Source organism: Corylus avellana, chromosome ca7 (genome assembly GCF_901000735.1).
Source record: "Corylus avellana chromosome ca7, CavTom2PMs-1.0".
NCBI classification, from domain to species: domain Eukaryota; kingdom Viridiplantae; phylum Streptophyta; class Magnoliopsida; order Fagales; family Betulaceae; genus Corylus; species Corylus avellana.
Window position 1 is genome coordinate 21,041,127 of NC_081547.1, and position 70,596 is coordinate 21,111,722.

General features: G+C 35.2%; 9 protein-coding genes across 10 annotated transcripts; 5 read left to right on the forward strand and 4 right to left on the reverse strand.

The window, feature by feature from the left end:
- Positions 1-3,482: 3,482 nt before the first annotated feature.
- LOC132188293 (uncharacterized) lies at positions 3,483-6,052 on the forward strand. Its single transcript, XM_059602713.1, has 2 exons — positions 3,483-3,751; positions 5,661-6,052. The coding sequence occupies exons 1-2, from the start codon at positions 3,487-3,489 to the stop codon at positions 5,798-5,800; spliced, it is 405 nt and encodes a 134-aa protein (XP_059458696.1). The 5' UTR covers positions 3,483-3,486; the 3' UTR covers positions 5,801-6,052.
- Positions 6,053-10,673: 4,621 nt separating this feature from the next.
- LOC132186907 (uncharacterized) lies at positions 10,674-12,415 on the forward strand. The gene is made up of 3 exons (XM_059601025.1): positions 10,674-11,383; positions 11,583-11,755; positions 12,093-12,415. The coding sequence occupies exons 1-3, from the start codon at positions 10,754-10,756 to the stop codon at positions 12,241-12,243; spliced, it is 954 nt and encodes a 317-aa protein (XP_059457008.1). The 5' UTR covers positions 10,674-10,753; the 3' UTR covers positions 12,244-12,415.
- A 3,340-nt stretch (positions 12,416-15,755) lies between these two features.
- Positions 15,756-18,393, reverse strand: LOC132187993 (G-type lectin S-receptor-like serine/threonine-protein kinase SD2-5). Its single transcript, XM_059602415.1, has 2 exons — positions 16,866-18,393; positions 15,756-16,675 (listed from the first exon to the last, which is right to left on the reverse strand). Exons 1-2 carry the CDS (start codon positions 18,319-18,321, stop codon positions 15,756-15,758), a joined length of 2,376 nt encoding a protein of 791 aa, XP_059458398.1. The 5' UTR covers positions 18,322-18,393.
- Positions 18,394-19,760: 1,367 nt separating this feature from the next.
- LOC132188322 (G-type lectin S-receptor-like serine/threonine-protein kinase SD2-5) lies at positions 19,761-23,061 on the reverse strand. Its single transcript, XM_059602745.1, has 2 exons — positions 21,023-23,061; positions 19,761-20,766 (listed from the first exon to the last, which is right to left on the reverse strand). Exons 1-2 carry the CDS (start codon positions 22,650-22,652, stop codon positions 19,970-19,972), a joined length of 2,427 nt encoding a protein of 808 aa, XP_059458728.1. The 5' UTR covers positions 22,653-23,061; the 3' UTR covers positions 19,761-19,969.
- A 2,926-nt stretch (positions 23,062-25,987) lies between these two features.
- LOC132188695 (G-type lectin S-receptor-like serine/threonine-protein kinase SD2-5) lies at positions 25,988-29,586 on the reverse strand. The gene is made up of 2 exons (XM_059603223.1): positions 29,434-29,586; positions 25,988-28,610 (listed from the first exon to the last, which is right to left on the reverse strand). The coding sequence occupies exon 2, from the start codon at positions 28,554-28,556 to the stop codon at positions 26,121-26,123; it is 2,436 nt and encodes an 811-aa protein (XP_059459206.1). The 5' UTR covers positions 28,557-28,610; positions 29,434-29,586; the 3' UTR covers positions 25,988-26,120.
- Positions 29,587-44,202: 14,616 nt separating this feature from the next.
- LOC132187994 (uncharacterized) lies at positions 44,203-44,919 on the reverse strand. The gene has a single exon (XM_059602416.1). It carries the CDS (start codon positions 44,917-44,919, stop codon positions 44,203-44,205), a length of 717 nt encoding a protein of 238 aa, XP_059458399.1.
- A 7,983-nt stretch (positions 44,920-52,902) lies between these two features.
- On the forward strand, positions 52,903-59,233 carry LOC132187214 (methyl-CpG-binding domain-containing protein 10). The gene is made up of 2 exons (XM_059601451.1): positions 52,903-53,114; positions 58,096-59,233. The coding sequence occupies exons 1-2, from the start codon at positions 53,034-53,036 to the stop codon at positions 58,960-58,962; spliced, it is 948 nt and encodes a 315-aa protein (XP_059457434.1). The 5' UTR covers positions 52,903-53,033; the 3' UTR covers positions 58,963-59,233.
- Positions 59,234-61,379: 2,146 nt separating this feature from the next.
- On the forward strand, positions 61,380-63,526 carry LOC132187213 (glucan endo-1,3-beta-glucosidase 14). 2 transcript variants are annotated; one of them, XM_059601448.1, is made up of 3 exons: positions 61,380-61,488; positions 61,912-62,951; positions 63,318-63,526. In XM_059601448.1, exons 1-3 carry the CDS (start codon positions 61,386-61,388, stop codon positions 63,381-63,383), a joined length of 1,209 nt encoding a protein of 402 aa, XP_059457431.1. In that variant the 5' UTR covers positions 61,380-61,385; the 3' UTR covers positions 63,384-63,526. The 2 variants fall into 2 exon arrangements, with proteins under 2 accessions (XP_059457431.1, XP_059457432.1); XM_059601449.1 differs by having other exon boundaries at positions 61,915-62,951.
- Positions 63,527-64,256: 730 nt separating this feature from the next.
- LOC132188512 (mavicyanin-like) lies at positions 64,257-64,985 on the forward strand. The gene is made up of 2 exons (XM_059602992.1): positions 64,257-64,456; positions 64,597-64,985. Exons 1-2 carry the CDS (start codon positions 64,273-64,275, stop codon positions 64,914-64,916), a joined length of 504 nt encoding a protein of 167 aa, XP_059458975.1. The 5' UTR covers positions 64,257-64,272; the 3' UTR covers positions 64,917-64,985.
- The last annotated feature ends 5,611 nt before the right edge of the window (positions 64,986-70,596 follow it).

Genomic DNA, 70,596 nt, shown 5'->3' on the forward strand with positions numbered 1-70,596 from the left:
TTGATCAAGAGCCGCATCACAGTTGACTTTGATCCAACCCTCCGTAGGTTTTTTCCACCTGCTATTATCCACGTCCCCTCTTATGCATGTTGCGTCTTCCATAGCCCTTGCAGCAAGGTATTCATCTGTTAATAAGGAAACATCATGCACTAGTTCGTTGGGATGAGTAAAAATCCCTTCATGCACCCATGCATTACGACGTAACCATATCTTACGCGCAGTCTCTACAAAGCAACAAAACTCTTCCCTTGTGTAATTTCATGACAGTCCTTCAGCCAAGATAAAGAAATCTTCCCTGGGGCTAACCATTTTCTGAAAAGTCCTCAAACTTACCTCCCAAACATCCATGGTCGAAGGGCATTCCCACAAAATATGAACGTTTGTCTTAGCTTCTCTACCACAGATGGGACACAATGGGTTCTGAATAATTTTCCTTTTTACCAAATTATCTTTTGTAGGTAATAAATTTTGATAGGCCCTCCACATAAAGTTCTTCTCCATATTCTGAATATTCAACCTCCAAATATCCTCCCACAAAAGGGCTTTCCCCCAATCTCCTTGAACACTCGGCATGAAAGCTGTTTTCCTTATCTTTTATCATATGATAAGCGCTACTGACCGAAAAATAGCCCTTCACCATCCCCCTCCATATCTGAACATCAGGTTGATTAGTACGACTAATGAGTATTTTTTCTATAACCTGTCGTTCTTCCACACTAAACAACTCTCGAATTAATGACATTTTTCACCATTTTTTGTCTGCATCAATGAGGTCTTGCACACGGGATTCACTTAGGTGCCCATTCTGCGGAGATTGTACCAAAAAAATAGACGGGATTGGCAGCCATATCTCTCCATATATGCACACTCTCCCCATTTCCAATCCTCCATATCAATCCCTCATTCACAATATCACACGTTCTCTGAATACTCATCCATGCAAAAGAAGGTTTATTACCTACTTGTGCCTCCAAGACGGAGGATCTCGGGTAATATTTCGCTTTCAGTGTCCTTGCCGTGAGACTGTTCGGACACTCCCATAACCTCCAGCATTGCTTAGCCAATAGAACTTTATTAAAACATTGGAGATCTCTAAAACCCATACCTCCATTAAACTTAGCTACTCCCAACCTTTACTAGCTCATCCAATGAATTCGAGACTCATTTGATTTATGCCCCCACCACAAATTCTGCATAAGCGAATTAATCTCCGAGCACAATGTTTTAGGGATCAAGAAAGCATTCATACTATATGTGGGAATGGCTTGGATGGCCAGAATTTCCTTCACCGCCTGGGATAAAAAATTTAGCTTCCAATCTTGCAATCTCTTCCACACCCTATCTTTTATGCTCTGAAAAGCCGTTACTTTAGATTTACCAACCAAAGTAGGAAGCCCCAAATAAGAAAATTGAGATGTTTTATTCTTTATCTCCACTTCTACATTTCGGACGTTACTACGATGCCATCTATTCAGCCATTCCCTGCACCGATCCAGCTTAGCATTAATAGGTTCCATCACGTCACCATGTGATTGTTTCACCCTCCACACTTGCTTTATAATTCTTTTGCACTCCTTATTCTTTGCCCATTGAGCATCAAACCGGAAGAGCTTCCTTCTTGTTTTACTCCCCTTTTGATCAATCAGATTAATATATAGGTGGATGGTCAGAGCTTAAAGCCATCTCAATGTAAACCCCCACTTTAGGAAAATTTTCACGGAGGCATTAGCCACCACCCTGTCCAATCTTTCTTGCAAAAAGAATTCTCCCTCCCTACCATTTTTCCATGTAAACCTTGGGCCATGGGTTCCCAAGTCGGCCAATTCACAGTTTGCTAAAGTGTCTTTAAAAGCCTCCATTAAACCCTTTGCTCTTTCAACCCTTCCCTTCTTCTCTGAGGGATGTAAAATTTCATTAAAATCTCCTACCACCATCTATGGTTTGGGATCAAAACGACGCCAATAATCGCAACAAACTCCAACTCTCTCCCCTTTGTTGTGCCTCCGGGTGATCGTAAAAACCCGTATATTTTCAGTGAGGACCCCAGAAGCGGGCTTTATAATGGCATTGATTTAGATTGATTTAGATTGTCACGTTAGCATTGTGAGATAAAAATGCAATTCTTAATGTCACACACATACACACACACACACACACACTTATATATATATATATATAGAGAGAGAGAGAGAAATGCTAAAAATCATTATCTTAACCATCTTTCAACCATCTCTCTGTAATGAATGGGTGAATCTACCATTGAATTTTTGTAGGACCCACATAAGTCCACAAATCAATGGTGGATCTATTAGATTTGCAAAAAAAGATGGTCGAAAGATGGTTGAGAGAATGATGTATAGCATATCTCATATATATATATATATATGAAAAAGGACAAAGTTTTCCTCCAAACTAGGTTGGAAGAATTCCTACAACCTAATTTTTAAAATTGACATGTGTCCCCAAACATGTGAGAAGCACATGTTTTTTTTTTTTTTAATAACCTAGTGTCAACCAACCACCATTAACTCCAAAATCTATATGCCGTCAATTATTTTTTTCTCCCTCTCTCACGTCTACACATCTCCCTCTCTCTAGAACATCAACAGAGACAAACATGCGCACATCTCCCTCTCGCACATCCAAAGGAGTCCAAACTTTGTGTCTTTCCAATCCAAAAAATCTCTTTCAAATATGGTTTATTGGTTGGTGGAGAGTTCCAAGGCAGTAGAAGAGCACGCCAATCCTTCATTAAGCTTCACGTCCTCAACGCCCTCATCTGCCGATTTTTTAGATTTGACCAATATGAAAGAGGAATGGACTTAACTCATCTCTCACATATGGTTTCTGTGATCAATTTTTGAGATTCTGCGATCAAGTGTGGGGATTACTTTATTTGAATGGTTGTTTGTATTGAGAGAAATTTACCGAAAGAGGATTGTATTTGAGAGAAACTTTTTTATTTTTATTTTTTAAGAAGTGTTGTATGAACGTATTTGTTAAAATGCATGAATGGCAATTAGAGTTTAAGATTTTTTTTTTTTTTTCACTTCAACTTTTTGCTTAAATGCATCGTAAAGTTATTATTACCAATTGTAACGGCAACTGCCATTGGTTGAATGCCCAAATACCTTACAGGATTTGCAAATAGCATGAATCCAGTCATGGGAAAAGCCCGTTTGACTATCTCTACTTAGAGAATTGATCTTTATCAGTTCCCAAGACAATTGTATTTATGCTAAAGTTTTACTCTTTCCCATTCCGGTGAAAGACATTTTAATTTTTATCATGAAGTGGACCGTAACAATGCCAATTTTAGAAATTAGATTGGAGAAATTTCACCATGGTGAAAAATTTTGTCCTTTGAAAAATCTCCAAACATAGCCCAGCCCACATCCACCTTCCGCCCGACCCAACCGCACCCCACCACCCGTATAAAATCCCAAGCAAACGGAAACTCCCGAATCAAAAACTCACTTCCCACAAATGGCCCTTGTGTCTACAGCAACCACCACATTCCGTAAACCATTCTCAAACCCCTTCCCTCTCTTCCTTAGCTCCTTCCCAATTCCCTGCACCCGTTCCCACCCTTTCATCTCCCTCTCCTCAGCGCTCCATCCTCACCGTCCATCCATCTCCTTCCCCTCAAATCCCCGTGCCCCGCAGCCCCGCCGTCCTTGCCACGCCGCTAGCCCTGGACCTCCCCCGGACTCCGACCCGCGTCCCCCGAATGACCCGGTTTCTCTCACAGGTTCTGATTTAAAGTTGAATTCATTTAATTATTTTACATTTACTTAGGGTTTGTTTGTTGTTATGTGTTCGAATTCCGAATCTGTATCCGTGAACTATCTTTTAAATTATACTGTTGATAATTGATACTCTTCAAACATCTCGAATCAATGTGTTTGTTTTTTGTTGGTAAACAAATTAGAGATTGCACAATTAGACTATCGAGTAATAATTTTAGAAAATTTTTACATGGGTGTGTATATATATACCAATAAAGAATGTACAAAGCAACCAAGCAAGAATACAAAACACCACTAAAGTAACAGTTCCCAAATGAAATATTTTGTGCCCTGTAAATACATGGCAGTCTGTAAGAGATAGCCTAAAGAAAAATACAGATATAAGAACTGATTATGTCAAGGAATTATAAACCAAAAATATATTCAAATTTCTTAAATTTGGAAACGAGGCAATTTCGACAGTGGGTATTCTCTTGAAAGAAAATCCATCTTGCTTCTCTTAAACCAAAAAGATTAAAGGGAGTACCTAATACAAATGAAAGCAAAATGGGGTTTGGTTTTGTTATTACTAGGAATTGCTCCTCTCCTTGTTGGGGAACCTACTTCATGGAAATGGCACTAGTATTCAGTTAGTTTGGTCTTTTTTTTTTTGGCTGAATGAAATAGGGGAAGGGGCAGTTAGTTTGGGCTTGTTTATTATTGAATTGGGACCAAGATAAAATAAAATTTTCTGTCGAAGGTGACCACGCTTTTTTCCAGAAATTGGTGACGAAAAAAATTTATAACTTGTATAAATCTTTCCATTTTCCAATTTGACCCAATCTATTCAATTGTACAACTATCTGTTTACATAATTGATAATGTGAAATTAAAGAGTATTGAAAAGTCTTCTTTCTGCTTTTTTCCAAGAGTCACCAATCTATGTTGTAGGGACCTCCAATTATGAATAATAAATTAGAGGAGCCCAAAAAACTGTTCATACCATGAACAAAGTATAATGGCAGTCGGGCAAGTATTGCCCCATCATCTGGTGGTTAAGGACATATGTCTTTCAAGGAGGCAGTCCAAGGGCAGATTCTTACGTGTTACTCAGCTGTCTGCCACTGGTGTGTTAAGGATTGATGAATTTTGGGACATGGATCAGTACTTTAAGACAAGGGTGTTGTGGCTCCCATGGCCTCTCTCCCTTTACCACTGTTGACAAATAGAGTTCCAACTTATGGAAATTTAGTGAGATTCTTTTTTAAAGAAAAAATTTTCCTTTGGCTTCATGATCCCTGCCTCCTTGGTTTTTAAAGATGACTTCTGGTGTAAAAGTCGCCTGCTGCAGATGTTTAAACTGCTTTAGCTGGGAACATTTATGGTAGAGAGTTTATATTGAAAAGATTTGGTGTTGGGTTCTGGAAGTGGGGCTGATAGTTGAGATTTTTACATGATCTGAATTGTATTTGGTTTGAAGGTTAAAGAACCTTTTTATTGTTTTCTATCACTTTATCACCTGTCTGGTTTGGTTCCAGATTTGCATATTTCTACCGCCTTAAACTGATAACAATTTATGATCCCAAGGGTCTATTGCTTGACTGGATTTCAAGACTCAGTTATCTATCTTTCTAGTGGCATCTACATGCTTCTTGCCGTTCATCTCTATTTCAATACTTAGTTATCTATATTTCTAGTGGTTAAGACAATAGAATAATGATGTTAGCAAACTGTAAAAGCTGTTCGAATTTTATTTTTATAACTGCTTAATGTTCTGTGTTTGAATAGAATGATGATTAGATGGCCTTAATGATGTCAGATATTGTGACTTATTTCTTTCTTATGTGCATTATACTATATATATACGGTCTTGACTCTTGAAGTGCCTGGATTTTGGTACTTGCTGACCTCTCTTCATTCTTTTGGAAACAGGACTTGCAGCATCTTTATCCAAATTTCAAGATAGAGTACAGATCTTCTTTGCTGTTCTTTTCTGGATGTCTCTATTCTTCTGGGCTTCTGCATGGGATGGGAGAAGTAGACCAAACAAGGGATCACGATTTAGAAGATAATCTAGTAAGCTTTTATCTTGTATATAATATCAGGTTAGGGGAATAGCATTACTATATACATAAAGCAGGAAGCATTTGAATTAGGTAAATGATTTAAACATGTTTTAGATTAATATTTATAAATTTGAAATGCTGTATTTATCAAAGTCAATATGATAATTGGGGGTGAGTGGGAAAGACCCCCTCTCTCCACCTTTGTAACCCCTTTCCCATTTATTGCTTAGGAAACAAAATAACAATTAGGTGATGACTCTTGGTTATTTTTATGCTGTATTGGGGTAACATGAAGTAAAAAGATTTACAGACGTGTTATTTTTGTAAAACCAGCCCCTTGAAAGAACATTAAAACAATTTGTGAAATTCTTGAAGGTCCCTAGATCTTAGGTTTTTTTTATTTATTTTTTTTTAATTTGGTATGAGGCAAGCTAAATTGAATTTTGATCTTTTTGATCCCTTCTCAAATTTCAATGAATTCTAATTCCAAATTTAACCTTAACTAAGAACTTTTTTGAATGATGCCTTTAATACTTTTGGCATGGTTTCTTAGAATGGGAATAAATTTTGTCGTAAGAGAGGTTAGGTTAGTTAATTCTATTGTCTTTTGTCCAGAAGTTGAAACAAGATCTAGAGAATCGATTATGTCAACATTTTATTCTATCTTGAAAGAAATAAAAGAAGCATTTGAGCATGTTAAATCCAAATGGTAATCCTTATTAAATTTTGTGAACGTGTAATGCTGGACAGCAAGGAAAATTAAAAGGTTTGAAACTAAAAGCTTATGACAAGAACATTTCCCTAAATGTTCCTGCCAAATCCTTACAAAATGTATTGTCATCCATGCAAAAGTAGCTACAAACTAATGGACTAAAGAAAAAGAAAAAGAGATTAGAAGTTGTATAGGGGGCTTGCATGTGACCCAATGTTTTTTTTTGGGTATTGGGTCATTGGGTTTTTTAATTGAACCATACAGAATATGCTCAAGCTGCATATAATTTTCTTTTGAATAATTTTGTCCTGCTGGAAAGTCACCAATGAGCTTGGAGGTGGTCGATTTAAGGAAGTATATTATCTATGTATATTTGGCCTGAGCATGTAGTCATCATCTCCACTAGCCTGTAGAAAGAATCTTCCGTACTGAAATAAGTGAAACTCGAAATTGCAAAAAAGATGGGCCAATGGCCATACCCTGCTGCACCTCTTCTATCTAGAGGTTAAGTGGAGATGACGATGGTGTACATGGTGAGGGCAAATAGATGGTACGGAAGAATCATTTACTTCAAAGCGCTACCGGCGATGAGTGATGTAATAGTCACCTCATGACCCTAAGAGGGTGGAAGTACAATATGGCAACAAAAAAAGGGAGGAAGGGGGTATTGTAGATGTAATTCTTGAAGTCGGAGCCGTTGATTGAAGCACAACATTTCATGTGACAAGAAAAACAAGGCCCATGAGTCATGACCTTCGGTCTCTAAAGACTAAAACTAATAGGTAATGTGCTGCGTAGGATCATCATATTCATTCACCAATTGCAGTAACAACTTTCCCTGAATATTCATTCACCTTGCCAAAATTCCTTTTGCTCTTCACTCTCCTTCTAAAAAAGCCTCCGTTGATTTAATTACTTGAGGCATCTCTGGCTGGCCACCTGACCAGTTTCCATGCTTATCATCATCTCTTTCGCAGGCATTCTCGGTTAGGGTTTAGTCGTGTGATCATATGTATGAATTGTTGGCGCTGCATGTGGAAATGATTTGTAAATCCCTTGGACAAAGATTGTATGCCGAACACCAAGTCGATGAGTGTTTGACACAACAACCCTAGTATTTCTGACAAGCCAAACCCTTAAGAGCAACGACTTTTAGGCACTTGAAGCACAATTATTGCAACTCCCCCAAAATGTGGACATTATCACACAACAAAATCACGAAATGATGGAGCGATTTCGATCCTAGAGCTCGGAGCTCTTGTGTTGCAAATCGGGATCGTGAAAGTGGTACGGGGAACTAAGAGAGGAGAATCGACCGTCATCCCTCCAACAAACCTCAAAAGGAAAGCATGTGGAGCAGTTCGATGCAGACAGACGTGTGGATGCCTGTTTAGACACTTTGCAAGCTGCGTTCGACAAGATGGTTATGACAATAAAAACTAAGCACTCCTCTATCATCAAGAAATCATCACCAAAATAATCATGGAGCTGCTGCTTCTCCCAAAGTTCAAAATGTCTTAGACCGAATGTATGACAGTTCCATATACCCCGTGGACCACATTGAAACTTATAAGGCCTACATGCTTTTGCAGGCAACCCCTAACAAAATCATGTGTTAGGCATTCCCCACCACACAAAAAAACGAAAGTTGTTTGGAAACCTACAGCCTGGCTCAGTCAACTCCTTTAAGGACTTGTGGAAGCAGTTCATTAGCTAGTTCATTGGCACCATTAAACAGGGCGCAACAAATCATCTTAGAGACTTCATCGCCTGCTTTAATCGGGAGAAACTGTTGTTCGATGACCCATGCATCTATGACCATGCACGTCACACTTGTTTCTCGACGATGAGGCGATGAGGAAGCTAAAAAATCGGTTGAGGAAATTGCCGATAAAGGTGTAATCGATGGTGATTGATTATGATCTATGAATGTATCATTATTGAAAAAGCAAAAAGACAAAAGGGTTGCGCTGAAATAATATAGTTGTTTTTTCCTCGAGATCATTGGCTGTATCGAAATTATAATCTGTACCAATGATATGACATGTGTATGATTTTCAGAATTCTACCTGTGAATATTTTAGGTACTGAAAATCAATTTGGCAGGACTTTCCACAGCTTATCAGGAGTGAACTATCTTGTAGTTTGTAGTCTTCCAACTTTGCACTCCTTTTGTTTTCCAAAACCGGCTATACTTTTTTATATTTCGAACTCTTACAACTTTCTGAAACTATTTCTTAAATAAACTTATAATTGATGCAGCATGACTTAGTGGGTTGTAATCAATAATAACATTAAGTAACGGATAAATAGACTATCAAGAGATCTAAGAATTCTTCTTCATAAAAGATGGATACTCTCTAAGTTTTGAAAGAAAACAAAGAAAAATTTCAACTCTGAGTAATTCTTATTAAACAAACTCAATAATAATTCAAAAACTTCATTCTCAGGGCTCTAAGCATCTATTTATAGCCCCAAGACTCATAGTCCTAAGATAAAAATGAAATAAAATCAAATTAGAAGTCTTTAACGAAGAAATCTAATTCAAATAAAAGACTGAAAGATAAGATAGAATAAAAGACTAATAAAGAAACCTAATAAAAGATTAAAAGATAAGATAGAATAAAATACTAACAAAAAAACCTAATAAAAGACTGAAAGATAAGATAAGCCTTGAATTTCAATCTACATCAATAATCTAAGCCCTTATTTTCTCAAAATAGTGTGAGTTATTTTAATGCCCACAAGACAAATTTATGCTTGTTTTAGATAGTTATATGGTAGAGTATGGTCCCTGTATGTCATGAACAGACCTGTAAAAACAGTAATTTTTTTGTATAAAACAAATTAATAAATCAAAAACAAAAATTAAAAGAAAAAGAGGGAGCTGACGGCTGGGAACTACTTACTTGGTGGCCGGGGCTGAGGGTTTATCCCTTGTCAGATAAGGGATGGCAACTTTGTTAGGTAAGGGGTGGCAACTGCTAACAAAGAGGGGTGATCTCCCCTCACAATTCCTTTGTCTAAGAGACGACCATTCTTAGGCTTCGTTTGATAAACGATTTTGTTTTGGTTTTGGTTCGATACTGTAGCAGGAAGTGATTGATGTGAAAAAAGGTAAAAATGGTTTTTTTAAAAAAAATTGAAAAAATAAAAATATTTGGTATGGAAAAATGAAATTTTTTTATTTTATAATGATTTTTTTATTTGAATAATAATAAAAAATGATTGATATGATGTAAAAAGTAAGAGCATATTAAAAAAATAAAAAAGTGTGATGAATAGTGTAGAGCCAAAAACATGACAAAATCGTTTATCAAACGATGCCTTAAGAGTGCGATGGCTTTTCTTACAATTTCTTTATGTAACGGGTGGTTACTCACTGTAAGGAGCAGCTTTTCCTTGGCCTTTTCTCTCTATATAGCAATTACTCATCATAAGAGATTAAAGGTCACGTAATATTAATTGATTGGTATATATATATAATTAGATGATATATATTGCTGAAGAGACTTACTTAAAATTATAGGAAAACTTAATTATAGCCATAATTGTCAAGATTGAAAACACAGCTAAATTAAAATAGTATTTATATTTAAATAAAGTTGATTGAGAAGTGTTACAGATTCATCACTTTCTCTTGTCTATATCTTTTAATCTCACATATTCAATGGGTAGAAACCAAACATTTATCAATTTGATTTTTCGGTATCATATAAACATATCTAAGCGGAGATTGGTCATTCATAACATTCTGTGACAGCAGTGTGAACAATACAATTCCTCAACGTCGTCACTTTCTTCATTCCAAGCAAGTACGCATCAAACAGTGTAGAGCATGATGGAGAAGGCTAACCAGAGAGTGATGTCATTTTGTCACTTCCAAAACCAATTCTGGACCGTCCACTCTCCTACCCAAAACGCAAAATAAAAATAAAGTGGCAGAGGTGGGTCCGCATAACACGTGGGATATAGCCAGGTGTCAGTCCCTCAGAGGTAGTCAGCATGCACTATGAACTCCTCGCTTATCTGGCGCGGACAGCGCATACCAACCCACGAGCGCTGGCCACTGCAATTTGTCCTTTACTAATTACTACTAGAGTCTAATCGTACGGACCATATTGATTTTTGTTTTCTTCACACTTCCTATAAAATGCAACTCTCTCTGCTCTTAGCTGCTGAACCATAGGAGGTTTTCTTCCTCTATAATCTCTAATCTCTCTCCCTTTCTGAAATCATAGAAAATCATGCTTCTGAGAAGCGCCTCTGCACCAATCTTGAATTCGTGGCTACCCCAGTACTGCAAGGATTCATCATCCCCAGAGACTGAACCAGTTCACCAGCTTTCAAGAACCAGATCAGTTTCTTTTACGGCATCTTTTCATCCTTCTCCTTCTGATGAATCGACGAAGAAGGTAACCCAAGCCTTGCAAGAAGCAGAATTTCAAACCCCACCAAAGCCCAAGAAAACGAACCCCATATCTCGCCCCCACAAAAAACAACCAAAAATCACGGTCGAAGAAGTGGAGGAAGAAAAAGAGCTAAAACCCAATTCGGTGTTGTCATCATCTTCAATCCGGAGACTTTTTTCAAGCTCTGGGTTGGGTGAGAGTGTTGTGGGTGAAGAAGGATGTGCTGCGGGGAAGAATGATTGTGTGTTGCAGACTCTGGTAGGGGGTGGTGGAAATGGGAGTGTTGGTGGTGGTTGTGGTGGCAGAGGATCAGATGGTGGAGATGGAGAGGATAATGGTGGGTCTGGATCTTTTGAAGGTAATAATCATGGGAGTGATAAAACCGACGTTTATTACCAGAAGATGATTGAAGCAAATCCTGGCAATGCGCTTCTTCTTGGAAACTATGCAAAGTTTTTAAAAGAGGTCAGTAATTTGCTAATTTTCTAAAATCTTTGATTTTTTGAATCCTTTCTTTGTTTGGTTGCTAGGGAAAATGAAGGAAATGATCATTTAATAATTGTTTAGAATACTTGCCCTGATAGGCCATCTATTGCTGCCAAATTCTTTTGTGAAGAAAAGTTTTGGTTTGGAATCTTGCTGATATCCTTCAATTTGAAAATAGGTTCGTGGAGATTTTGCTAAAGCAGAAGAGTATTTTGGGAGAGCAATTTTGGCTAATCCAAGTGATGGAAATGTTTTAGCTCTCTATGCTGATTTGATCTGGCAAACAAAAAGGGATGCCGATCGAGCCGAGAGTTATTTTGATCAAGCTGTTAAAACTGCCCCAGATGATTGGTAAGAAAGACAGCTCCTTGATCATATTTCAACTTATCTACCTTTGATTTTGTTTAATTTGTTTAGAACTGTCTAGTTTAGATTAATTTGTTTTTGAAGTTGTTGAATACAAAGCTTTTGATCAAGTGCTTCAGTTCATGCATTCAACTCGTTTGATGGAATTTCTCAACCAAACTACTGCTTTAAATGGATTCTTCCGAGTGAATTTTGTTCAATATAAGTTGATGATCGTAATATATATGGCTCCTGAGGAGTTTTCTGTTCTTGATCTGTACTTTTCCAAGTGTGGCTGTCTTATAAAAGTTAAGAGCTAAAGATTGATGTTGTCTGTTTGCAGTTATGTCTTAGCTTCATATGCTCGGTTTCTTTGGGATGCTGAAGATGAAGAGGATGAAGAGGAACGACTTGAAAGTGAATACAGCCATGCTTCTTCTGCAAATTTCTTCCAAGGAGCTTCTCACCATCCTCCTTTGACTGCAGCTACTTAGTCTCCACTCTTCAATAAACCGTCTTTGCCTCTGCTGTGAAATAGCTCGAGTAACATAGTAGCTAAGAAATAACATTTCCCCTTTTTTGTAATTTTTGGGTAAGAAGTGAACGAGCCGACTGTAAATTATCAATTAACTCTATTATTAGTAAAGCAAAATTAACTTTCTTAAACCTCGTTGTACCTTCTAAATAAGGAAATATGTTTCTATGAGCCTTTTATTAGTAAAGCAAAGAAGTAATGTTATGAATCGCCTCATTATTCTTTGGTCACCTCAAAGCTTATGAGTTGTGATTTTCAGAACTAAAAAATCGTTATGAGCATCTTAATAAAGGTGAAAGGTGTTGCTTGCTTTGAAGTGATAGAAAATTTAGAAAATTTAGGGTTTGTCGTATCATAGCACTTAAAATTGATATTACTTTTATGTCGTATCAAAATATTATTTTCATTAAAGTAAAACTACATTTACTTTTAATTTTTTACGCAACTTTTTTATAGGTGACTTTTAAAACTTTTAAAACTGTTATATGATTAAGTAATTGAATTTATTTTTTCTTATAAGTTTAAGTTGTTAAGATAATTGATAAATTTAACAAAAATCATTATTAAATACGAGATGGATTTTTGATTCAATGGGTGTGAAAAAATTGTATAAAAAAAATTAGAGTATATGTAGCTTTTTACTTTTCATTATCTCATATCACTCAAAAGCCTATGTGGCTTGGTCCTTTGACTAAAAAGTTAATTTTTATACACCAAATGCTATGAGCTCTTAATGGAGGGGTCTGATTGTGAAAGGTGTTGTTTTACTGGGACCAAGAATTTGGAATTTATCACTTTACAACACTTTAAATTATTTTCATCTTTATGTCAAATCATTAGTTTGAACTCTCTTTTTTCTTTGTATTTAAAAAATAAAATAAAGAAATAGATCTCATATATTAGCCAACAACCCAACCTGAAGCTTCATAAAGAGATATCAGTTTAATTATGCTTTTGAGTCTGGGGAGCAAGAAATATTTTACTACCAAACCCATTAAGCAGCTTGAAATAAAGCTCTATAGGTTTTATTTTTTATTTTTTATTATATTTGTGAGTAATTAAGCTCTCAGTGTTGTAATTATTGTCAACAATTTTTGATACGACTCGTGAATTCGACATGAACACAACACAAAATTAGTAAGTCAAAATTGAGAGAAGTAACCAATTTAATTAAATAAGTCATATTATGATTGACTTATATAATTTTGTATCTATACCATGATAGCATTCAACTTGTTTTTTGGGATTTGTTTGGTTTCATTGAATGAGATCTCCTACTTGGTTCATAGCATTCTAAGAGTGGTCCTAGATTCCCACCCACACTCTCAAAATAAGAAAAAAAAAATGGCAGCCAAAACTTGCAGGAATGGGAAACTTCCAAAAAAAAAAAAAATCGACCTGATCAACATCAACACAAAAATATCCAAGTTGGGGAAAAAAAGCGGGCGGCTGAGCAAGTGGGGCGGGCGTCCAATTGAATCCTGTAAACAATCTTTCTCTCTCTCATCAGCCCTACAAAGCACTAGATATTCTTTCTTTGTGGCCTTAAATTTTAATTACCCAATCACTTTCTTTTCTTTCTTCTGACAGTGAGAAGCTGATATCATGCTTCATATTTGTTTAATCTTTTTTGTGTTTGTCTCTTGTCATTATAAGTTGTGGAGTGGAGGTCCTGAGACATATTGTCAAGATTCAAGCCATGCCATCAATTATTATAAGAGTGCCCTGTTGCATGGTTGGAATGGTTCCTATGTTTGCACCCATAAGAGATGATTTTTTATTCAAAGAGTCAAGACTACTGAAATCTTTGAAACCCATTTATATTATCTTGTATTTTTCAATTCTAAAATTTTGCTGTTCACCTTGAAGCTTTGGCCAATCGATGGCTTTTGTCTAATTTTTTACCCAAAAATGTTTCAAAGGGTCTCTGAAGTTTCGCGGTTTATCAAATTGCTCACTAAAGTTAAAAGTTATCCCCTAAAGTTCGAACTGTTATCAAATAACTCTTTTTGTTTCAGTTTTGTTTAGTTTTTATTGGTGTTGAGGTCATGTCCAATCGAAAGAAGGCACGTGTCCATACCATCTAATCAATATGCCTACATCATATTACATCATATGCATACTACACTAGATTGCCACTTGCAAAATTTTGTCACTCCCCAATTTTAAAGTGGCATCAAGATATAAATATTGTAATTTCAAATAAATAGTACTATTAATGATTATTTATTTATTTTTTATTGCTCCGGATTTAAACTCTTGGTTAAATCCGGAGCAATACAATTTTTATTAATAGTACTATATATTTGAAAACACAGAATTTCCATGTTGATCCCTCTTTGAAATTGGGGCATGACAAATTTGTTGAACCATAAAATAACAATATGCTAGAATACACAACAAAAAAGATTCAAAATTACCTTCAGTCATATTTGCTCAAGCGAATCAAAGAACCTCAGCAACAAAAACCTGACAATAATTTTGTAGAGAGGTGCCTTCTAACCTATGCCCAATAATACCTTATAGATAGAAGACACTGGCACTATATTTATAGGCAAAAATGGGTCTGTTTGGTAAAAAATTTGGAAGTATTTTTTTTTATTTTTTATTTTATACAAATATTCAAGTAACTTTTTAACATTTTTGCTTAGAAAAAACAAGCCTAAAATTGCCTTTTGGGGTAAGCTTGAAATTGGACATAAATTAGCTACAAACTAATCTAAGAGAGTGACATGAATTCCATACTCATTAACAAAAATGTGAGATGCTCATATTATTAAAAAAAACATGTGGTTCTTACATGGTAAGGGACACATGTCACTTTATTAATTTTTGTCCCTTGGAATTGAGAGTTTTTTTTTTTTAGACAAAAACTTTATTTCTCAATGAAATTCCAAACATGTAAGCTCTGAATCGTGCTTTCATTTTTCTCCACATTCCCTTTGGTTTCAGGACAAAAACAGATTAATCCTTCCTAAAAGGTCAGGAGATTTTTTTTGAATATTTTTCATTTTTTTTTTTGAATAATTCAATGCTAGGTGGGGCTACATAGATATAATGGTAAGTTACATATTAAGCTGGAGTTTGGTATTTTGTTTTTCTGTGTGGGGGAAAGGTATGGTGACATTTGCCTTTGATTCTTTGTTATTTGCCACTGATTGAGTTGCTGATTCATTACTTCAAGCATATATCCAAGGAATAAACTCAAACCTCATTGTTCTTGACTCTCATCTTTCATGTTCAAATTAGAGAGCAGCATGTCTCTCAAAACACAAACAAGAACAAATGGTCATGATATTTCACTATGAAACCTTAGCAACTAACTAGGGAAGTTTTTAATGAAGACACCATGAAGATCTAAAGCAATACGGTATTGACCGATTTCAACAATAAGTCTAGGATTGGCCAATTTTCGCTGCCATATTATCCCAGTTGTATGCCAGTCGTATAACAGTCTATTAAATAACAATTTCATCTCGCTCCTGATAGGCGAACCGCTAAGAGGTGCGCGTCACTATAATTGTAATCAATCATTCTAGATGTGGCAGTAATCAATTCACTGCCTGATTGACCAAAATTTGAATGCTCAGAACCCAAAATAGAAGAGGTTGGAGCCTGAGGTACTGCACAACGACCTTCAAGCATTTGAACAACCTTAGTCATTGATGGTCTCAACTGGGTGTCTTCTTGTATGCACCACAGTGCAACTTTGACAGCAGTGGCAACCCTTTGATCGTTTTCATAACCTTCTAGTTTTGAATCAAGAATTTCTCTTACTTTTTCTTCTTCCATCATCTTGAAGGCATAAGAAGGAAGATAGGCTCTCTCAGAACTTTGTGTTGGATCAGAATTCTTCCTTCCTCCAATGATCTCAAGCAAGAGCATTCCATAGCTATATACATCACTCTTCTCTGATATGGCATAGTTAAAGATCCATTCTGGTGCAAGGTACCCTCTTGTGCCCCTCAGCTGTGTACATACAAGGCTTTGCTCTTTGTCCATAAGCTTAGCCAAACCAAAATCTGAGATTTTTGCAACATAATTATCATCCAGGAGAACATTTTCTGGTTTTATATCACAGTGGACAATCTTCACTTCACACTCCTCATGGAGATAAGCCAATCCCTTTGCTGTACCCACTGCAATGTTGAATCTTGTATCCCAATCCAACATGTGACGCCCGTCTTCATCATTATTATTGAAAATCCAACTATCTAAAGATCCTTTACCCATGTACTCATAGGCAAGAAGCTGATGATTTCCCTCAGCACAGAAGCCTTTGAGCTGCACCAGATGGACATGGTGGATACTCCCAATAAGACTAACTTCAGCTCTGAACTCTTTCATTCCTTGCCCAATGCGCTCCAATTGTTTCACAGCAGATAAGGTACCTGTTAGAATATAAATTAAATAAATTTTCGGGACAAGAGGTGATTTAATATGATATTAGAACATTCAAACCATATCTTTGTGCCTCACTAATTAATGGAAAGTTTGAGTCCATACGTGTTGAAGAATGTTAGAATAAAATTAATTTATTAAATTATTAAGTTTTTGAAATAAATAGTGGTTTAATGGTACCGTCAGAGAGCACACCAAGGTAGACTGAACCAAACCCTCCTTCACCAAGCTTGATAGAGAAGTTATTAGTTGCTCTGTGAAGATCACTATAACTGAAACGAACTGGCATTGCTTGAAGACTGTCCAAAAGATTATTGTCTTCTAAAGTGTCCTGGGAAGTTTCCAATATTATCTTGCTTTTGCGGTGGTACAAGAATGCAGCAAAAATAAGACCAACAATAGCCAGAACAGTTGCAAAGACAATGATCACAATAACCAGAATGTTCCTTCCTGTTCTGCTTTTCTCTCTTGCAGGACTTACCCCTCCATCTCCATTACTTAAGACCCTGATATAAGAAAAATAACCAGCAGAGCCTGCTTCAGCCTGTTGCAAGCTTCCTATCTGGTCAAAGAGAAAGCAACTTCCAGAACTGCTTTCAAAGAACAGAACAAGGCAGGAGCAGTTTGCAAGGCAAGCCTGTTTGCAAGCATATAGATCAGATTTCAAAAAGGGTGTAACAAACCCAAGTGCAAAATAATCGAGCTTCTCGCCAACATATAAAAGCTGATCTGCTGAGCTTTTGGAGCCATTACAGGTTGAGATAATCCGAGGCTTGCAACTAAATTGAGAGCTGAGAATAGAAGGGCATTTGCATTGGCTTTGGCTGTTCACATAGCACACATAATATGGATCACAAGGTTCAGGAATGCTGCAAGAACTTTGTGGTATTCTAATGGCCTCAGGAGTAACAGATTGCCCCATTTGAAGATTGTAGAATGAGATTGAGCCATCTGAGCCTAAAATAGCAGCCCACGTGGCATTCAATTGATCAGAATGGTTGGTGAAGATGAACTGCCACAGTAAGGCTCCCCATTGATCATAGAAATTCCATGAATTGGACATCAAAGATGCAGAGTAAACCTTGCCAGTTGCATTGTTTTTGGTTTTCCGGCTGTCATCTGCTATAGACCAATAGATTTGTGGAGTACTCCCATATCTGGCATACAAGACCAAAGTGCCTGGCATGATTTCAAGATAATGAGACAAGTTATTGCGGTTGGGAGTACTTTTTAGCTGCATTCCTTCCACGAATTGCTGGCCGAGTAAAAGGGTATCTGTGGGATGGCTAAAACTCTGCCAGAGAATCTTTCCATTGTCACCAAGCAAAACCAAGTTTCCGGAATCCTGCAATACAATTGCTGTAGCTCCTTCTCCGGCTGTGTTTGTAGACCAAGCCACACCACCCTTCTTGCCTTCCAAGTAAACATTCCCATTTTTGCCAAACACAAAATTCTCAGAACCGGTAACCAATGAGCCTATGTTAGCAGTCCAGACCACTTTGGAGCTATATATGTGAATGATTACTAGAGAAAACATAGTCATGACATCATCGTTATCTGGGGTATCGTGGAAGCCGAAAGCGAATCCTGAGTTGTTGGATAAGAGGAATTGCCCGCTGTGCTCGACCCAAACCATCTGAGATGTTTGGAATCCTGGATATATCTGGCCGATATTTGGAGTGATAGCAGAACAGGTTTGTAACAAAAGGATGAGACAGAAACACTGGGTTCTAAATTGGAACAAGTCCATAAAGAAAGATGATGCAGATCAATGATTGTATGTGAAGCAAAAAAAGAAGAAAAAAAAAATGAAGAATCCTTGGTGACAGTTGATGGGTTTTCTTGGCTTAGCAGTACAAAAAAATAGCCATTAGAGGTAGGGAGCAGAAGATGATAGGAGTGACCTCATTGTTTGTTAACCAGAAAAGCAGATGGATGGATCTTGGCCTTTTCCTTGATTCCCAGAAGGGATGAGATTAGATTAATCCAAATGGTTGTTAATTGACTTTGCTAATGCTTTCAGCTGCCCTTCCTATAATTAATGGTTGTCAAAAGGTTAGGAGGCTAAAACCTTTGCTTCCGAGAGCACTTCACCGTCTTATTTTATTCACATCATGACATGCGGGAGTGTATCTATAACATATTACAGCTCTGAGGCCGGCGTGGCTCCCACTAGAAAGGAGATTGTTGGTTCCATGCAGTTGCAGATATGAGTGATTAACATGGACGTGGAATGAAACTTTTCTTTTCTCACAATAATGTTCTATCTATTGTGTACTTTACTATGAAAGTGACACTATAGATTAGTTTTTTTATTTTAAATTTTTGATAACGTGCGAATCATCTCTGATCATGCTACCCCAATACCTCTTTCTTAATTTTCTTCCTTTCTCTCTCTCTCTGCAAAGTGGGTAATGGTCATTAATGAAAGAATTTATCTCTTTTTGGACAATATAGGTAATGGAGGCCAATAATTTGAGCACTATTTTGTTACCGTTATAACTATTATACAACTGGGGCGATATGACAATAAAAATCAGTACTTAGCGTTTTTTTTTTTTTTTTTTAATTGTTGATCTATAGGCTTACACCATCAAATTGTATAGCAGTCGTATAATAGTCTACTAAATAGCATTACTCTTTGAACAACACAAGATCCAGACGTCCCGGCAACATAATGCACGTCCTGCCCTTAACTTTGCAGGCTATAACTACAGAGAAACTCAAACCAGCCAACAATCATAATTGGTGCTGGTCTTTTTAATTCCATTTTCCAGTGCTATTTTCATGGTCTGCTGAAGTAGGACATCATGATTTCTTGCTAATAAGTTTAATTAGTGCTGTGATAGTGGGGGAGAGAATCTTAACCCATGAATGAGTCCCCAAAGCTCAGAGTAACGTGAGTCCCCAACAAGTGCCGACTTTTATGTCCCCAGTTGACAGTTGACCCTATTTTTTATTTTGTAATTCATTGCAAACTTCCATCACTATGCACGAATTTTCTTCTTCCTTTTATTTAATTGATATTACTGAGCAGCAGCAACATCTTCAATATCAGTATAGAAGCTTCCAGGAATATTTCTAGATTCAAACAACAATCAAAACCATACATTTTTGAGCAAATAGGAGATAGCTGTCTCCACAGGTGGTCAGAAAACCAACCAAGATAAGCAAATCTTGAGATCTAATACAAATGAATCAGTACAAAACTTTGAAGTTTCATGACTCTGCCAAGATACAGAGGACAAAAATGAAAATCTCCTATAACAAAACATTTGCTTTTATCATCTTGGTCCCGATAAGCGAATATCCGACATGGCTACATCACTGAAATAATCATTAAGTGCTGCTGATGAAGTAGCCCCTTGACTGCTCCATTTAAAGAAACATGACGGAGAACCCGATTGAGATGACGTTGGAGGCGGCGGCACAGCACAAGAACCTTCAAGCATTTGCACTACTTTAGTCATTGCAGGTCTTATATGCATATTGTCTTGTATACACCACAATGCAACTTTGATAGCAGTGACTACACTTTCATCTTTTTCATCCATCTCTAGCTCTGTATCAAGAATTTCTTCCAGTTTTCCTTCTTCCAACATCTTGTAGGCGTAAGAAGGGAAATGGGCTTTCTCTGAACAGTCTTTTGAATCGTAATTCTTCCTTCCCCCAATAATCTCAAGCAACACCATGCCATAGCTGTAGACATCACTTTTCTCTGATATGGCAAAGTTTGTAATCCATTCGGGTGCAAGGTACCCTCTTGTACCCCTCAGCGTTGTATATACAATGCTCTGCTCCCGGTTCATTAGCTTTGCCAAGCCAAAGTCTGAAACTTTTGCAACAAAATTATCATCAAGAAGAACATTTTCTGGTTTTATATCACAGTGGACAATCTTCACTTCACACTCCTCATGGAGATAAGCCAAGGCCTTTGCTGTTCCCAAAGCAATATTAAATCTTGTATCCCAATCCAACAAGTCATGACCCTCTTCATTCTTGTTGAAGATCCACTTATCTAATGACCCATTTTCCATGTACTCATAGACAAGAAGCCAGTGAGGCCCTTCAGCACAAAATCCTGTTAAAATATAAATTAAACAATTAAATTAACCATCTCTTAACAGCTTAAGTTTTTTCAATAATTGTAGAGTCAAAAGTCTTGAGTTTGAACTTTGTCTTCGCCATTCACCTCTCATTTCAATTAAATATTTCACATGTTGAGCATCAATAATTAAGGGAGAGTTTGAGTTCACATGTAATGGAAAGTGTTAAAATATAAATTAACTATTTTCTAACTGTTTGAGTTTTTGAGATAAGTAGTGATTTAACAAAACCTTTGAGCTTCACCAAATGCATATGATGGATACTTCCAATAGTAGTAACTTCAGCTTTAAACTCTTTGGTTCCCTGCCCGGAGCTCTCCAACTTTTTTACAGCCACTTGTGTACCATCTGGGAGCACACCAATGTAGACTGAGCCAAACCCTCCTTCACCAACCTTTGTAGAGAAGTTCTTGGTTGCCCTGCAAAGATCACCATAGCTGAAACGAAGAGGCATCCCAGGAAGATTGTCCAAGAAATTATCCTCTTCTGAATCTTCTACAGGATATTGCAGTAATATCTTCTTTTTATGGTACCAGTATCCTGCATAAAGCAGAGTAAAGACAACCATGACAGTTGCAAAAATTATGACCATGGTTAAAAGAATCCGCTTTCTTTCATTGCTTGCAGGACTTCCGTCCTTTGAAACTTTCATATATGAAATATAACCAGTAGAGCCCATGTCAGACCTTTGCAGACTTCCTATCTGGTCAAACAGAAAGCAACTCCCAGAACTTCTTTCAAAGAACAGCACAAGGCAAGAGCAATTTCCTAGGCATGCTTCTTTGCATGTAACTAGATGGGAGGATTTCAACGAGGGTGTAACAAAGCCAAGTGCAAAATAGTTAAGCTCTTCGCCAATGTATAGAAGCTCTACAGAACTCTTGGAGCTGTTACAGGTTGAACTGACCTGAGGCTTGCAATTAGAGTGAGAGCTGAGAAGTGAAGGGCATTGGCATCTGCTTTCAAAATAACAAACGTAATATGGATCACAAGGCTCAGGAGTGCTGCAGGAACTTTGTGGTATTCTGATTGCCTCAGGAAAAACTGACTTCCCCTTTTGAAGATTATAGAATGAGAGAGACCCATCAGAGCCTAAAACAGCAGCAAAGAAGGCATTCCATCCAGGGTTTTTGGAGAAGACAAACTGCCAAAGTAAGGTTTTATTTTGATCATAGAAATTAAAGGAATTGGACCCCAGACTCACTGAATGAGCCTTGCTGCTGACATTGTTGTTGGTTTTCCGGCCGTCATTTGTTATGGACCAATAAAATTGTGGGATTTCAAAACCTGCTGACAGGACTAAATCACCTGACCTGAATTCAAGATAGTGAGACAGGTTATTGTGGTTGGGAAAACTTCTGAGCTGCATTCCTTCCAAGAATATCTGACCAGGCAAAAGGGTATCAGTAGGATGGCTAAAACTCTGCCATAGAATTCTTCCACCATCCCCAAGCAATACCAAGTTTCCTGTATTGAGCAATTCCATGGCAGTAGCTGTTTCTCCCGCAGTGTTTGTAGACCAAACCACACTATTCCCACGTTCCAAGTAAATGTTCCCATTTTCTCCAAACACAAAGTCATCACTATTTTGAACCAAAAAGCCTCTATTAGCAGTCCAAACAACTTTGGAACTGGGTATGTGAATGATAACAAGTAGAAACAATGTGACATCCACACTGGTATAGAAGCCGAAACCGAAATTCGAGTTGTTGGACAGCAGAAATATGCCTTTGTTGTCAATATATACCGTCTGAGACGCTTGGAAACCAGGATATATGCGGCCAAGACGTTGAATACTAGCAACGCATGTCTCAAACAGGAGGAAACAAAGAAAAAAGGTTCTAAATTGGAACAAACCCATAATTCTCTATAACTGAATCAATTGATTGAGCTTGGCTAAATAAGTGAACAAAATCTAAAACTTTCAAGTGCTTGGGAAAATTTAGTTGTACAGCTACAAAATTCAAAATATGTAAATGGGGAGAGAGATTGATAGCCAGCCACAAGATGAGTTTTTTATATTCAAAAAGCTCAAATATAAATTGTCTGACTGCCAAAAATAATCCTGTTACAAGTTCTACTTGTGGTATTCAAATACTACCAACTCTAACTTATATGCTTGAAGCAAAACAATACAGAGCAAAAAACAAACAAGAAATGAAAAAATTCCTTGGCGATTGTTGATGGGTTTTCTTTGCTTAACAGTATCAAAAATTACAATCTGAGGTAAAACAACAATGGAGCTTCACATTGCCATCAATGAAGGGAAAAAGAAAATTTAAAATGACCCAGAAAAAAAAAAAGAAAAAAGAATAAAGAGCCATGACTAACCTCATTCCTTGATTCAGTTACAGAAACAAATGGATTTAGAAAGATGGGCTCTTGGCTTCTTCTTTTGGGGTGTAAAAGGAATTAAATGAATCATCAGTCCCTCTCTGTCTCTGTCTCTATCTCTCTATATTTATATGCAAGGTGGAGACTGTGACACACGCACCCACAGGTTATGAATAATGTTGACACAATTCCAAACAAGTATTTCTGTGTATTAATGCCGAACATTCTTTAGAGCTATTATTGCAAAGAAAAAGAAAAAGAAATGAAGATGCTCTCTGGCTCAGCTAGTCAGCAGCCTTCTATGTCTTTTCCAGGACACTAAAGTGTCACCAAATATATCTTAAAGGGTAGGTGAGTAAACAGTAAACAGAGTGTTTGTTTGGGCTGAAAGTTTAGATCCAGATCTGGTGAAGCTCACGTATATGATAGTGAAAAAATACCCCAACTTTATGAGATAAACAAATTACACCATTTTCACAATTATCATCATGTATGCAAGACTTCAATGTGGCATCCAATTTTGACCAAAAAAAAAAAAAAAGGATTTTTCTTCAAACTTTATGGAGAATGAATGTTCCCCCCTACCTTCTTGGCTGCAGCCTATTATCCTATTCAAGGTACAGCCGTATTCGCAGTTTTTGAGTACATAAATTACTCCCAAAACATGGAGAGAAAAAAACAAAGTCGGATTTGGCTTTCTCCTACTAAGTTGCACGCCACTCATCATTGTTAAGAGCTTAGTTGTAATTTGTGTATATTCTTAAATTTAAGTCGCAACCATGTTATAGACACGAACTATATAGGAAATTAGCTTCTAAATATTGTTTATGTTGGAAGATATTATAGAATAAAGAGAAAAAAAAAATACGAAGTCTTGGAATTTTAAAGCTCAATCACAAAGACAGTATTTTTAGAACATCTTTTGTCTTCTAAATGCTAAGCGACTCGACAAAATAGCTCTTACGATACAATGATGTTCAAATGTTACTTTATAATAACATTTTCTAGAGCAACAAGAAACACCTTTACGAAGAACATAATACGAAAGAGATATGTAGGAGAATAGAAAGAAGTTCTGAGACAAATTGTAATCACAAAATCTCGTAAATTAAAACCTTGCTAACGGCTAGAAAAGTGCACATCATAGCGCCCGAAGCTCATTGTCCTTGCACGTGATGAGTCCGGACGGCTAGCTCTCTTAGTTAATTCTTTATATTTAATCATCGTGGGACAAAACTTTTCTTCCTACATTTAAAAATTTTGGTTCGACTTGAAAGATATAAATATTTCAATCAAATGCTCATAAAACTTATAGATATAGCTAGAATAGATTTTATAATTATTTAAAATACTCTTAAAGAAATCTAACAGTGTACTGTAAAGAGAAAGAAAAGGAATAATAGCAATACTTTAGAATACTAGGCCTTCAAATGCAAACAAACCCCCCACATCCTTTAAAGTGTTCAAAAGAATCAAAACACAAAATGCAGGACACCCTTTTTCGTATATTATATTACTGAGGCATTTGAGGATTCTATTTCTTTGGAGGATCACTTTAGACTTTAGTAAAACTCCAGAGGCTACAGCCATTTTGTACCTTCTTTTGCAACCATTCAACGTGTCGTCGAAAAAAGATCAATGAATTGTCTACAACTTTTCGTACAACACAAAGATGAATGAAACATCTAAAGTGTTAAGAGAATGAAACTGATTTTGACATCAAATGGGGATCACATCAGATTTTGAATTCGAAACCCCCACTTTATTTTTTGAACTTGGAAAGAGAGACAGAGTATGTGCTTTATCGCAACCCTAGTCAATCGCTCCATGTTCTTTCCAGAAAAGACCCAAATATTCATAAAGACAACGAAGAAAAATAAATTTATTTATTTATATTACAGTTGTGAGAATTGATAAGACATTACTCTCGTATTACCCTAAAGCTGATGTGCTGGGTCCCTTCAGTTAAAAACTCATTTTCATGCATCACATGCTACGAGACATGCCACATCAGCTTTGAGATAATACAAGGGTGAAGGGTGATATATATCATTACTCAAATGATGATGATAATATTGAATAAAGTAATGTTATATATACTACTACACCCTTATTTTATCCCTATCTCATTGGATCGAGTCTTGATAAAATAAAAAAGAAGAAAAAACTAAGGGCTAATAGGCACTACCACATCTATCTAGTGAGATGTAGGTGAGGATAAAGGTGTAGTATATAGAATTTTTCTGTTGAATATGAGTAATATTATTTAGTAAACTGATAGACGACAGTTATATAATTGGGATAGGGTGACAGTGAAAATCAACCATTATTTATATATAAGTTTTAATCCAAGAACTGATTTTTATTTCTATATCATCAAGTTGTGTGGCAATTGAATAACAATCTAATAGAAAACATTACTCATTGAGTATTGTCTACACTAAGGAAAAGAGGTTTTAAGGAAGGGAAGAAAGTGAACTACCTCTTGTTATAATTATGAGTAATGTTATATACCACATTTTTGTTATACAACCATTCTACAATGCTGATGTCGCAATTCTAACAAACCCTTAGATTTTTTTTTATTTTTTTTTTATTTTTAACAATAATTGATCCAAGAGTTAGTTGAAACTACCACATTAATATTATGAAATAGTTGTGGGATAAAAATTTAGTTTTTAACATTACCTTATAATAATAGTATAGCATAGCATAGATACCCTAAAGAAAAGAAAAGGACAAAAAAGAAAGTTGAAACATATGGAACAAAAGACTGTCTAAATACACAAATCACTTGTATAGTTGTATAGGAATGGGAATGCATGTTCACTGGCATGACTTATGAGAAGATACCACAGCCTGAAACATAAGGCAACAAATGCTACAAGTGACATTGGCCATTCATTTCATTTTGATATCAATTGAGCAGAGAACTTAGTAACATATAATTGAAACAACTGAATATATACATCTCCATTTGCAAAAATTGATTTCATTATCTTGGGCCAGATAGCCGTACATCTGAGATGGTTACCTCACTAGGGTAATCAACCAGTCCTGTTGAAGTACCCTCTTCACTGCTCCATTTGAAGAAACTTGAGTGTGAACTAATCTGAGAGGAGGTTGGGGGCGAAGGTACTGCACAAATGCCTTCAAGCATTTGGACTACTTTAGTCATCGTTGGCCTTAAATGCATTTCATCCTGTATACACCACAATGCTACTTTGATTGTAGTGGAAACCCTCTCATCTTTCTCATCAATCTCTAGCCTAGAATCAAAGACTTCTTTCACTTTTCCCTCTTCTAACATCTTGGAGGCATAAGAGGGAAAATGGGATTTCTCTGAATGATTTTCTGGATCGTAATTCTTCCTTCCTCCAATAATCTCAAGCAACACCATGCCATAGCTGAATACATCACTCTTCTCAGATATGGCATAGTTGGTTATCCATTCAGGTGCAAGGTACCCCCTTGTACCCCTTAGTGTTGTGTAGACAAGGCTTTGTTCACGGTTCATTAGCTTGGCCAAACCAAAATCGGATACTTTGGCTGCATAATTATCATCAAGAAGAACATTCTCAGGTTTTATGTCACAGTGAATAATCTTCACTTCGCACTCTTCATGGAGATAAGCTAATCCCTTAGCAGTACCCAATGCAATATTGAATCTTGTATCCCAATCCAACAGGTGACCCCCTTCATTGTTCTTAAAGATCCATTTATCCAGAGAACCTTTAGCCATGTACTCATAGACAAGAAGCCGGTGAAACCCCTCCGCGCAGAATCCTTTGAGCTTGACCAGATGGACATGATGGATACTCCCAATAATTGTAACTTCAGCTCTAAACTCCTTCTTCCCCTGCCCAATGCCCTCCAATTTTTTCACAGCCAAGCGAGTGCCATCTGGGAGCACACCAAGGTAGACCGAGCCGAACCCGCCTGCGCCTATCTTTGTAGTGAAGTTTTTGGTTGCTTGACTAAGATCAATATAACTGAAACGAGCAGGTGTCCCGGAAAGACTGCTCAAGAAATTATCTTCATCCAGGTTGTCTTGAGAATATTCCAGCAATCCTCTCTTTCTGCGGTAATACCAGAATCCCACATAAAGTAGACCAAGAATAATCAGTATGGTTGAAAGAACAATGATTACAACTGATATGCTCTTTTTTTCCTTTCTGCTTGCATGACTATTTCCACCATCTGCACCAATTGGGACCTTCATGTATGAAACGTAACCAGGAGAGCGCTCACCAGAGCGTTGCAGACTCCCTATCCGGTCAAATAGAAAGCATCTCCCAGAAGTACTTTGGAAGAACAGCACAAGGCAAGAGCAACTTGTAAGGCAAGCTTCTTGGCATGCATTTAGATTAGATTTCAAAACAGGTTGAACAAATCCAAGTGCAAAATAATTAAGCTTCTCACCAACAAATAAAAGCTCTGCTGACGTTTGGGAGCTATTACAGCTTGAGACAGTCTGAGGTTTGCAATCAAATTCAGAGCTGAGAAGCGAAGGGCATTGGCACCAGTTCCCAAAATAACACACATAATATGGATCACAAGGCTCAGGAACATTGCAGGAATTTGGTGGTATCTTAGTAGCCTCAGGAGTGGAAGCATTTCCCTTTATGAGATTATTAAACAATATTGCTCCATCCGAGCCTAAAACAGCAGCCCACAATGTTTTGGGACCTGTATAGTCAGAGAAGACAAATTGCCAGAGTAGAAGTCTATTCTTATCATAGAAATTCCATGAATTGGACTCCAGAGAGACAGAATGAACGCTACCGGTGACACTGTTATTGCTTTTGCGGCTATCATTTGTTATGGACCAATAGAGTTGTGGAGTTTGATAACCAGCATACAAGACCAGGTCACCTGACCTGAATTCAAGAAAATGAGACACATTATTGCGGTTTCGAAAGCTTTGCAGCCTCATTCCTTCCTGGAACACCTGGCCAGGTAAAAGGGTATCGGTGGGATGGCTAAAACTCTGCCAAAGAATACTTTTATCCTCAGCTAGCAATACCAAGTTTCCTGAGTCCTGCAATTCCATGGCTGCAACTCTTTCCCCTGATGTGTTTGTAGACCAAACTACACCGTCCCCACTTCCCAAAAATACATTCCCATTTTTGTCAAAGACAAACTTATCAGAATTGTTGACCAGTAAGCCTCTATTGGCAGTCCAAACCACTTGGGAACTATCCAGATGAATAACTACTAGCAGAAACAATTTGGCATCCAATGCAGTGTAAAAGCCCAAAGCAAATACAGAGCTGTTGGATGACAGGAATAGTCCTTGTTTATCCGCCCATTCACTGTGAGAAGCTTGGAATCCTGGATATATCTGACCAACATGTTGATCGCTGGCAAAGCAGCTCCCAAACACAAGGAGGAGACAGAGACACAAAGTTGTGAATTGGAACAAAGCCATAAATCTCTGGAACTGCACCAATCCCCTGAGTTTGGCTAAATAAGCCCCAAATATCTGTCCACAATTTGACACCCATCAGAAACTTCAGGGCTTTGGGCAAATTAGTGTCAAAAAAACAGCGGGGTTGGAAACAAAGGAAAAAGAAAAAGAAATTGATACAAACAATATATCTTTTTGAGCTTGCCTATATGTATCAAATTCGATGGCAAAAGGAATGAGATTTATAACCCATTACAGGAATAGGATTACACATTCAAGAGAACTAAAAGATAAAGATAAACAACTTCAGGAGCAAAATGTTTACAAATTATTGAAACAAAAATAGTATAATTTTCATTTCTGTTATTTAAGGTGGGGTAGCAAATAAGAAAGATGTAAACAATATTGCAAACTCTATGTTATGTACACGAAGCAAAAGAAACATGGCAAAAAAAAAAAAAAAAAAAAAACAAAAGAAGTATAACCACTGAAATAAGAAGCAAAAAACTAGAAATGGAAATAATACTTGGTGATATTTAGAGTTAAACATACAGAGATAGTCCAATTACAAGTTCTTTGTGCAGTATTTAAAGCGATGCAGAAGTCAAAAATGAAAATTTGAGATATTACCACCTCTGTCTTATGTCAGTTAAGCGAAGCAAAACTGAGCAAACATATAAACTAGAAATCAAGAAAATCCTTGGCGAACTGATTATTGATGGGTTTCTTTGCTCAACACTAGAAACATTATAACCAGGTTAAACGCACAAGTCTTTCATAGCTATCAAAGAACAGAAAAATAATGGATTCTTTGTGTGTGTGTGTGTGTTCTTCTATAAAGATTTCATTCATCACAAAAAAAAAAGACTTGGAGATGAAGTATAGAGACGCGACAAACCTCATTCCTTGATGTTGTTACAGAAAATAATGGATTCAAGGAGATGGGTTCCTTGCTATTTCCATGGTTTTTGACTGTAGATGTAAAAGATGAATCTTCAGTGTTTCTTTGAATCTGCAAACTAGAGAGAGAGAGAGAGAGAGAGAGTAGTTAGCAGCCTTGGCAAGTAATGAAAATTGCTGGATACAAATCGCTCTTTATTTACACTCAAACTTAATGCTTTTCAGCTGTCCTTTTAGATTTTTTCTGTGGTCATACGTTGGCATTCTTGTCCCAAATCCCATGTGCCCACGTTATTGATTTTTTTTCTTTTTAAGATTAAAAAAAAAAAAAAATTATGCGCCCAATTTATTGAATTAATTGCATTTGTGAGCCTACTTTATCGCTTTTATTGGGGCACTTTTTTTTTTCCTTTTTATTCGCCCTTTCACTTCTTGGAGAGTCGGAGAAATAAATAGTGCACTTTATAGTCTAAACCCATTCACTTAATTTCCTTCATGTTTTTGGTTAATGACATGACATTTACATGCACTCTAATTATAGGCTTTGATTGCTAACTCTTTTCAAACTTTAATTATTAGGGAAAAGTCTACGTACTCTCCTTAAACTATAATCTAATTGACAATATCCCTTTAAATTTTTAATTATAACAATATTTCCCCAAATGACAAAATTGCTCTTAGTAAAATAAAAAATCCAAAGGATGGCAAATTTAAAATTTAAAATAAAAAATCATTTTTATAAGAAAAAAAAAATAAAAAATCGATTTTTTTTTTTTTTGGTTATAAAAATTGAAATTTTTTGCTTTGTTTTATAACATTTTTAAATAAAAATTTCCGTTTTAAAATACGTAAAAATTTTTGTTTAAAAAATAAAAATTTTTGTTTTCTAAAACAAAATTTTTTAAAAAAAAAACATGTTTTTTTTTTTTAAAAAAAATAAAAATCTTTGTTTTTTTTTTTTTTTAAATATTCGTTTTAAACAAAAAAAAATCATTAAAAATGTGTTTAAAAAATAAAATAAAAATTAATTATTATTTTTAAATTAAAATTTTTCATTTTCAGTTAAAAAATATTATTTTTTTATTATTATTATTATTATTTTGAATTTATAGAGGTATTGTTGTCATATTGAGAAATATATAGAGGTACTTTTATCTTTTTGCTAACCTTGAAGGTGTGAGAGACATTGACAATGCTTTAGTAGTTTGGGGAGACATTGTCACAATTGAAAGTTTAAGAAAAAATATTGTTAATTAGGTGGTAGTTTGATAGAAGTATGTGGACTTTACCCTAATTATTATGATATGATATTATCTAATTTATATAGTATAATTTTATCTAATGTAATTGTCATGTCATGTCATGTCATTAGCTTATCTAATGTAATAATGTAAATGTCATGTCATTAATTTCAGATTTAGACCACTTAACTAAAAATATTAATATCTCATCAGTGATGATAAAGGGACGCCGGGGCGTGCCCACGTATGGCTGATTTAATATTTTAAAATAATAAAATATTATTATTTTAATTATTAAAAAAAAAAAAATTAAGCCAGGCGTGCATGACTCATGCACACCTGGCGTTCTCCGTATCATCACTCAATATCTCATACATATACTATGACAAAAAAAATAATAATAATAAATTTCATATTTTTGGCATTATTATTTGTTACATAGATGATAGAAACCACACACGAAATTTTTATTAGCTTAATTTATTATAAACTATGTGCTTGTTGTATATGAAAATAGGTGCTGATCAATCTTGATAGAGTGCATTTCTACCATAATTTATCCCTAATCACCATCTATGTTAATTTCTTCCTCGTGCATAAACTAATTAAATCCTAATTCCTTTCTAGAAGCTCAATAAATTGAATGACTAATTATATATTCTCTACCAAGTTATAAGTCATCAACTTACAAAAAATTAACTTTCCACAACAATATTATAATTCAGTTGAAACTAATTTTCTAGAAAATAATTTGTTTTTAATTTGTTATAAAATTGTATAAATACTGATATACCAATTATCAATTAGACTAGGCTAGAACCAAGGATGAGCTCCAAACCCTAGAAGTGAGACTCGAGCAACAAACCTTGATGAGTCGGACTAAAGTGCCCGGGAAGAATGTCATACAGAGCCAAGGACACGCCCAACTGGGAGGTGATTCTTGGCAAAAACAACACGAAACCGGCAATGCTTGAAAGGAGAAAAATTAAGATAACCATTTCAAGTACACTTTCAATATACCCTACTGCTAGGTATATTCGTCTTTTTCATGAAACTCTTGCTAACTTAAGCATCGAAGTTGTCTCTTGACGATATTCTAGCAAGTCTTCAAACTTATTCTCAACTCCGCAAGCCGGCATTCCTGGTACGAGGCTTGGGGGTGATCAACTACGTCAACTCCCAGGGTATATAATTCAAGTAATATGAAATTTCAACAACTTAAAATATTTTATCAGTTTATAATCATTATAGAACTGTTCATTTTTCATAAACCCTCTAGTTCCTTGGAGTTCTAATCTTAATAGATCTTCAAATATTGGTCTTTGAGGATCTAGCTAGAATTGGTTTTCCCAATTCTAAACAGATATACCAAACCTTATTAATTAATTATAGGTGTAGAAATTGGAACCTCAACAACGACATCTATGTCTCTTTGTACTGGGATTTATGGACTAATAATGTTTGGTGAGGATTTTTTCTTTCTTTCTTTCTTTCTTTTTTGGTTCGAAACACGTGTTGTAAAGAGTCAAATTGGTACAACTATTCAAAGACTACTGTTGGTTTCCACGAGGGGCGGTCCTCGGCAATTATGTCGCTCCTCTATGAGTTTCCCATTTTGACCTTGGTATAATGTAATACGACCATATGTTATGACTTGAGTTATAAATTCATTTGGTGGATATATGAGTAATTTGGCAACATTTAATCAAATTTGTACAATTGACACAATTTTATGCTTTTTGTAGTTGGCAGGTACTGTTGGATTGTAGCATCTTCATGCCAGCTCTTGTTGATGTTAATTAAGTGATGCTGACAAGATGTCAAGATGGTTATGTATGCATGATGCACATGTCATCATAGATCTAAGAAAAAAAAAACAAACTTTTTTTTTTTGTTTTTTTTTTCCTTTCTTTCTTCTAATGTGTCTTCCTAATTCAATTACTTGATTATATATAATCAGTATTTGATCTGGGGGTTGGGGCAAATACTGAGGGTCTTGTTTGAAATGGAGGTTATATTTTGTTGTTGGATTATGTGGGTTTCTTTTACCACTTGTGAAATTGACAAATATTTGATTATCATAGGGTATAACAAATGGGGTTTTCATGACTTGAAGAGTGTATATTTTTTTTTCCTTTTTTTTTTTTTTTTTTTTTTGAAAAATGATATATACTATAATCATATTTTACTAGGTTGATATGACAGTGTCTTTAGTCCTTAGATTAATTCAAGGGTTGAAGAGCACTGCCATATTAGTTATTAGCCCAATAAAATGAGGATATAGTATATAAACATGACACTTTTTCTTAATTTTGTTGAAAAGAAAAAACTTAATATATGTGCATAAAACCAAAAGAAAAATTACAAGCATGCAATTGGCTAGCCTTTCTCCTATCTCTTTTTCATTTCTTCATATTTTCATATTAACAAAAAAATTTATTAACTTTTCTTTCGTAAAATATTTAAAATTCATTTCACTTTTATATTATATCAATAACTTCTTATTACTATTAAAAAAAAAAAAAAAAAAGGAGAAAATACATTTTACCCCTATGAACTATTCACCCATTTGCACTTTTAACCTCAATGTTTAAAAAGTGATATTTTACCCCCTCCAAACTTTCAAATTGTTGCAATTTGACCATTCTGACTTATTTTTTTTCCCCAAAATGCCCCATACCAAGTTAAAAGAAAAAAAAATTAAAAAAATTAAAAATTAAGGGCTGACCGATCTAGGGTGGCCGAAGCCACCCCCAGGCCCAACTGGGGTGGCTGGCCACCCCATAAATTTTAATTATTATTATTATTATTATTATTATTTAACTTGGGATTACATCATTTTGGGAAAAAAAAAAAAAAAAGAAGTCAGAATTGTTGAATTGTAACAATTTGGAAGTTTGGAGGGATAAAATGTCACTTTTTAAATATTGGGGTTAAAACTGCAAATGGGTGAATAGATAGGGGGTAAAATGTATTTTTTTTCAATAAATAAATAAATAAAATGGTAAGAGGCTTTGCCAAGCAAAGTGGCTGAGGGAACTTGCCTGGATCCCAAACTTCCATTTAGGATAGAAGGTTGAACCCCACATGTCATTCTCAAGAAAAGTTTCAAGTTATTTTATATGTGATTAGGTTAGGTGGGAACACCTTGACCTATCTTCCCATCTTTATCAAACAAAATACCAAATACAAATAAAAATTTATTCCACTCAAATATCTAAAGAAGGCTTAATTTTCTATTATAATGTATCAAAGAAAAAATAAAAACAAAAAATTGTTCCCTAGGGTTTCAAAAGAGAAAAAAGAAAAAGAAAGAATCACTCTATAAGTTTTTCATTACTTTAAAAATTACTCCTAATTTCAGTTTTCTGTCTAAATTGCTAATAGAGTTTCTGTCATTTTTCATGAAATTAAAATTATATCCTAAAAAACAAAAAATTAAGAAAGAAAAAAACTTCTTGTGTAGGACGATTTTTTGATATATATATAATTTTATTACTTTTCAACACATAATTGTAATTTCACGGAGAGTGATTATAATATTATGATGTTTTCGCTTTATTAAGCAAATGTGGAATATTGTTCCCAGCAGAGTAGCTCGATCAATTAGGGATCACGTCTTATAAAGCGGACATCATTAATTTGAATTTTCTTTTTCTATTTTTTTTTCTTTGTGCGGATATATCAAAATAAAATAATTTTTTTTTTTTTTTAAAAAAAAAAAGTTAACTGCGGGCAATTTGGTGACTCGACAATATGAGAGAAACTCCATCAACAATTTGAAAAAAAAAAAAAAAAAAAAAAGAAAGAAAAGAAAAGAAAAAAGTTAAGAACGGAGAGTGATTTTTAAATAATGTGATGAACAATGAATGATTTTTTTTTTAAAGAAACTGGAAACTAATTTTTAAATCTCAATAACAAACTTTATATTTCCCCAATATCTAGTCACACCCATATGGCCATATCTATCTAAAAAGGCATATCTGCTGGATTTTGTCAATTTTTGTTGACCAATGTCTTCTCTCCTAAACTTTCTTTATTAAACTTTTTTAGAAAAGCCCCCAACTGCTTCCATTGCTAGTTGAATGCAGAAAAGATGAACTCGTGGAGGGAAATAGTCTAGAGAGAAATGGCCCATTTGTATTTACTCTACATTTTTAATGATTCGTGTCCAAATTCTTTAGCAATTTGAATAATTGAAGCAGAAATCAGATTCATGAATGTCAATAGGCTCAAAAAAAAGAAGTTTGAACGTTCCCACAAAGTCTGGATAATATTTGCAGGTAGTGGAGGCTGTTGGGATGTAAAAGTATGCCACTCAAATATTAGGTGAAGAGCCCTAATCAAAGATTCCATAAAACTGTTTAAAGGGTATTTTTTTAATTTTTTTTTTTATTGGATGATAAAATATTTTGATGTGACGTAAATATAAAAATAATTTTAAATGTTTTATGAGTATTTAATGCCTGTTTGTTAATAGTTTTGCTTGTTCGCTAAGAAAAAAAAAAAAAAAAAAAAAAAGGTTATCGAACAAACCCGACTTTTACGGCAATTAAACTAGGTTGAAAAACATTTATTTTTATTTTTATTTTTTTTCTGGTGTAGGTATTTTTTTTTAACATGTCCACACAAGGAAAGGGGGAGAAGGTATATAAACTATTAACTTCCGTTTCATTAGGCGTGGTGCACAACCAATTGAGCTACTCCTTGAAAACCTGACGTGGGTGTTTGATATACCATTTTCTGTTGATTTCTTCTCAACCATTTGGGAGACAATTACGAACCACTCAACCTAAAAGTTGTGCCCACCACCTTTCTCACCAACATTAATGAGACAGAATTTGGTGTTGAAGAAAGCTTTGAATGAATTCACACGTACAATACATGGCCCCCCATCTAAAAAGCCAAGAATAATATTGTTGACTGCTGCATTATATGGAAATACATGACACTTTATCAATAAGATAATGGAAATATACCCAGCCAAGAAAATAGGTCTTTGCTTCATGTTCAATCCATCGTGGCTTAGGATTAACTTGTGGGAAAGCGACCTAATATATATATATATATATATATATATATCGTGGCTTAGGATTTAACTTGTGGGAACTGGGAAAGCGACCTAATATATATATAAGCATTAGTGAAATTTTTGTTTTGACCTATTTAACAATTTTGGCCACCTAAAATCATTTAGTGCACTATTTAACCATTTTTTTCTTTAGTACGAAAACTTATATTATTGTCATCAGTGAAATCTTTGGTTTTTGCTTCGAGCGGCTACTAAAGGCGACTCTTTTCTCTAGAAGGAAACTGTGTCTTGTGTGTGTAGAGAGACTTACTCTCAACCATAATTTTCACATAATGGCTTAATGAAGTCGAATGGACTAACTTCACTTATATATAGGATGAGAGTGAGAGTAAAATGCTTTCTCATGTGTCTATAAAATTTGGCTCATTCCATTATGGGCCTAAAATTAGACAAATGACTGTGTTAGTCCACACAAAATATTAAATTTCGGTTATTTTGAAGGTAATATTATTATTTTTAGTGCACTATTTAACAAAATTTTTTTTTCTTTAATACTAAAACTTATTATTGTCATTAGTGAAATCTTTGGTTCTTGCTCTGAACTGCTACTAAAGGTGATTATTTCCTCTAACTGGGACTCCGAGGAGATTGAGGACCTCGAAAAGTACCGTTAGCTAAATTTATTCTTGAATTGGGCCCAAGTAACAACCCTCTTACCACGTGATTCCACAACCAACAAATTCTTCTAAGTACGCCACCAAAATTCTGGCTTCTCCTATTAATTTGTAAGCAACTAGCTTAATATTTTCCTCCACTTTGCAGCTGTAATGCCCTGAAAATAAATACAACTACTAATTCAACAATCACGCTTTATCATCCAACACCCAAATTATAATTAACATTAAAAGGTCCAATAAAGATATAAACTAAATTTTTCCAAAAACAACTTCGATATTTTCACCATTCTCCAAATTCCGAATGTTTGAGTGTTTCATTGGATGTTAAATAGCTAGAATGTTCGATGTTTGCCACAGCTGAACGTTTATAAACATTTATAAAATTTTCATGAACCTAATGAATTTATCAAATGTTATAAACACAGCAAAACGGATATCAAATGTTTATAACTTAACACATTATGTGAATCATCATATATGGATAGCGGGCACATGTATATATATAGGCTTGACCCTCCATATGATCTAGAGATTTATGTTATGTTTTGGCTTTGGATCCAATGATCTTATCATGACCAACGGCAACGCAACTATGTTTAATTTGTGGTTACTAATTAAGAAAAAAGTCATTAGCGGTATGGGCAACCCTAGGTCGGACTTGATTAGACTGCTAGTGATGGACAACATGCGGCTACATCTTGGACACCTGTGTTGTATTTCAGTTCTCTTGGGACATCGCTAACCCTATCGAGAAGGGGTTAAGAGCTTGAATAGATCCCGAAATTTATGATTGTTAAATGTAATTTACCTATTATACATTTTTTCCTTCTATTAAAATGTAATTGACTTGTTATTGGGATTATGCCTACTCAATTATAAAAACAAACCAATTTTTCTAATGGCACCATAACAGAGATAACACATGTCTTTTTCGCAAAACCCATGACATTTTGGTTACCAAAGTTTGAGGAGTACGAATTGTTACTTAGGCTCATCACATAGAAAATTCTGTGATAATTTACTTACTAAATTGTGAATTTATGCAATTGCTTTGTAACGCCCCTAAATCTATCCTTTACCAGTCTGGTAAGGTTATTGGCAAGAGAAAACCTTTAATCAGAACCGACTGTAAAACACCAGTTTTACAGCGTCCAATAGAATACTGACACATAAGCTAAAAACACCTAATAGAATAGTAACTAAAACACTGGATCTTTTAAGCCCAAATCGACAAAAAATCCCTTTTCTCTTTCTCTTATTCAATCCTAACCACAACGTAACTACGTAAAGAGACCAACACAACAATGCCCATTCGCCTCTTCCCAAATTCCGGCCACTACCCAACGCCAGCCATTGCCCAACGCCATTCACTACCCGACGCCAGCCACTACCCAACACCATCACTGCCCAACGCCCATTCGTTTTATAGCATTTTCTGCTATTAAGAACACTAGTAGCAGCTCCTCTTTGATTTTTCCTTTTTATGGCACAAAATTACTTTTTACTTCCTTATGAAAATATATTTCATAATAGCTTCTCTTACCTTTCCTTATACCGTTAAAATATTATTTCCTTACAAAATACAAGTTCCTTACTTACCCTCACATTTTTCACAAAATCCCAACACAATCCCCAATTAAAGACAAAAAGATGAAAGAGGAGAGAGAAAATAAAAATGTTTATATCAAAATAATATGTAGGAAACCACTTTTGGAAGTGGTTCCCTACACATTGGAAAACACTGTAACAACCCTTGAAGGTGGGTTAAATGTAAAGAATTTAATGTGAATAAGTTTTTGTGATTTTTTTGAAATTTTCCCTAAACATAAGGAAGGAAATGACATATAGGGCATCTTCTGCTAGTGCTTTAATTCCTAACCACCGTAAACAACCTTTCGCCTCCTCCCAAGGGTTAGTCTATTAGTCTGTTTGGTTTATTCTACTACCCACTGCTCTGTTTTTGTAATTTTTGCTGAATCATTATTGCTTGGACTTGCTTCTAGTTGATATTGATAGAGTAAATTTAGTGGGCCAATTTTTTCATTGATTGACCTTGCTTGGCCTTGCAATTTCTGTTTGTTCCTCTGCCCAATCTCTGGTTGTTGGCGTTTGCTAATGGAATTTGCAGATTTGATGAATATAGTTATATGTAATTTTCCAGTGATTGATTGTAATAGAGTTATTTGTAATTTTGCAAATAGCTCTGATTGATTGTAATTTTTCTCTTTAGATAGAGTTGTTGATGTTTGTTGGTAGTTCAAATTCGTTCTGCGTGCATTGTATAAATTGATTCAGTTGTATTGTTTTGCAAGAGCTGTGATAGCTTTGCTGTTTTTGTATTCTAGCTTTAAGGCACGTTAAACAAGAAGGCATGCCAAATGAAAATTTGAGGAAAGTCCTTGGGTTTGCTCATTTTTGTTGTTATTCCAATTGTATATATACTGGTTGGTGCTATATTTGAATTAGGTTTGTGTAAAAATTTGAGGAAAGTCCTTGGGTTTGTTGAAATTTGAAGAATAGATGAAGTTCAGGAGCAGCAAAGTCAACCACTTGGTGAGTTATTAAGCATTTAAACTTTAATTGCATAATCAAATATATGATGCATGAGTACGTATTAAGCACAACTATCCACTTTTTGCTTATAAAATATAGGAGAAACTTCAGAAAGCCCCCCTGAACTTCCAGAGATTTTGACAAACGCCCCTGAATTTTCAAAACTCTCACTTAGGCTCCCTGAACTTTGGTTTTCTCTCACTTTGGACCCTTTTAACGTTAAAGTCAAACAATTTGACTTTTTATACCTATTTTACCCTCCCCCAAAACTACGTTGTTTTGTGTCCTAAAACTACAATACCTACCCAGCCCAAAACAACGTCGTTTTAGGCATTAATTTTTTATTTTTTATTTTTTTTTAAAAAGAAAAGCAAAATAAATAAATTAATTAATTAAAAAAAAAAAAAAAAATCCGGGGGTGGCTCCCCCTGGCTGATCTGGGGGTGGTCGAACCACCCCCATGGCCAAGGGGGTGGTCCGGCCACCCCCTTGGCCAAAAAAAAAAAGGGGATCAGGGTGCTTTGGGGGTGGCCGGACCACCCCCACGATCCCCCCGTTTTTTTTTTTTGGCCTTTGGGTGGCCCGGCCAGCCCCATGGCCAAGGGGGTGGTCCGACCACCCCCAGACCAGCCAGAGCCACCCCCAATTTAGTTTTTATTTTATTTTATTTTTTATTAATATTATGCTCAAAACAACATTGTTTTGGGTTGGGTGGTGATGTAGTTTTGAAGCCCAAAACGGTGTAGTTTTGGAGTCCAAAACGACGTAGTTTTGGTTGAGTCCAAAACGACGTAGTTTTAGTTGAGGGTAAAATGAGAATAAAAAGTTAAAAGGGTCCAAAGTGAGAAAATCCAAGTTCAGAGGGCCTAAGTGAGAGTTTTGAAAATTCAGAGGAGGGTTTTGTCAAAATCGCTGGAAGTTCAGGAGGGCTTTCTGAAGTTTCCTCTAAAATATATATCATGAGATACCACAATGTTCATAGATCTAGATAGATGTATATACTATAAGCATATTGCATTCATCTCATGGTCACAATATTTTGCATGAATATGTAAAAATCAAAACTAAAAGTCTTCAAAAAGTGATACTTTTCATATTCCCAAAATTGTATAAGCTTGGAGTATCTTTCAAACCTCTAATTAGCATTAAGTAGAATCATATGTTCAGTTACATATATGGACATAATGGTTTAAGATGAAACTTGAAAAATAAGTCATGGCTTCTTCTTCTAGACATTTTTACGTCAATGAAATACACTTTTAGATATCAAACACAGACAATCTTGTCTAGATGCTATACAGCTAAACAGAAAATCCCCAACATTTATGGGAAACAAATTATGGATTTAGCCTTTGCCAATATTAATTGTATGCAAGGATGAAACCTAACCAATATGTGGACTTGTACGTTCATTGTTTAAAATTTAAGTAATAAAATCATGAACCGTAATAATTACTTAAATTATCTATGGTGCCTTTTGTAGATCTAGATAATAAAAATTAAGAAATAAAATCATGTTTTGAGGAACTTAAGATAACCTCAAGTGATGATTCCTTGGCTATAGAAGACTTACATGTTGATGATGAGATGATAAAAAGATTAAAATATCAACTTGCTTGGGAATGATTTGAAGCAGCCTACTTCTAGTTTTTCTTCATATAATGGTCCTTTGGAACAATGCCTTGGTTTGGAATTCGACGAAGTTGAAGATGCTCGTACATGTTATAATGCTCATGTAAGGCAAAAGGGTTTTAGCATTAGAAAAAATCATACTCGACTATTGAAGGAAGATAAGTCATTGATTGTGGTAGATTATGTTTGTTCAAGGGAATGATTTCGTCGTAAGATTTATCAAAAGAAAACACATATAAATTCGAAGCCCATAAAAACAAGGGTAGGATGTAAAGTAATGATGGGTTTAAAGAAAACGGGGTTAAGATGGGTTCTAAGTAAGTTTGTAGTTAAACATAATCATGAGCTCCTTAGTCCTAAAAGTACACGTTTTCTTCATGGACATAGAGTGGTAACACCTGCCCAAAGAAGTCTTATAGATACACTCAATAAGTCTGGTGTACCTCTAAGGAAGATAATGTCGGTGTTGAGTAAACAATCCGGTGGTGACTATAATATTAGGTGTATTGCTAAAGATGTTGAAAATTATTTGGGCAATAGAAGAAGAATTCTTATTGGAAATGGAGATGCACAAAGAGTGTATAATTATTTTATCGAGAACCAATGCTAAAACCGATTTTTTTTTTCTCAATCGAAGTCGATGAAAATGGAAGTATGGAAAATTGCTTTTGGGCAGATGCTAGATCACGAGCTGCATACCAATATTTTGGAGATGTTGTTACTTTTGATGCTACTTACTTGACAAATCGTTATAGGATGCCATTTATTCCTTTTACTGGAATTAACCATCATCATCAATCTGTGATGTTTGGATATACTTTGCTCGTAAATGAAATGGCTAAATCTTATACATGGTTGTTGAAAACATGGCTAAAGGCAATGTTTGGACGTTCTCCTTCTACAATTATCACAGATGATGACAAGGCAATGGGTAAGTCAATTGCAGAGGTACTACCAAACACTACTCATAGATTGTGTTTGTGGCATATTTTACAAAAAGTTCCAAAACATTTGGCTCATATGTATAATAAATATCCATCTTTCCAATTGGACTTTAACATTGTATTCATAACACGCTCACAATTGAAGAGTTTGAGACGGAATGGAATGAACTTGTAGGCAAGCATGAGTTGGGAGAGAATGATTGGTTGAAAAAACTCTAAATGCGGCATGAAAAGTGGGTGCCAACCTACTTGCGAATTTCATTTTGTGCCGGCATGTCTACAACTCAACAGAGTGAGAATATTAATAAGTTTTTTAAAGATTATGTTCGTTCGAGCACAATAGTGTGTGATTTTGTCCATCAATATATTAAAGCCTTGAATGCATGTTACCTTAAAGAGAAAGAAAAAGATGTCAAGACAAAAACTTCTAAACCAATTTTGAAAACATGCACAAGATGGAAGTTGAGGCGGAAAATGTTTACACAAGAAAGTCATTTTTGATGTTTCAAGAAGAGCTTTTTAACAGTCAAAAATATAATTCATCTAAACATCGGGAATGAGGTATGAAGATATATAGGGTGACCCATCATGGGAGAGAAAGTCTATTTTATGAAGTTGCACTTGAATTTCTTGAGAAGAAAGTGACTTGTACATGTCACATGTTTAAATTTGTTGGAATACTGTGTAGGCACATTCTTCACCTTTTTTTGAAGAAATATTTGGTGGACATTCCCCAACATTATGTTTTTGAGAGATGGACAATCAATGCCAAGAGTCGCATTATACATGGCATATATAATGATGAAATAGAAGTAGAGACACAAAATTCTTCCACCTTGATGAGAAATAGCTTAAAGTTGGAATTTGATGATGCTGTAGAATTTGGGCACCATTTGGAAAAAAAAAAAAAAATGAACATCTTGGCATTGCCTTACAAAAGCTTTGTCATGAGCTTTTGACAATGGGTGATGATTGTGATAAAGATATAGAGGATGGTGATATAGGAAGTGCAGAGGGTCCTATATTAAATAGCCAAGTATTGTCAAATATTACATTCACATTGCAAGATCCTATACATGTTCCTTGTAGAGGACGACCCAAATCTTTGATACAAAAACATCCAAAAGAAAAACAAGGAACCACCACAAGGACTTGTAGCATTTGCCAAAAAAAAAAAATAAATAGGGCATGTGAAATGCAATTGTCCTTCACATAGACAAGCAAGGTATTCTTATAAATTTTTTTTTTTTGATTTACAATACTTAACATTAAATTTATATTTTGACTTAATATGTTTTCAAAATGTTCTTTTTTAATAGGGATATTGTGAATACAAATTTGATGCCACCTAACTTGGGGTTGATAGATCAACAAAGTTTAGCAAAGGTAAATTTTTATTATAACATATCATCCACCAATGTAATATGTGATTATCTGATTAATAATGAAGATGTCTATTTTTTAACTTTAGTTTATTTGTGAATAATTTATATTGTTCTTTGCCAACTATGGCGTATGCTTCTACAATGACACTTGTCATGTCTCAAGATCCTATATCTTCATCGACTACAGTTGATATTGGTGTAGATAGAATCAACGCCTATGGAGCCCCCTGAAGTTGCTATGATTATTTCTAGTTGTGTTTGACTTTGGAGTTTGCCTCTGAAATTGCTGTGAAATATTGTGATCCTTTTTAGTTAATTTACATACATGCTCTTGTGCATGATGAGATATGAATATAGTGACTTTTGGTGAAATAAAATACTACTCTTTTTGCTCATGCTAGTTATATGGCTGACTTCAATTCCATGTTTCCATGTGACGGTTAGTATTATGATTTTAGAATTGATCGGATCCAACTATTAATCGGATCAATGAAATGTAGCAAAAAATCCTCATTCCAACTACTATGGCTTACGACCTTTTTGTTTCACTTTAGCATCCTTTGGTATAGAAATGTAGTAATAAGACATGCAATTCAGTACTTAGGCTGGGTGCAGATCATAGACTCTACACAAGAACAAGGTTACCATTTAACTTGTGGATCAAACACCATTTAACTTCATGCAGCAATTTTTCTAGCAAGCAATGCAAGAAAAAACTATCCAAGAGTAAACATACAAAAAAAAAAGAAAAAAAAAAAGGTCCAATTAGGCACATCCATGGCACAAGGAATGGGAGTTTTAATGGATATTTACCAGTCAAAAGCTCCATAGAAGGATGACAAAGGCATATACATTAGACTTAAGATATTTAATTTGTATGCCAGAGGATGCTACTATTTACCTTTGGCTGGTTGGCTTAATTGAATGCAGGAAAGAACATTAATATGTAATCAAAAAATGAATTGAATTGTATTTTAACGTTAAGCAATTGCAATAGCCAACAACCATGTACAAAACTAAATTAACTTTCACAAAGAATGAAATTGAATTTTATAAAGTGTTAAGAAATTACAACAGAAAGCAACTGTCATACAAAACTAAATTGACCTGACTATATATAGTTGCTACAAAACATCACTCTCAATAAGGCTTTTACTAGGATACCCTCCTTACTATTTCCCGGTTTAACTTCTTGGCTTGATCAGTTTGGACTTGACACTGATTGATATTTCCCTGAAACTTGGCTTTGAATTAAAGAGGCCTAGGGATTCCTGATTTGAAACAAAATTTCCTTCTTAAGGCCTCAAAATTCCAATGCCCCTTTAGCTTTAAGAGCTTTCCACTGAGCAAGATTTTTAACTGGCATCAGTAGAGGATTATGAGAAGCACTCCTATCTCGAGCATATGGGTTAGACATAATTGGCTTCACCTCTTCCAATTGATTCATTATCTTATCTTGCACAACCATATAACTATGTGCCTTTTCTCTTCCTACAAAGGAAGGGACAATGTGCTTCCAGTAGGTCCCAGCAGTGCCTATTATGGACATCTCATCAAGGCATCGACTTAAAGAACTCCTTGGTGTTTTCTGGTTTGACTTATTAGCTTGATCACCTTTCGACTTCAAACTGAATGAAAATTCCTTTACACTTGGCTCTGGACTGAAGGGAACATGGGGTTCTTGATTTGAAACAAAGTTCTCTTTCTCAATTCTCAATGGAGGTACCCCTTTAGCTTTAAGAACTCTCCACTGACTAAGATTTTCTACTGGGTTCAACACGACATGAACATAACCACGCCTACCTCTTGCAGACCCAATTGACTTCACTTCTCGGGCATGTAAACCACATATTGGTATGGGACTATCAAACTCCTCAGTGAACACATGAGTTGCAGAAATTGTTCTCCTCAATTCCACAATTCCATCATCATCATCCTCATACAAGCCATTATCCATTAGTCCCCCATTGTCATCTTTGTCACTGGGATCATCAATATTATCAAAATAAACTATCTTCATAGTCTAGTTCGTCATACTCATCATCATTGTCCTTGCAATTCTGGTAATTGTCTTCTAAAAAAGACTTAGAATTGCTTGATTTTGTTGTATTTTCTTCCTCCCCCTTCTTCCCGCTGCCTTCATTCTCCAGATAAAAATCCAAAACTTCCTTGCAGAAAACATATTCATAGATTTTGACAATCGAGTCAAATCTTACTTTCTTTTTGGCCTTAAAGCTCAACACTTTCTCAGGCTCATCCCTTCACACAAACCCCATCAAAAACTTTGTCAAAAATAAGAAATAAATAAAAAAGAAAAGAAAGAAATAGCTTTTGTAATCAAATATAAAAAATTGGGAAGCAGTAAAATTCAAACAAGTATAGTATATTTGATAACTAACCGGACTTGTGAAACCGAGATGTTGAAAGGATTTTTGGAGGCACTCATCATGAAAGAGATAGTAGATTGCACAAGCTTAAAACTTGCAGTCTCTTCAACAAATTTCAGAAATCAATTTTAGTTTCAGTTCTCCGGCATCTAAAACATAAAAGACAATTTTAATATGAGGCTCTATGGAACAAATAAACCAAGACACAGAAAACTAATTTCTCCAATCCCACATCCTATAGAATTATGATAGGTTCCTCATTCTCCCATGATATATAGTTTTTCATACTTCTTCTGGAAATGTTATCTCATAGAAGTACAACAATAACGATAATAATAACAATAACAATAACAATAACAATAACAATAACATCCCATCTGAAAATTCCTCGCTGATTTCAACCATCACGTGAAACCACACAACCCATCACACACACTAGATCAAGCACAATCATCAATGTGGAGTCCTATCATAATCAATTTGGTTTGAATTTTCCAAGTGGTTCAATACAATTTATGTGTAGATACATAAAGAGAAACCATAATCAATGGAAAGGAATATGCTAGGAAACGCCTCACCTGTTTGGTCTGGCTGATCTTGGTTTGGACTAAAAAAAATCAATGATTTGGCAAAATCGAAACCCATTCTTGCTGAGAGTTGTACAGAATTGATGAACACGAAAAAATTGACGATTCTTCTGCAAAATCGGAAACCATTCTTGCAGAGAGTTATACATAATCGACAAACACGGAGAAATCGACGGACATGGGAATCAAATCATCAATTTGAATGGAAAAAGTGATGGCCATTGTGAACGATAGGTTGTTGATGTTTGGGATGATGGAATGGAACTATGGGCAGGAAATGGAACAATGGGTTGTTGCTGTAGGCAGGAGATGGGGGGTTATCGAACAATAGAGGGATTTTGTTTCTTAATAGTGAATGATGGGTTGTTTTATGGTGTTTTCTTTTATATTCTATGTATTGCTTTTTGCTGATGTGTTACATGTCTAATGGATGCTATAAAAATGGTGTTTTATAGCTTAACCTGATAGTAGGAGCTCTCTATTGGCAATTACCCCAATATAGCTAACTTGTAGCTAATTGGGAAACCGCTCCTCTAAGCCAGTTCAGAGTTAATGCATAGGAAGGTGAGATAAATCTGAGAAATCTAATAGCCATAAAAGAAGCATACATTATCCTCAAAATATAGACACAGAGCAACTAATAAAAATAATAACTTGATCAAACCTGATAGCATGAAGATCTCTAGTCTTACATAAATTTGTAATGGCAACCTTTCCACTCTTCTCTTTCTAGAAATAGGTTTCTTACAAGATGTAATAACCACATAAGTCTAACGACTTAGTAAGTAAACCTCACAGTTGGGTACGACATGGGCCAGTTTTTATTGAGCGGAAATATACGTGCAATTTGACAAAGGTTTGAAAAAGGTATTGTCTTTGTTAATACACCATAAAAATATCATTTTGTTGAAAGAAATGGGTGTACTTCTAGTGGCAATCGCCTAAGAGTTTTAATGTAGGAAACTAATGCTTTTATAATGTTGTAACTATCATATATGGTATACCCCAGATATTACACTTTCTTAGTAGAGTGGATGCTATTTCGAGAGACCTGTAATACAATGCCGGTGTCCTGACCATTGTACGTTACCATCCATAACACTAACAGCCCGACTGAGTCCGACCTCGGGTGACCCAGGCTACTAATGATGTACGTCTTATAGTGACCCGCCAATTAAGGCTGCGCCAGCCACTAAATAACCATTGGATTCAAGGCTCTTATATCACTTCCATACACACATTTGACCATAAACTCAAGTCTATATATTAAGCTCATGGCTATTATACGGCACGTATCAGTGTACCATGTCATACGATGGATCTTATTAACCAGTTATTAAGACAGTTACCAAGTTATATGAAAATATAGGCATGCTCATATCAATCAGCTGACATATTGCATATTTTTAAGGAAAGCAGTCGTAAATGTTTACTTACCTTATATGTTCACTCAAGTCCTCTAACATCACAAATTCCTGCTATACGAAATACGACACATAGTTATATGCAACACTAGAGAACTCCTTGAGAGACACAATAAGTTCCTATCTAACGAAAAAGGGTCATCGAAACCTTAAGCTTACACATTTGGGTCTATGGGCGTGTGTCATGCTCTCTGGGCGAACTTTCGGCCAGAGAGTACAAACTCTCTGCCAGAAGCTCAAATGAGGTCCTATGCTTCTAGGGTGTGGTTCATCTCATTCTAGGCTCCTAATAGACATATGCAAAGTATAAAACATGCTAGTGTTCAAACTTTAAAGGAATCGAAGGCGGGTTAAAAACACTTTAAAACATTCTTGGCCTTTTGTTAGAGAATGGGTACAAGAATTTGTCGAATCATTTTTAAAGCTTGTAATACTAAGAAAGTAGTAAGAACAACATGGAGATAAAGGAAATGGACAAGAAAATACCTTGATGATGGCAAAAATTCACCAAGGCTTCCACTTTCTCTTCAAAATCACTCCCCACTCTAGGGTTAAGGTTTCTTAGTGTAAGGAGGGGTTGAAGGTCATTGGGAGGGGTTTATATAGGGGCTTGGGACATGCTCTCCTCTGAAAAGGTGGAGAATGGGTTAAAATTACCTTTTAGAATTGTCAGCGAACGTTCGGATACTATAGGGCGAACGTTTGCGTACTATTACACAATGGATAAAAGGGTTCAAGCGTACATTTGGGTATTACCTAATGGCTCAAAGACTGGTCAACGAACGCTCATGGTGGTCCCCCAAGCAAACGCTCACACTTAGGTTAAGATCAAATGTTCGTGTGGTCCCCTTAGCGAACGTTTGGTCATAGAGTGAAGTTCTTGGGTTTTGTTTAAAAGCCTCAAGGGGTTGGGCTACTCATAACAGGATTAGGTCTTTGGGCTTTAAAACTAGGGGTAATTACATTTTTCCCCTATCAACTATAATGCATTGTCACTTTGCCCCCATGAACTGACAACTCTACTGCCCGACCCTATCAAACTACTATTTTCTGCTAAAAACTCCCCTTCTGTCAGTCAACCATGTTAAAAAACTTGAAATGACTCAAATACCCTAACTTTATATACAAAAATTATATATATATATATGAGTACCAGTTTCAAAAAATATAAATATATTAAAATTAAAAAACAATTATAATTTAATTTATATAAAAGAAAGGTGAATATAAAAAAAATAAAAAGCGGTTAAAAAAGACTTAAATTAAAAATATATATATAAATGAAAAATAAGTCTATGTAGTTGTCCTAAATTAAAAATCAATTTGTGTGATATAAAAATAATAATAATAATAATTCAGGGATTATCGGGGATATGTCAAAATAACAATTTAGTTTCTGTAATCAAATTATGTTAAAATACTTGACGGATTTCAATAGTGTATCATGTCATCACTAATAGAACAATGATATATGTTATTCTTAATTAAAAATAAATAAATAAATTAAAAATATAAAAATATAAAAGTTATTTAAAAAAAAAAAGTGGCTGCCAACCAGCAACCACCCCATTGGGGGATGGGGTGGCTCGCGTGCCACCCCTGAGGTGGGGTGGCAGTTAGGCCACCCCTAGGCCATGGGGGTGGCGTGCGGCCAACCCCCAACCAAATTTGGGGGTGGCCCGCGAGCCACCCTTGGCCACCTCTAGGGGTGGCTCGTTGGCCACCCCTTGCCCCCCTTGGAGTGGCTGCCGGTCCTCCTATTTTTTTTTTTTTTACTTTTTTTTTTAAAAAAATAATTTATATTTTTTATTTGGGGGTGTTTCTATCTTTTAAGGAGATTTAATATCTAAAAGAGAATATTTCGTCCAATTTAACATGATTGACTGACAGAAAGGGGGTTTTGGAAAGAAAATGATAGTCTGATAGGATCGGGCAGTAAGGTTGGTATTTCATGGGGGGAAATTGACAATGCATTATAGTTGATGTTGAAAAAATGTAATTACTCCTTAAAACTATGTTTTATGAAAACGTTGTCGCTTTGTAGTAAATTATTAGCCTTCTAAAACTTGGTGTTTTATTGAGGTATTGGACTTTTCCATTGTGAAAACCACACTGGTGTTTTGCAGATTAGTAGGTTTGCTCGGTTGTAAATTTGACCATTTCGCTGAGATGAAGATGCCGAACGAATGTCTCACTTTGTTAGGTTTGCACAGATCAATTGTAATTGCGATTTGGTAGTAACATTCATTTAGAAGCTCTGGGTCTATATTGATGATAAATAATGGTAATTGCAAATTTTTTAAATTTATCTCAAATCATTACTTTCTACTTTCCACTATAGTATATTATAATAGATGGTGTTTGTGCAGTAAATCCAGCTAATTAACATTTAAGTAGTGTGGAGATACTACGAGTAACACTCTACTCTAAGTATTTTAATTATTTAATTTTTGGGACGTCACATGACCATTCCAAGGAGGAAGATGACTTGGTCTCCTTTAGGTTGGATTGGGTTGTATTCTTGCCTTTCGTAAACTTGTATTTTTGTTTGTCTGTTTTGAATGGAGCACCACTAGCACCAAATAGAGCAAAAGGCCTTAAAATGGGTTGATGTGAACTTGTTAGATGTCTAGCTCCTGCATGTTGGCCATGTAAGCTCCCCAGCTGAGCCTTTCTGGGTTATCTATCATAGATTTTGGTCCAATGCCACTTTTTTGTAGAATGGGGTCCAACTTGAGCTACATCTCCTTGTGGGCCATAGGCCTAGTAAAATATGATATCAGCCATAAGCCCAATGAAATATTTACGAGTCATTAGCTCGATAAGATAAGATATGATATGGACTATATGCAAGATGAATTGCGATATGATTCATTGGCTTGATAAGATATGATATGGATCATTGATTCGATAAAATGTAATATGGTCCATCAGCCCGATATAATATGATATAGGCCATCGACCCGATAAAATGTGAGAATTGTTGATAGAGATCTTATCAGCTCTTTTCATTGAAACTTTGGCCCAATTTGAGTTGGCCTCTTCCATTGAATAAGATCTTGCCATGTGGAATGAGAGCAAAAATTAAACCTTCAACAAAGATAAAAGAGAATTCTTTTCCTAACGTGTGATCGATATAGCTTGAGTCATTATGATTGTAAGTCTTGATGTAATATGTGCATGCATAATGAATGTATACATCTACTATAAAACATTATATATGGACTTGAGATTGGATTGTTTAAGATTCTAGATAAGATTATAAGATATTACCCATTTGATGATATAATAATGGTTGGTGAAGTTATTTTTTCTAAGTTTATAAAGAAAAACTAATTTTCTTAATTAACTCGAATTATAAAATATAAACAATAATTAACTAACTAATGATTAGCATGAATTTATGAAAAATCATAAAAAATGACAACATTTACTTTTATATAATGAATTAATATGTTAATTAAGTAACCCATGAACAAGTTAGAGTTCATCCAAAAAATAAATTAATCAAATTTGAACAAATTATCTAGCTCCGTGGCGTGCTCAAGTTCAACTTGTGTTCCAAACAAAATTAAAGTATCCAAGATTGAAAATTTAATATTTTGCTTAATTGGGTTGTCGTTGAGCCCCAGAAGAAATATTCATAGGGAATAAGTTGATCTATCTGAGTTATTTCCTAGGACAAAATCGATTTAAACTCCACCATAGCCTATTGAGAGCGTGTTTGAGATTTTGTTTATGAAATAGAGCTTTTAAGTTAAAAAACATTTTTTTGGCAATGTTTACGATCTTTTTTGAGATTATTAATTTACAATCTAATAATTGTAAAAAGAATTTAAAGAACGCAATTATTCTCTATTCATTATATTCATATTATCTTTAAACAGAAAAACAAAAATGGGATCCTTGAATTCATTAATTATATTTTATTTCTAAAAAAATTTTAGTTTTTAACTTTTTCTTTTTTTTGTCCTTCATCTTTATAGTCAAACTTAACCTTTTACCCTAAAATCAAAGCAATTTCTTCATTAATTGATTTTATTCTCTCTAGAGTTTCTCCTATTCTCATATTCTAGCAAGAGATTCTATGCACACTCATATTCTAAAGGTATATTCTCTATAATGGGACCTACTATGTGATTATATGAGTTGCAATCATTGTTAGATCATAGCTTTATGAAAATATGTGTATTATCACCGCCTCCTTTTTTGTTAATGTGGGCATACTTTTAATTATTACCCACTTCTATTTCTTACATCTTCTTTGGACGTATATTTAATTTCTCGTTTTTGCCCTTTTTATAGAAAAGGAAGGGACAACTGATATATATAGAAAGAGACTAGGGTGAGCAATGACCATATATAGTTCTTCAATATTCCCCGCATATATATATATTAAAAAGGATAAGGACTAATATGAGAAAATCCCAACCATAAAATTTGAAAACAACTATTGAGATTTAAGGAAGTGTGCAAGATATAATATCTTAAAAATTGTAGAATTTTTTTAAAATGGTGAGAGGGAAAAAAAGAAGAAGAAGTTATTATAAAATAAACATTTATATAACATTCTAAACAATCCTATCATAGAGAAATTTAAACTTGCATTATATAGCAAGTTATTATTATTTTTTTTTGACACGTTCACATTAGAGGGGATGAAAGATTGGAGCTAGTGACTTTCGCTTTATGAAGCATGCTTACCAGCCGATTGAGTTACTCTTTGAAGACATATAGCAAGTTACCTAAGTTGATAGGGACGTCAATGGGGAGGAGGATCATCTCCATTCAAATCTATTATACTTTTTTTATTTAGTGCATTTTAATGATGATAGTACTTTTTTTAATGTACTATCATCATTAGAATGTTTAGATAATATTATTTTTTAAAATACACTAAATAAAAAAATAGAAGGAATTTAAAATAGAAAGGATCTTTTCCTGAACCACAGTCAGTAATTAACCGTTAACTTACCATAACTGCGGTGAAGACAGACCGTCAAGTTCGGACCTCAACTCCATGTTCCAATCCACTTAAGAAATGCGTTATCCGAAACGCTTCACGTACGTGCGACAGGTGGCCCTCCTTTACCACGTGAGCGACCGTCATCCATGGAGTGCCACTACCCCCGCTCTCCTACGTAAGCGCGTGTAACTCAAAATCTAAAATTTTCCCACTTTTTATTTTTATTTTTTTTAATTAAAAAAAAATGGACGGTAAAAAATTTAAAAATAATAATTTTTTTATTTAAAAAATTAATGGTTGACCAAACGCGCTGCGAATGAGAGTGGAGTGATTTCCCAGAGTCAAGAGTGGACATTGGGCATCGTGGACAATGAGGTGCAGTTGGGATTCATCAAAATCCTTTTTAGTTCCCACGCTACGATTTGGACACGTTGCAATAACTTCGCATTTGAAACGAAAGTTGGTAATTCCGAGGCCAAAGTCAGCTTTAATGGACCAATACCCACCTTTTGATTGGACGCGTTTAAATCTCTCCCCATCATTGAAAAATCTAGCAAAAGTCTTGGTACCTCGCGGGTAAGGTTATCAGTTCTGTCGTTGTACTACGTGACGGTTTGAGAAAGAGAGAGAGAGAGAGAGACAGAGAGAGGAGCTATCTAACACACTCCCAACGGTTTTTGTGACCCTCTTCTTACCACACACACACAAAGAGAGAGGAGGTTTGGTTTGTTTTGGTTTGGTTCGTGAGAGTGTTTGTCTTGCAGGTGAAAATGGAGAAGGAAGCACAAAGTGGAGCCCAGGAGGAAGTTCTTTCAGTGGAGCTTCCAGCTCCTTCTGCTTGGAAGAAATTGGTCTGTCTCTCTTTCTCTCTCTCTCTCTCTCTTTCTCTCGAGATATAGAAATACTTGTACTTTGTTGTTTCACTTTTGAGCTTTTTTCTTGAAATTTTATGTTTAGTATCTGGGATTTGCTAATTTTAAGTTGGTGTCCTTTTTATGTGGTGGAATTCTGCTTTTTTGGTAAAATTTTGCCTTTTTTTGTTTTTGCCTATTTTTTTTTTCTAGGTAAGCTAGGGTTTTTGGATGAATTTTGTGTCGTGGGAGTGATTTGTGTTTAGGGTTTTCTTGCAAAATTGTTAATTTTTGTTCTCTTTTTCTTTTTTAAGGATTTAAATGTTGCTCCTTTCTCAGGCCGACGAATAATTTATTTGGTTTATAATAGTGCAAAAAGCAATTTTGGACTGAAAATTTGGGTTTAGAGAAGAAAATGTTGGAAGGAATTCATTTGAAATTTCTAGTCCCTTGAAGAAAATGTCAGAGCAGAAGCTTTAGTCTTTGTTTGCTTAATTTCTGCTTCTATCATTTAGAAATTGCATTAGCTATGTTGGTGCCGGGCTTTATTTTGTGAGTCTCACCTTTTGGCTTAAGCGATTTTTTCATAGGCCTAATGTTGGTATGCTTTGACTTGTAAACATTGTGTAATATCCTCTGCTTTTGTGGTTGTTGATACTTGTGTTTCTATGTACTAATCAGTTTCGAGAGGAAAAAAAAAGGGGTGATTTCTTAGCCTTAGTGAGGAAAACTGAAATTGAATTGACTAGTAATTTTTTGGAAGCTCAGGCTATGATATACTTCTTAAAATGCAGCAAATATAGTACAAACATGAAAAGTTTGCTTTTTAATTTTTTTCTGATCTGAAACATTGTTTGCTATCTTTAATTTAAAATAGGAAGGTTGAATGTAACTTCATACATGTACTAAAGTTGTGGCTAGAGGTGGCCCTGAGCCTAGGATTTTGTTCAATTTGCGTTTCTCCTTTTGTTTTACCTTTTTTCAGGTTTTGGGAAATAGGTTGGAGTCAACCTATGTGTGTATTCTAGTTACAATTTTTATTAATTAGGTAGTTTGACTGCATGCAAACTGTCTAAAATGTTCAATTATTTGCTCCAATTGATTCTTAAAAATATCCAAGAAAATAAATATTCACTGTTCCTTCATTAGTTCTAGTAATGTCTCTAGGACATTTGTCAAATGGGCAGCTAAATCATTTGAGTGGAATTTCAAAAGGGCTATCATTTCCCTTTTTTATACACACATAATTTTCTCTTTATTGATGAAGATATTTCTTTTGTTTTTGAATTTTTAATGCCTAAATGTTCAATTCTCACTGACCCTTTGAGGGGCACTGAAGTGACAATACAAGAGAACAGAGGATTAAGAGGAGGAGACCTGTCTAACTTGCCTGTTTTCTATGATTCCCCTCTCTCCATTGCCAATAGGATCCAGATGCACGGACCATCATTAGTGATCTAAGTTGTAGTCTTTTTGGACTTTAGGTTGCTCTAATTTGAAACTGATGCCGACCTAGCTATGGTCCATATGATCCTAATTGCTGTTTAGGCATTTGGGGCCAAGACCAATGGGCGATGCTCCTATTGATATACTTCAAGCTCAATTTGGGTCTGTAAACTGGTGGTAGAATGGTATTACTGAGATGTACTACGTTATATGAAAGGAGATCTAGTGAGAAGAAATTGTAGTATGCCGCTCAGTAGGATTTGCTGTAATCAAATTCTGGTCATCGCTATATTTTTCTCAAATATTTAACTTGGCTTCTTATTAGTCAACAGGTATTAAACTCATTCAAGTACCATAATCTGGAGTCATAAATATATACCTAGATTTGGTCTCATGCTTTGTGATGTCTTAGTTTGAAACCAAAGATTGAGAACTTATATTTTTCCTCAAAGCCAAAATAGGCTTTGGTCTGCATGCCTTAATGCTATGTGACATGGATGTCAATTTACATGTTTTCCAGCGCTGCTGGTTCTTATATTTCTTCTGCTGGAATCTTGACAACCTTTTGCTTGAGATCTTTTTTGAATTACTTATGCCAAATAGGTTTTGGTTTCCATGTGCAACTTTAGTATCTACAGTGATGGAGAGAAGCCTGTTGAATATGTTAGTTAGAATTTTTTGTTTTATTTTTTTTATTTTTTTATTTATTAAATGCAAGCACAAGAAACTCAATGAAAATATTCTTTTGGCGGAGCATTAAGTGTGTCTGGTAACTTTGATGTTTTATGGGTTTTTTATAAATTTTTTCTTAATTATTTTCAAATGTTTTTAGTATTTTTCTAGCATGTTAACTTTGTAGTGACAACTTATAGTAGTTTGCATTTATAGAACGTTGACATTGTTCCCTAGTTGCTACTGTTGTTCCCAGTGGTGGTGCATGATGATGTTTGATGACAGCAATGCCCTTTACAGAGGTTGATGTTGTTCCTAGTAGCTAGTTTGTATCTCAATTTCACTTGTTTCTCAAGCATGTTGGCTTTAGAATGAGGACGACCCCATAATTATATTAAGTTGGATGATGCAATGAGACATGTTGCCTCTAGTTTTTGGTACGGTTTGGCCCTTAATAGATTTGACTGGAAAAACAGGTTTTTTTACAGGGGTGTGGGGTTGGATGATGTTCATTTTTTTTTCTTTTCAATTTGCTCTGCCTTAGAAATGTTTCACTCCTGCTTGGTTTGTCGAGCCATTGAACCGGATGCATATGCTCCATTAATTTGTGAGAAGCTAAAGGGAAATTTTGTACACAAGTTCTGTATGAAATGACTTTTCTGTCATTTATGCCTTTACACTGCATTATAACTGATCATCAGGATTTAATTGATAATTTAATTTATCTTCATAGTACAGACACTCCACTAGTTGGTTTCAGAACTCCCTTTGGAATTCTATATGAACAACTTCTATATGAACAAAGTTGTCCCACATACAGTAGAATATTTAGAATGCAGAGATGGTGGCCTCGGTGAAAGAATAAGTTAGTGTTTTATCTACAATTTGTGTAACTAAATCTTTACCAGGTTTCAGATGGTCAAGCTAAGGTTTGTAGCTGATCAAGAGAGAAAGTACTAAGGCATAAGTGTAGCTTTTATGGGTGATAGAAATGTCTATTCAGGAGAAATCCTTTTATCTGACTATAAAAGTTAATTATATTGAAGTGGGAAGTCTTATTTTATTTTATTTTTTTAATATTATTATTTTTTATGATGGGAAACCTCTCCCAGGAAGGGCCATTTCGTGTACCCACTCCTATCGGGTAAACTTTAACTTATGCAAAGCGTTCCCTCCACACGGATCGGATAAGACTATGACTTCACCATCTGGTGTGGCCCCAAGAGAGAAGAGAGACAAGAGTCTTTCACTCTTGTCAAACTTTTATTTCAGTAGATGGAGAACCTCTAAAGTTAATATTGGCAAGTATTCCATAAAAAAGTTAGGTCTAACAAACCAAGTTAATTCGGTTCAATGGTTGGTGCTTTCTTTGTGAGTTAGAAAAGTTTCATAACTTGGACATTTTCCTCTTGAAATGATGGTAGTCTTACCATGTGATTTTGTTTTTTTAAGGCAGGAGAATGTTGGATGATCTTGAAGAAGGTAAATATTTTCTAGGTTTATTTAGTTCAATCTTCAAGAAGTTAGGGTCTGGCAATAACATAGGGCCTTGGTTGTTTTGCTTGCAAAGTGGGTACTTGTAGGATCTAGGGAAAACGATAATCCACGCACTCAATGTAGCTAATCTATCTTCCCAATGTAGGACTATCTTTTTGGGGGGTTATAATCTTCCCCATTCAAATCCCGGACTTCCTCGTCAATGTTTATGTCATACAGTGCCTCAGCGCTACATGGTTGTTTTGCTTGCAAAGTGGGTACTTGTAGGATCTAGGGAAAACGATAATCCACCCACTCAATGTAGCTAATCTATCTTCCCAATGTAGGACTATTTTTTGGGGGGGTTATAACCTTCCCCATTCAAATCCCGGACTTCCTCGTCAATGTTTATGTCATGTAGTGCCTCAGCGCTACATGGTCTTACTAGGTTCTTCTGATACTATTTGTAGCGATCCAGGAAAAACTCTAGCTACATCTACACTATTGCTCCAAAAGGACTACTCCGGTTACAATTAGAGCTCCCTAGAATCATTAGTACTCAACACCCATGAGCACCTTTATGATCCACCCTCTCAATGTTGGCAATTCATCTTTCCAATGTGGGACTAACTTAATGGAGTGTCACAATACTTACACTTACTCTTTAATTAAAAGTCTCATGTCAAACATTTTCATCTTTTGCAAATTATGCTTTTCGATTTTGATTTGTTAAAATTGGTTAATAATCCATAAAGCTAAACATGTCTAAAAGAATAAGCAGTTTATTTGCGCATGTATTGTTGTAAGATCCAATCAATTCATGACTATTCTGGTTAAGAGTCATGCCGTCTTCAGTTGATTACGATGTTCGAGTTAAGTAGTCGGTACAGATGGGGTTTCTTTGCTCACTAGAAGCATCCGATGTCTTAATTATGATGTCTTTATTGTTCTTTTTATTATTCATGTTTGAATCTTACTACATTATGCCGTTGCATTATCTGATTTCATCCAGAATGATATCTTAAGGAATTGGGATGTTAGATTAGAGACAGCCAAATTCATATTATGGTTGATAAATTATTGACTGATGGCATCTCTAGGCAATTTCACTAATGACTGAAAGAAAAATAGAGAAAAGAACAATGTTGATAGTACAATAGAGGTGTACATGGATAGCTGTGAAGACATTGAATTACTCTACAGATAGATTTGTGTTGCAATTTACTTTTTGTTTCAATCAAAACTAAGACATGCTTCTTGAATCCTATTGTACAATATATTTAAGGTTGGAGGTATGAGGAGAAAGTTCAATCTGTTATGTTTATAGCTCATAATTCTTCTCGTATAACACTTGACATATATGTCTCTGCTTTCTGTTTCTCTGCAGTTCTTCCCCAAGAAAGGAGGAACACCTAGAAAGAATGAGGTCATGTTCATTGCTCCCACTGGGGAGGAGATTAATAACAAAAGACAATTGGAGCTGTACCTAAAAGCACACCCTGGTAATCCTGCAATATCAGAATTTGATTGGGGTACTGGCGAGACCCCTAGGAGATCTGCAAGAATCAGTGAGAAGGTCAAGGTGACTCCACCATCAGAGAGTGAGCCTCCGAAGAAACGTGGCCGAAAATCACTGGGGGCAAAGGACAACAAGGAAGTGGAAGCTGCTCCTGAAGAAACTGAAGGTACCAAGGAAATTCAAATGCAAGATGCTGAGGCCACTGGGAAAGAAGATGCGGAAGCTGGGAAGGAGAAAGATGTTTCCAAGGAAACTCTGGTCGAGAATGGAGACAAAACGCAAAAAGATGCTGACCAGAAGAGTGCAGATGCTGGTAAAGATGAGAAAGAAGTGACTGATGCTGAGGAATGCAAGAATTCTAATGCTTCTGCAGAAGCTCCGGATGCTGGTAAAACCCAAGCTGAGGAAAATGTTAAGCAGCAGGATGTTGCAGCAGCAGCAGTAGATGAAAAGGTTGCTGAAGTAGCTGCGGCTACCGAGACAACTAAAAGTGAAAAGCTTGCTGGAGAAGCAAATGGGGAAGCAAAGCAAGATAATCCCAATGGAATTGCAGGTGCATCCAAGGGAGAGATCAAAGAGAAACAAGTTTTATCAGAGAAGGATGGAAAATCTAACGTTGAGGCTGATGAGAAAGTAAAGAAAAATGATGGGGAGGTGACAGAAAATGGTAAGGTTAACCAAGCGGGGCCAGCGGATGCCCCCCAGCAACCGTCACCCGCCCCTGTAAGCTGCTGAATGTACCTTACTAGCTTCCTCTGCGGTTAGTGATCCTTTTGTAACACCCCTTCCACCTTTTTTTTTTCTTTTTTTCTGTCTTCGGAACATTGGGATCACTCGGATGACTGTAATGTTAGTGTTGTTGATGCTAGAGTTGATTATTGTATGTAGTGGAATGGAGCTGTATGATGGTAGAATAGGCTTTAGACTCTGCAGCTTTTGTTACGATCTAGAGGAACTTGGATTATATGTTGCATTATAGACTGTAAGACATGTTCCTTGACTTTCATGGTTAGTGGCTTAAATTTTATAATCTTGGGGCTGTGTGAATCTTGTGGTAAGAAGGCCCCATTACTAGTGGCAGAGCCAGAAAATTATTTTTGCGGGGGCGAAACTAAAATATGATAAGCATAATTTAAAACAAAAAATGAAGGATAATCTATATACAAAAATGAACATTAGAAACAAAAAATTATGTGCAGAGAAAGAAATGTCTGCACAATTGCATAGATGGTTCGAAGGTATGTAAAGAATACTTCTAAGAGTTTATGACAATCTAAATCAGAATTTTGGGTTACCGATGGATATCATCCCTATTTATGCTTGTTTGTGTTTATATATATAAATATATATGTGTATCTTTATTCTATGTCGGTGTGTCAGCATACTTGGTGCTTTTTGGTCTAAATTTCAAATGTTTCTAGGTTTGTAGATTGAGATTTGTGTAAAGCCAATGGAAGGAAAGACATGAAGGGAAAACAATAACTAGAAAATTATCTTATAATACAAACAATAGAAAAGCCTATATATCATGAAAAAAAGAAAAAAAAAATAGACCAGCAAGGCTGCAATTTTGCAACTTTCAGTTATTGATTGTATTTAAGACTTTGATACCGGTCTATGTCTATTAGAGAAAACTAAGAAAATCTTTCTTTTTTTTTTTTTTTTTTTTTTTTTTTTAAAAAAAAAACAAAAACACACTATAGGAAGGCTGATAGTACTGTTTTTTAAATCTAAAAGAACCTTGATACAACTTCATCCTTACCCCGTTCAAAAAAACATAAAAAATAAATAAACTTACACAAAAAGAATGAAAAAGAGGAAAGCGTGCTTGAGCCCCTCACAAAAATTAAAAGTAAAAGAAAAAGTGTAGGGGCATAGACCAATTTGCTCAAAATTTTCATTAGAAATTAAATTTTCTGTACCCAAAATAAAATAATAATAATAATAAAAAATTCTAAACAGCTTGTAGGGGCCACAACCCCAACAGGCTTACATGTGGCTCTGCCATTGCCCATTACTCGGGTTTGGGGAGAGATTCACTTTGCATTATAGTCTGATCAAGATGAAACACAAATGACAAACACGCTTGTTATATATCGGCCAACTTGACCTTTTTTTTTTCTTTTTTTAGAAGTAGTAGACATAAAAAGTCACTTAAAATAAGTTATATCAGCCAATGTAAAATGAGTGTGACAAATGGGTGTGAAAAGTAACATTATTTTTTTATGCTCTCAACTTTATTGGTAATTATAAGAAGTGTAGGTTGTATATACATCATACTCAAAAGGTTTAGTTCACATGTGTTACATGATTTTTAGGCGTCTCATCGTATCATGAGAATAAGGCTTTTGTAAAGTGTTGGTGTTGGTGTTGGAATTGTAAACTTATTTAGAAATTTTCCATAGATTCAATTGAAATAGTTTGTTGAATTCACGATTTTACCTGAAATATGGTTCATTTTTTTCAAAAAGCTTTTGTAAAACATTCAAAAACACTTGAAAGTTATCATACATCCCTAAAAGTTAAAGAATTTTGTTTATAAAGATTGCCTCTTCTTATCATATGAAAAAGCTATGAGGAATTTTCTCTTTTTCTCTTTTCCCGGCCAACAAAGGAAGTTATTAGAATGTCCAAAACATGTTTTTTCCAACATGTGTGCAATCCTACATACTTTTTGGAGTTTGGACAGCGGACAGCAGTTGCCCACAGCACAAGCAGCTTATGCTGGTGGTTACCCTCTTCCTGCCACCACCATCTCCACAAGTTTCAAACCCCTTTTTAACCACGAAAGGTATATTATTTACTGTTCCTCCAAAACCTTATGGAGATGAGATAGGAAGAGAGTCAGAGAGAAGATACACACCCAGAAGGAAACAAGAAAAGAAGGTGAAAAAGGTTTGCTTTGATAGGGAGATCAAAAAGTGAGAGTAAAGGAAGAATCTATTCTAAGCCCATCAAAGATTTTTTTCATCGTCTTTGGACCAAGGCTAAGAATCTTCTTCTCTCATTATTATTCCTACCTTTTGGAATCTGGGTTCTATTGCATGCCTAAAGGAAAAGCATTGCATCATCCACAGTATAATTTATGGTGTCTTTCTCCTTGAGGTTAACGTTTTTGAATTACAAAATGCAACCCCATGCTCTCATTCTTTCTACAAATGGAATGCTCTTTCATTGTTAATATCTCCTTCACCAAACTCATGGATTCCCCTTCTTCATCTCTCTGGTTTCTTCTTCTCTTCTTTATAATTTCTCTCAACGGTATGTATCTTTCTCCTTTATCTTTCAACTTTCTCTTCAATTGCTCTGTTCCTGGTCAATGTTTTTATAACATAGCTCTGTCAATGATGACTTTTTCAACCCCTATACGGCTAGATGATTTAGCTTTATACACTTGTTCATATCTATAGCAAACTAAGACACTTTTGTATTCTCAAGAGAAGTTCTTTTTAAGGTTTATAGATATGTAACACGCATAGAAGGATTATATGTATCGATGTGTTTATTTATTTACGTAGCTTCGAACCCCATGTAAAAAATCATGATTCCACCGACGTTTGTAATGTTATTATTAATAAGAAATGTATTGTTAACAATTGCTCTGTTCCTGTTCATATATAATGTTCATCTATTATCATGGTGAAACATTGGCTAATGGCACTATATATGGACACTTGTATTCAGCAGTTTTGACTGCAGAAGCATTCACAGGGACATATGGAGTAAACTATGGCAGAGTAGCAGACAATCTACCTCCCCCAGAAAGTGTGGTGACACTTCTGAAAGCTGCAAAGATAAAAAACATAAGAATCTATGACACTAATCCTGAAGTCCTCAAAGCCTTCAGCAAATCTGGTATTGAGATAGTGGTTTGCGTTCCCAATGAAATTCTGAAAGATCTCAGTTTAGGGGAGGATCGTGCCATGAATTGGATAAAAGATAATGTGCAGCCATACCTCCCTGGAACTTCCATTCGTGGAATTTCAATTGGGAATGAGGTGTTGGGGACTCTTGGTGTGGATTTCTGGGAGGTTTTGCTGCCTGCAGCAAAGAATGTGTACAGTGCCCTTGATAGGCTGGATTTGACACGTGTTGTGCAGGTCCAAAGCCCTCACTCAGAGGCTGTGTTTGCCAATTCATTCCCTCCATCTTCTTGTAATTTCAGGGATGATGTTCTTCCATTCATGAAGCCACTTCTGCAGTTCTTTTCGGAGATTGGTTCTCCATTTTTCATAAATGCATATCCATTCCTGGCATACAAGAGTGATCCTGAGCACATTAACCTGAGATATGCCCTGTTCCAATCAAATCCTGGGATTTATGATACAAAGACTAAATTGCACTACGACAACATGTTTGATGCACAGGTTGATGCGGCTTACGCTGCTCTGGAAAAGGCTGGTTTTAGCAAGATGGAGGTGATAGTTTCTGAAACTGGCTGGGCTTCTAAGGGAGATGACAATGAGGCTGGTGCCAACTTGAAGAATGCAAGGACTTATAATTATAATCTGAAAAAAAAGCTGGCCAAAAAGAAGGGGACTCCCTTTAGGCCAAAGATTCCCGTGAAGGCTTATGTTTTTGCATTATTCAATGAGAATTTGAAGTTTGGGCCAACCTCCGAGAGGAACTTCGGATTGTTTAAAGCTGATGGAAGCATTTCATATGATATTGGATTCACTGGCCTTGTGCCTTCTTCAGCATTCTCATCTCTTCTCTCTTTCAAGGTATGGATTTCCTTATAACAATTCTTTCATATATATATATATATATATATATATGCTTCTACACATGCCTGCAAAATTTGCTTTTGTTTCACTAGTGCGTTTGCATAAGCTAATAATCTACTTCTCTAGAGCCTATCTAGGATTGCGTTGAGAAATTTATAGTCATTTTGTTTATAGAAAAAGCCTTATTTTCAAGCTTTTTTCGTTTTTTTAACAAATAGACATATTTTTGTCTGACACAACTTTTTATGTCATAAAAGTACAGTTTAAGCTTCTTAAAGCAATTCTAAACAAGTTGTTTCCTCATTGTTTCTTTGTTTTGGTCAAGTTTCTGTGATTTCATTTTATAATATTTTGGCTTTGCAGGAGATTGGATCATCATACTTATTGGTGTTAACAAGCTGTGCCGCAGCTCTGCTACTGAATTTGTAAAATCATTATTAGTCAAAAAGGATGGAAGGTGTATTCCTTTTGATGCTGAAGCAGCTGAGGGAAGTTGATGTTGTTGAATTCATTCAAATTGTTGTAACAATGTTGTTTGTATATGTAGCCAAATTCATTCTTTTCTTGTATTGACACTAATTCCTGAAATAGTTGATTATTGAAAATTGCTGGTGCCATTTTTCATATTCGAGCAAAGCACAATTGAAGCCTTTAAATAGGACTATACACAGAAACCTAGGCCGAAAACATAAAATGATTAAAATAATTAAAATAGCCTTCAAAACAAGCAAAAAAAAACCAAGCTGCCATCGGGCCATGTGGTGATCAACCGTGTATTGATTAAATGATTCTTGAATAACTATTTTTCGAATTTGAACTTCTCATTCTCAAATTGGCGAACCTTCACCGGAAATTGTCAAGAGTTGTCAACTGTTTTTACGGTCACTTATTTTCGGTATAAGCTAAATACCATAAAAGAAAAATTTTCAAAAAAAAAATCATTTTATTAGAATAATAAATAATTTTCAACAAGAAACATTTTATGCGAAAACAAACTAATTATAATTGTGCTCAAAGTCAATTAATTGGAAAAATAAAAACTTCCTTGCAGCTTCTTTGTGGTGGGTTTGGTATAAATCAAAACCCACAAAGCAAGAAAAAGTCCAGAGAAATAGGGCCAAGTCCAATAAAGGACAAGTCTAGCCGTATTCAAAGAAAAAGTGTTTGCACCATCTAAACGCTGCCCGGTCGCGTCTTTGCTTCACCGTCAAGGACGCCTCCAATGGTTTCTAGACGAGCTCTTACTCATCTATATATAGTCTCTGTGTAGGCTTCACATTTTCATCAAACCCATACAAACAACACAAAGAGAGAAAGAATGGAAAAGTTCATCAGTTTTGTGGTTGTTTTGGGTTTTGCCGCTGCAATGCTTTTACAATGCGCGGCAGCGCAAACAGTGCATGTGGTGGGAGATAGCTCCGGTTGGGTTGTTCCACAAGGTGGCGCCGCCACTTATCAGACTTGGGCTGCCAACAATAACTTCGTCGTTGGTGATATTCTAAGTAAGATTTCTCTGTCTAGGTGCTTGGAAATTATTTTATAAAAATCAAGTGGGAGAAATAAGAGGAAATTATTATTTTTTTTTATATATATTTTATTTTTATATGTATTAAGTATTTGATTTTATCTTCCTCCACTGCAGTGTTCAACTTCGTCACAGAGCAGCACGACGTCGTTCAAGTACCAAAAGAATCCTTCGACTCCTGCACCTCAGCCAACCCCATTGGCGAAACCATCACCACCGGCCCCACTAACATCACTCTTTCCGACGCTGGCAACCACTATTACATCTGCACCATCGGCCAGCACTGCCAGCTTGGTCAGAAATTAGCCATTACCGTCTCCGGCTCTCCGGGTGCCGCCGCCCCGTCTACACCGATGCAGCCTGACTCTTCATCGTCTGGTGTCTTTGCTAGTTTCTTGGTCTCCTTGTTGTCCATTCTCGCTGGTTTCCTTTTCTAAGGAAGAAGATCGATCAGGGGAGGCCATGGGATTTTATAGTCGATACATTTTGCGTTTTTATTTGTTATGTGTTTTTTTTTTTTTTTTTGCTCGATTGATTTTTGTAACTGGTCTTATCGTCATATATGTATCCAAAACATTTCCTTAATGTCGAATAGTCAATTATCAAATTTATCTCTAAGGCATGATACGTATGTTTATTAATTAAACAACAAAATTACAAATACACAAATTGCGTTACATAATTTTTTACCGCCTCGAATTTTTCATCACTTTTCCAATCAAACCGTTAAACTTTAAAAAATGTCAATATAGGGTTAGCATCTTTTTAAGAATTTGCAATGCCAACCTTCGCATTCAAGTTCAATGTTAAATCTTAACGGAGAAATTAAGTAAAATCCCCAAATACCCCCATCAAATTTAAGGTATTTTGGAATTTTATAAAATTCCTGACCTTTTTCCAAAAAGTTTAATGAACAATTTATGTCAGGGTTTTAGGGGTGTGTTTACTTACTCTTGATTAATGAAGAGCAATTTTTATTTATTTCTTAAAATATAAAGCATCACTGCAAACAATAAAATTAATGCTTTGTTCAAGAAAAATATCATTATACTTTAATTTATAAAGAGAGATTGCTCTTTTGAAAACTAGCTATTTCATTCTTTCATCGAAATTATTTAACCTTAATCCACTTACATGACATCACATCACATCATATGCCTTTGCAGGATATCTTTAAAATCCAACTATGCTTTATTCAAAATCCTGATTTCTATTAAAGAGGCCCAATTTCGTGACTTTTTCCTTTATCTTAAAATCATACCCTTTACTTCCAGTTAGGGGTCTAATAATAGAGGTATTTTAGGATTAAAATACCTTAAGATAATATGTTATCTTTATAGATAACATTAGATTAGGAATTATAATTTAAATATTAGAGATAAGTATTATTATTAGAGTAGTTTATTTTACTTAGTCTTTTATTTTTTCTATGCATTGTAATTGTCTATTTAAAGACATCAAGCTCATTAATAAAAGAATCAAAGAATTAATCTCAAACCTTGAGTTTGAAAAAAGATTTTTAGGTTTCCTCAAAATCTAAAAAGTCTAGGTTTCATTAAAATCTAATGTCGAGTTTTCCTTAGAACCTAAAATTTAGCCCCGTTACGTATTCCCGTAACACTTACTTTGATGTTTAAATTATTTTGATGAGCAATTAACTTTTTCATTCTTAAACTCGGTTTATCTTCTATGTTCATATGCTCTTAATAATTGTCATATCCAAAAAAGTCCTTGTATTATTAATAGTAAATATATTCTGTCTAGGTCAATGTAAAATTGTCCTCTGCCCAACTCCAAATAGCTGTCCTTCTGTTCCTATATAAAATTGTCATATGTCCAGTCAAAGGTAAATTTGTTCATTGTTTCAAGTCTATATCCGAGTAAATGGTCCGTTGTCAATGTCCGACTAAATTGTACAATGTCCAACGTTCTAGCTCGGTAAATTGTCCTTTGTCTAAAAAGTTTCAAATTCAAATAGCTAGTAATAGCATCTGTCCAAGTGACACTTTTTAGATTACCAAATTATATGAATTAAGGTTGCGTTTGAAATTACGATTTCGAAAGAATAATTTGCATTTTAAAAAAATATCACAAATGTAAGGTATTTGACATTGCAATTTAAAAAGAACTTAATTTAAAATAGGAAAAAAAATAACGTTTTCTATAAGTAAGCTAGGGAGTGCTTATTTGAAAAAGTGCAAATTTAAACCAAAATCACGATTTCGCATAATAAATATTTAATAAAAAAATATTTTTTTTAACATGTTTTACCAAACGCCTTTGCGATTTCAAAAACGCAATTTTAAAAATCGCATTTATTGAAATCATAATACTAAACGGATCCTAAATGATCCAACCTTAAGGTGCGTTTGAGATTGCGATTTCGCAAAAATAATCTACATTTTTGAAAGATATTGCAAAACGTAAGGCGTTCGGCATTGTGATTTAAAAATCACTTAATTTAAAATAGGAAAAAAATCTGCGATTTCAATAAGCAGGCTAGAGGGTGCTTATTTGAAAAAGTGCGAATTTAAACCAAAATCATGAATTCGTATAACAAATATTTAATAAAAACACACTTGTTAACATATTTTACCAAACGTCTTTACTATTTTAAAAAGTAGCGATTTCAAAAATGCTATTTTTAAAATCGAACTTATTAAAACCGTAATCCCAAATTGACTCTTAATAAGGGCTTAGTTCCTTTTTCTTCAGAAATTTCAATACCAATTTTTAACTCACACTTTTGTAGAATTTCAAACGTTAACATCGATTCCGAATTTAAAGGCTCGTTTAGTTTGCGAAATAGACTCCTGGAATAGAATGATTATGGAATAGTTATTCTATTGTTTGGTAAGTGTCTATTCCTAAAAATAATTATTATTGTGAGAATCACTAATCCCTTAACATAGGAGGCTTCCCCAACATATGCCCTTGCATATGGCGGGATGCAGTGACATAATTAGGGGATTAGAGTAGGCCATCGCCCCCATTCCTTAGAAAAAATATTTTAGGTAGTAAAAAAAAATAATAATAATTTATTTAAAGCCCATGGCCCTGCCCAAAAATTTTTTTGGCTCCCCAATTCCCCAGGAAACAAATTTTAGCCCAAAAAGTTTTTTGGCTTACTCCCCCCACTTTTATTTTCATTACCGTAACCCACTCCCCTTCTCTTCTACTATCTCTTTTCTTCATATACCTTGCCCCCAATCAAACTTTCTGGTTCCGTGCGGAACGCCAACCTGATAAAATGTTAAGAGTAGAAACAAAAAGGGTCATTTGTTGTCAGCAAATGCTGGGAATAAATGTAGGAAAGATCCCCAAAAACCCAAAGCCGCCAGAGACAATAACTTGGTAGATCCTGTTAATTTGTTAATTTTATGTTCTTAGATTGTCTGAATTACTCCCTTCGAAGAGGAATTATATGAACCTGTCACCTCAAGGAAGACATCTCAAAGAAGCAGTAAAGGTTGAAGCATCGAAAAGTCATTCAGGGGCAACTTATTATTGTGTTAGATAAGAAAATGAAGTCTCATTTACCAGAAGAAAAGACTTCTTTCAAGGCCCCGAAAAGCTTCAAATTCCAGGAACTCGATCTGGACGTACGTAGTTGGAAATTTAAATCACGATTTCAATATTGGAGGGTGAGAAAGGTTCAAAAGGCCACAAATTTCAAGTGGTCGTTTTTTTTTTCCAAGTCTTGTTTGGAATTAACATCTGTTTACTAGTTGCATACGCATGCAAGTCAAGTCACATATAATTATGCTCAAAGTCAATTAATTGGAAAAATAAAATTTTCCTTTGTAGCTTTTTGGTGTGTGTTTGGTATAAACAAAAACCCACAAGATACGGAAAATACAGAGAAATGGGATTTTAAGAAAAATGAAGAAAAAAAAAAAGAAAAAAGAAAAGTACACTGAGTCTTAGCGGTATCCCGATCGGGTCCTAACTAGGTCTCGACTGGGTCCCAACGCAGTCCCGGTTGGGTCTTGGAGCGAATCCGGTCAAGTCTTGGTGGGTTCCCGGTCAAGTCTCGGTCAGGTTCCAATCAAGTGCCAGTGGGGTCCTGTTCGGGTCTCGGTGTGGTCCTAATTGGGTTCGGCGGGGTCCTGATCAAGTCCTAGCAATGCAATGTCCCAAATCGGGTCTTGGTGACATCCTAGCTGAGTGTATCGATTTGAGAATGAGATGCTTAAATTCGAAAAATTGTATACGCTTTTTAAAAATGGAAACCATTTTTCGAAAATTATAAATGTTTTTTCAGTCAAACTAAAAAATATTTTCCGTTGACTATTATTTTTCGTCTCACCAAACACTCGAAAATACAAAAAAATATTTAAAAAAAATTATTTTATGCCAAAACAAACGGATCTTTCTACTAACATCAATATTCTTTCAACTAATCTATACTCACTGGAATACTATTGGCCAACCAGCAAACAAAGTTGTGCATTTATTATCCTGCTAAAACAATTGTGTTTTGCCATGAATGTGACTAATTAGGTGCGCTAAAAAAATAAATCATATTTCAATAGAATTTTTTTAACCCTACATATCTAATTTCAGTCTCTTAGAACATTTCTTGCAGTCTCACCAAAATCATTTTTAGGTTATTTTGGTATGGCAATTTAGCAAAAATAACTAAAATCATTTATTTTCAGCCTCACCATGTTAACCAAAAATAAATAGTGAGTGAACAGTACTCATACTATCTTTAAGGTGAGTATATTCACTCGCCAAATTATTAAGAAATAATATAAATTTTATCTCTCCATCCGTATTCTTTGAAAAAGTAAACAAAAATAATAAAGAAATATTTGAAAAAAAATATTTAAATAGAATAGTTAAAGTTGATTGTTAAAATAGTGAAATTCCTAAGTGTGCTTTAAAAAAGTGGGTAGTTAAAATAGTTATTTTGGTGAGTAAAATTTGGTGAGGTTCTATGAGCATCTCTAGCAAGAGTTTTCATTTTACTACTCAAAATACAACTTTTTTTATTTTAGTTACTAATTTTTCACTACACACTCCAACAAGAATATCTATTTTAACTATCTACTATAATTAAATATTATTTTTCAGTATTATTTTATTAATTTTTTATCATTTCCGTTTCTTCCCCATAAAAAGAGATAAAGAGAGAAGGAGAGAGAAAAGATTAAAAAAATAAAAAGAAAAGGAAAATATAATAAAATATTACTTACAAGTTGCTACAGTAACTTGTAAATATGAAAGTTTACTGTAGCAGTAGTAGAAAAATCTTCTATTTTACAATATCTGTTAGATCAAGAAAAGTTAACAAAATAGCTAAATTTAATTTAAAAGTTAGTTTAAAAACACTGCTAAAGATGCTTTTATAGTTTAATGGGCCAAGTCCAAAGAAAAGTAGGCAAGTCCACCTTGGTGTTTTCACCTAGGAGTGTAAACGAGCCGAGCTTGAGCGAGTTTCCCTTGTTTGGGCTCGGCTTGTTTAAATTTTACTCGAGCAAAAAAAAAATCGAACTCGAGCTCGAGCTCATAATAAATCGAGCCGAGCCGAGTCCGTTCATGAGCTGGCTCTTATATTTAATTTAATTTTTTTAATTTTTTAATTTATTTTTTTATTATAAATTGAAACTTCAAGTACTCTTAAACACTTTAAGAAGCCAGCTTGCATATGAGCATTTGCTTAATCTAGCTAGCGAAGTATAGAGCTCGAGTCAATACAAAAAGGCACTTGGTTTCGAAGATAAATGATATGCATCATTTTATAATAAAATGATGCTATTAGAAAAAAAAAAAAAAAAAATCATCAATTTTTAATATTAATATGAGAAATTATGTGAATAACTACCTATTCGAGTCTTATACGAACTGCTCACAAACTTGGCCGAGTCGAGCCGAGCTAGCTTCGTTTAATATTCGAGCCAGGATTCGTGTTCACGAAACGCTTCATTTAATATTCGAGTCGAGCACGAACCGAGCTTATGCGAGCCGAGCCCGAGCTCGCTCACGAGCGGCTTGCTCTCTTAACAGCCCTATTTCCACCATCTAAACGCTGCCTGGTCGCGTCTTTGCTTCACCGTCAAGCTAGGACGCGCCTCATTGTTTCTAGACCACCTCGAGCTTACTCATCAAACT

Bases quoted from the DNA above. Each gene is read 5' to 3' on its own strand.
- LOC132188293 (XM_059602713.1), top strand. From the start codon at position 3,487: ATGGCCCTTGTGTCTACAGCAACCACCACATTCCGTAAACCATTCTCA. The intron at 3,752-5,660 runs GTTCTGATTTAA...TTTTGGAAACAG, and splicing joins TGACCCGGTTTCTCTCACAG to GACTTGCAGCATCTTTATCC.
- LOC132186907 (XM_059601025.1), top strand. From the start codon at position 10,754: ATGCTTCTGAGAAGCGCCTCTGCACCAATCTTGAATTCGTGGCTACCC. The intron at 11,384-11,582 runs GTCAGTAATTTG...ATTTGAAAATAG, and splicing joins ATGCAAAGTTTTTAAAAGAG to GTTCGTGGAGATTTTGCTAA. The intron at 11,756-12,092 runs GTAAGAAAGACA...GTCTGTTTGCAG, and splicing joins AAAACTGCCCCAGATGATTG to TTATGTCTTAGCTTCATATG.
- LOC132187993 (XM_059602415.1), bottom strand. From the start codon at position 18,321: ATGGTTTGGGTCGAGCACAGCGGGCAATTCCTCTTATCCAACAACTCA. The intron at 16,676-16,865 runs GTACCATTAAAC...ATATTCTAACAG, and splicing joins CCTTGGTGTGCTCTCTGACG to GTACCTTATCTGCTGTGAAA.
- LOC132188322 (XM_059602745.1), bottom strand. From the start codon at position 22,652: ATGGGTTTGTTCCAATTTAGAACCTTTTTTCTTTGTTTCCTCCTGTTT. The intron at 20,767-21,022 runs GTTTTGTTAAAT...ATATTTTAACAG, and splicing joins GCATTTGGTGAAGCTCAAAG to GATTTTGTGCTGAAGGGCCT.
- LOC132188695 (XM_059603223.1), bottom strand. From the start codon at position 28,556: ATGGCTTTGTTCCAATTCACAACTTTGTGTCTCTGTCTCCTCCTTGTG.
- LOC132187994 (XM_059602416.1), bottom strand. From the start codon at position 44,919: ATGAAGATAGTTTATTTTGATAATATTGATGATCCCAGTGACAAAGAT.
- LOC132187214 (XM_059601451.1), top strand. From the start codon at position 53,034: ATGGAGAAGGAAGCACAAAGTGGAGCCCAGGAGGAAGTTCTTTCAGTG. The intron at 53,115-58,095 runs GTCTGTCTCTCT...GTTTCTCTGCAG, and splicing joins CTTCTGCTTGGAAGAAATTG to TTCTTCCCCAAGAAAGGAGG.
- LOC132187213 (XM_059601448.1), top strand. From the start codon at position 61,386: ATGGAATGCTCTTTCATTGTTAATATCTCCTTCACCAAACTCATGGAT. The intron at 61,489-61,911 runs GTATGTATCTTT...ACTTGTATTCAG, and splicing joins CTTTATAATTTCTCTCAACG to CAGTTTTGACTGCAGAAGCA. The intron at 62,952-63,317 runs GTATGGATTTCC...TTGGCTTTGCAG, and splicing joins CATCTCTTCTCTCTTTCAAG to GAGATTGGATCATCATACTT.
- LOC132188512 (XM_059602992.1), top strand. From the start codon at position 64,273: ATGGAAAAGTTCATCAGTTTTGTGGTTGTTTTGGGTTTTGCCGCTGCA. The intron at 64,457-64,596 runs GTAAGATTTCTC...CCTCCACTGCAG, and splicing joins CGTCGTTGGTGATATTCTAA to TGTTCAACTTCGTCACAGAG.